General features: G+C 35.5%; 1 protein-coding gene and 1 long non-coding RNA gene across 2 annotated transcripts; both read left to right on the forward strand.

Annotated features, from left to right (window-relative positions):
* The first annotated feature begins 32,379 nt into the window (after positions 1 to 32,379).
* Positions 32,380 to 37,936, forward strand: LOC132031656 (uncharacterized). The gene is made up of 6 exons (XM_059421605.1): positions 32,380 to 32,780; positions 33,919 to 34,039; positions 34,884 to 35,020; positions 35,125 to 36,815; positions 37,038 to 37,359; positions 37,479 to 37,936. The coding sequence occupies exons 2-6, from the start codon at positions 33,936 to 33,938 to the stop codon at positions 37,934 to 37,936; spliced, it is 2,712 nt and encodes a 903-aa protein (XP_059277588.1). The 5' UTR covers positions 32,380 to 32,780; positions 33,919 to 33,935.
* Positions 37,937 to 43,753: 5,817 nt separating this feature from the next.
* On the forward strand, positions 43,754 to 45,716 carry LOC132069287 (uncharacterized). Its single transcript, XR_009417728.1, has 3 exons — positions 43,754 to 43,886; positions 43,970 to 44,076; positions 45,649 to 45,716. It is a non-coding gene; the product is annotated as an uncharacterized LOC132069287 (long non-coding RNA).
* Positions 45,717 to 62,563: the final 16,847 nt, after the last annotated feature.

Here is a 62,563-nt window from a genome sequence, read left to right on the forward strand (position 1 = left end):
AATTTTTGCAAAAAAGGAAGACATGCCTGGGATTTTAGGGGTGCTTGATTGGGTTTTGATCTTGTTCGTAAAATGGGTCACTGGGCTTGGGGGGGGAAAGAGTGTAATGATTTGTTTGTATTTGGGATTTGAATGGGGATAATGGTTTAAGCTAACTTGTGGGTAGTTTAATTCTTATGTAGGGGGTCGATTTGGGGGGTTTCTCTGCTTCAAGCCATGAAAATAGCGACGGGGCAATGTTAGTGAAGAAGATGACGGGGTTTTGCGACCGCGGGCGAGTGTAAAGGGTCGTATCTCCGTCGCCAACTATGAGTAGGGGTGTATTGGTCTTTTGGCAAAGTTGTAGTGTGCGTTGGGTTTGCGTGCTCGCATACTGAGTGTGCGATGCGCAAACTTAAGCACCAAAGTGGGCAGTGAGTTTCTCTATTTTTGGTAGTTGGCGATGAGTTTGCGGGTCTGCAAACTTCTTGTGCGAAGCGCATACTTTGTTGTGCGGTCCGCAAACTCTATGTGCGGGCCACAAACTTGTCGGATCGAGGCCAACTTGTGTAAAATCACGCCTGCTTTGCTTTGGCACCATTTTTCTTGTGCATTACATTTCATTTTGTTTTTGTTTAACGATAACCATGGCTTGCTGGGTGTTGTGATATACAGGATGACTCGAGGGAAAGCTCTTGCCCAAAGGAACCCATGCGCTTGTAAGCATTTGCAAAAAAGCATTTACCGGAAAACGCAACTTCCGGAGAAGGTAAACCTGCTTAACTGCGAGTAGATAACCCGTAGGATAGGACAATTCGGGAGCGTACGACGGCTCGGATTAAATATGATGAAGATCTACGGTTAAAGTGATTCGAGAACACTTTCCCCAGGATATGAGCAACCCCAGAAAGTGAAACTAGATGATTTCCTGGGAACACCCCGGCGCTTTTACATTCCATGCGAAATTTGCCGGGGAGGTACACACTAGCCTCGGCGTGTCTGTGGGAAAGAAGAAAAACTTGATGACGGGGTGCACAATTCTGTCACGACCCAACCCGATGAGCCATGACTAGTGCCCGAGCTAGACACTCGTATACGAACACCTTTAGAAATAGTCGAGAAACTAAGGACAATATGAAAATTTGTAAAAAGCAAGCTATAGACTCGTAACGTCATATATCATAATGAACACGTCTCTGAGGAATCACGGCTAATCAAAACATAACATAATATGCAAGCGGAACAAAGTACATACACTATATACGGGAATATCCTAAACGAACCATATCGATATAGCTGACCAAAACCTATATACAACCCACACATGTCTACAGACCTCTAAGAGTATAATAGTGAAATGACGGGACGAGCCCCGCCGTACCCTACGGATATGCATAAGTCTATATCAAAGGATACGTACCAAAATGACTTAGGCTCTGGGAACAATGGAGCTCTCCAAATGTGACGAGAAGTCCTAGGCCGGAGGATCACCAAGCGGTGTCCGTCACTGCACAGGGCATGAAAGCATACCCCGAAGAAAGGGGGGTCGGTACGAAAAATGTCTTGAGTATATAAAGCATGAAATACAATAAGGAAGATCATGAATGAATAAAAGATGACAGGAGACAAGTATGATAATCAAAGATACCAATGCACCTGTGCCTTATGAGATGAGAGTCATGCATATCTATATAATATATCGTACCGCCCGTTGCTTATGGGACTCGGTGAATGAAGTCATATACATATATACCGTGCACACGGGACCTACTAGTGAGGGTCTCGGTGAAATAATCATATATATATATATACCGTATGACCCCAGTGAGGGACTCGGTGAACAATGCAAGGAAACTGTACACGAATACATACCCGGCCCGGGACTCGGTGAATGATATATTAACGAAGATGCGAGTAGAATATCATGAGGAGCAATCGTATACAAAATAAATCATCATCTGAGACTCAATAGAATAATTAGAATAAACCAACACTGGAGAATCAAAGACAACTATTATGTCAAGTACCACTGAGAACTAGAATTCATTAGAATTATGTAATAAAATAATTAGAATGAACCAACACTGGAGAATCAAAGAAAACTATCATGTCAAGTACCACTGAGAACTAGAATTCATTGGAATTATATACGTTCATCATCCGCTCGTTTTATGCAATTCATGCCAAAAAGAAAGAAGGGATAGCTTTACATACCTGACAATCTACCTAATCACCCAACGTCTACTCCTCGAGTTCGTATGTCTACAATCATGACGATAATTTCACGATTAGACCATTTACACCACTTACTATCTACTTTGTATACGAACGAAACTTAATGAAATTTGGGCAGCATTTCCTCTATAAACTGGACAATCCCGAAAATCCAATTCAATTAAATCATCAACAACATCAACAACAATACCAACCATTAATATACATCATAACTCAGCTAATCCCATCCATTTAATTCAACCAAAACGACCCGATCCATAAATCTCAACAAAACAACAAACAAGTTTATAACGCTATTTTCTCTGTTCTAATCCGTTAAAACTATAAATAAATTTATTAACAATGAAAAAGGGACCTTAATCTTACCTTAAGTATGCAGCAACCACGTCAACACTCTTCTTTTTGGCTGATTTTTAGCTCAAACTGAAGGCAACGCAACGTACAACGCTTTTCTTTTCATGAGCTTCGGGATTCGGGGCTCGGATTTTGATCAAAATGGCTCTCTTAGCCTAGAAGCTCTCTCTCTCTCTCTCTCTCTCTCTCTAATATTCTTGGAAGCTCCTAGATGCAAATGACCAGCCTTCAAATGAATTTTCCATATATATTAACGTTAATGGGCCTCATGGGCCGAAATGTAAATGCTTGGGTTGGGTCTCAACTTGCTGCCCCGCCAGCCCAACTTGCATCGTCCATATATCCTTATCCCGATATCATTTTGACAAGTGGTTTGTTGTGTTGAAAAGTAGACTCGATGAACTTCATTTTAGGATTTTGAAACACCTTAAAACTCCTCATATACTAGGGGATATGCCTCCAACAATATGGGCTAAAAATCTGGTTTGAGATTTTACTGAAGTTGTTCCAATTCACTTCGTTTAGATTCGTTTAACTTCTAATCCTCTTTCAACCCTCATGTAACCTCTTACACATATATATACATACTCATGTACATCTATAACAATCCATACACGTGTCTCGAAGGGTCCGGAGAATCACAATAACGTTAAACATAACTAGAGAACTCACAAAGCTTCGACGAAACTCCAGTCGCAAAAGTATATTCATATCTTTTGTCCATATTCTATATCATTACTAATAATCTCAAATAATTTAAAACGGTACTCACATTACCTCATATACGTACTCATAACACGATTTCAAATCCTTTAGGTTGCCATGTCACCTGGGGATACTTAAGGCAATCATATATATATAACGATATTCTTACTAACTCGATTAACTTTCCTTGAACTTTCTTAACTCATTCATTTTGTCTTAAGTCAAGTAGCACGGACTCTTATGGGGTGTAACAAATTCAGGGAGTGACAGTGCCAATATTCCATAAAGGGCTAAATCTTGAATATTTTGGAAATCAGGGCACCCCTCACACAGAATATGAGGAGAAAATTCAAAAAGAAGTGGTGGAAAGCATGAGGCGTTGGTTGGCTGAGGTGATTGCGACCCCAGGCACTACTCCTCCATGGGTGGCACCAAGAGTGGATATTCACCAGTCAAGCCTCAATATTGAGGCTAAATTTTGGCTCAGTTTCGTTAGTAGCAGATTTTGGCCATCCTAGAACGAAACGAAAACGGGTATACAGAAGGCGATACTCTTGGCATGTATCATGACAGGGGTACATATCAATGTGGATCAGATTATTTATTATTACATTATGGACCGAGCTTGGCAGTCCACAAGAAATATCCCATTCCTTACTTGATCACCGCTTTGTATCGTCGCCATAAAGTCCCAGTTTGGTCCAGGATTGATAGAAATTGTAAGCCCATTGGGAAAATTGATATCCTGCTATCGAAATATGAAGATAACCTGGAGAGGCAAAATAAGAGAGCGAAAATCGGTACCATTGATTTGACGTCAGGATTAGAAGACCTTGCGAGGCCTGCCGCTTCTAGTTTTCTGCCTGGGACAGGTTATGGGGCAGCCTTTTCTAGCACTGCTGTGGCATCCACAGCTAGTGGGGGACTATCTTTTGCTACTGCTCCACCTCCTACTGCTGATGCCTCGGGTTTGAAAACCCCGACTGTGGCTGATTTCTGGGCAATCGCCCGCACTACGAGCGTGGTTGATAAGGAGGTAGAAAATTTCATTCAGAAGATGCCAGATCTGATTAAAGTAGCAGTCACAGACTCCTTCCGACAGCTTGAGGTGAGGGTTACTAGTTTAGAGAAACTGATGGAGAAAGTTAAGGTGGGTGAGACCGAGCACATGCGAGGTATGAGGATTGATCTCACCCAGCTTAGAGCTAATATAACTACATCTCGGACTCCATTATTTGCCGCTACGGGCACCTCTGATGCGCCAGAGGCTGAGGCGGGAGATGCTGAGGGCACCGAGGCTGTTGTTACTGATGCAGAAAGGTCATCTAATCATTCGCCTAAGGGAAAAGATCCGCTTGATGTGGGTGATGATGAGTACGTGGAGTTGGAGGACTTTGAGTCGCTCCTGAGTGCCACCGATGACATTGTCAGGGCTTATACGGCCTCAGGATATCATATGGCTCGCACTGATGAGGAGTTTGAGCAGGATTCTATGAGGGCGGCTGAGCACTCACTGATGGATACTATCTTCCCGAAGGGGACGAGCGTCGCTACTGCGCCTCTTTCAGCTGATGGGGCCACATCATCACAGCCTTAGACATCCATATCTACCCCTATTGACACTGATGCTGCCACGGGTACTACACCTATCGGGCCTGTTTTAGCTCCTTCTGATGATGTGGCTTGACACGAGGCTTTATATGTCGCAAGAAGTTCTCACCTCTTTTTTATTATATGTGCTGCATTGGGGACAATACAATGTTTCTAGTTGAGGGTGGGTAGCCTTGCTTGTGGATACATACTTTGTGTTTTTGGACATGTGTACACATTTTATTTTGGCATGTTGTTTTTTACAGTTTGTGTTTTTGTTAGCTATAGCTTCTTTTTTTTTTGACATGTGTACAACTTTTTTTTTGGGTTAGTTTTAATGATATGATGTCATTGTGTCATGTTTCCTTGTGTACCGTGATTGCCCATGTATTTAGTTTGTGGTATTAGCTATATCCTTGGCTTTTCTTAGCCGTGGTTCTTTTCCTAAGGATGCTAATGGTCTTTTATTCCTAGATTCCTCATCCTTGTCCGTTCGGGGACGAACGGTGTTTTAATTGGTATCTGGTGTAACGACCCTCCCGGTCGTTATGGAAAATATAGGATCACCCCACCAAATAGAACCTTCCCAAGGGTAGAACGAGCTAATAGAAACTCGATTGTATAAGTCTAAGGACTGAAAACTTGACTTGTTTATGATTATTGTTTGATGTTGTTGAGTCCATTGGGGGGTGACGTAGGAAATTAGAACTCCGTTGGGAATTCCGAGGCCACGGGTGAGTCGGTATGGCATTTTTATATCTATGTGCATGTTTTCTTTGTGTTTGTGAGGCCTCGGATGAAATGTTGGGTGGTAGAGTTGAAAAACTGGGAAAAAATTGCGAGCTTATTGCTTTAGTGGTACCACTGCAGCGGGGGATGTACCACTATGGAGGGACCGCTATAGCGGTAATCCTCTCGCCCCTACGGACAGGTGAGAATTGGGGTGTCCGCTATGGCGAACACTGGACTGCCATAGCGGAGGAAAGGTCTGGTGTGGTCCGCTATAGCGGGCACTTGGCCGCTATAGCGAGATCACTGCATCGGCTATTTGACCGCCGCAGCCGTCGACGGGAAGAAAATGTCGACTTTTAAACACTTAGTTCCGAAGTCTTTATTCATATAACTCCAAAACAGTTCCCCACAAGCACCTAGGGCGAAATTACAAGCTAGGGCAAGAATATCCTTGAGAGGTAAGTCTCAACCATTCCTTCCATCATTACGTTATCATCTTCATGATTATCATCCCTTTTATGGGTCTACAATGGTGAATTAGAAATAGTAACCCTAGAACCTAATAGACCTTCTATAGTTGATGGGTTATGATTGTTATCACGTGTTTATCATCTAACGGCTTGGGTTATCACCTTTTTAATCAAGAATTGAACCATTAGAGTCATGAACTAAGTGAATTGAGACTTAGGGTTTCATAAAAATGGTATCTTGACCATTGAAACTTCTTGTAATAGATGTTTTGATTAAATAGCCTTATAAATTGATAATTGGTGGTTTCTAAGGCAAATGTTAGGTTGAATTACACCTAAAAATCATTCACTATTGGAATGGGGCCAAGGGGAAGGGTGTTCTTGAATTGATTTTGTGACTAGAGTAATTATAACTTATTGAGCATTTTAATTGCTAGACTTTGAGCATTCTAAGGCTTTACGGAAGGGAAAGGCTATAGCGGAGTAATCTACATTGTTCCAGCTTTACATTCGAGGTAGGCTACGGTCTACTTGAGTTAGACTTTGATTAGTTGATTGTATGTGTTGTGAAATTGATAGGAGAAAGCATGTCTAGTCTTCAAACATGATTGTGTGTGGTTGAACTTCCTATATGCTATTGATTGAGTAATTATGTAGGCTTCGTGCCACTATTCATTGTGTTGAAACCTACAGGTTGAGGATGTTGTGGTGAGAAGTTAATATGATCTTCTTGGTGGAAGTGAGATACAAAATGATAATTCGATTATTGAAAATAATGTGACACCAGATACTATATATATATATATATATATATATATATATATATATATATAAGGCTCATTTGACCGGGGGTGAGGATGATGCCTAGATATGAACAGGCACATTTGACCGGGGGTGAGGATGTGGCTTAGTTGTGAGCTTGGGTCCAAAGAGTGAGTTCGGAACGAGTGGTACATGGACACCATGGGTCCCCTGCAGGTCATGACTACTGAGCAATGACATCAATTAGCATGTGTGTACAGCGTGTATATGGTTATTGTTGGTAGACTTATTTCCGTTGCTTGCTTCCGTTGATTTGACTCTTGATATCATTGAGTGACTTGATTGTTGATATCCTTGGTTGTCTTGTTGATTGGGTTAATTGATTATGTGTTGTTGACTAGCTTGTCTATTTTATTGATTTTATGATGTATGCATGATACTAATCTTAGTCGGCCTATGATATCTACCGGTACATAATGTTTGTACTGATACTACCTTGCTGCATTCCTTTGAGTGCAGATTGTGATCCAGAGACTGCTACCCGCATCACTTCTAGCGTTGAGGCCATTGGTGACAGATTTAGGGTGAGCTTCTATCCGTGCCAGGCCGCCCGAAGATCTTCTTTTCTGATGTCTATTTCTATTCCAGACATTGTTTTTTTATTTATTTAGACAACTTACATTCCTTAGACATGTTTTGGATAAGAGTCCTTGTACGGTGACTTTCGGATTTTGGGATTGTAATAGTTAGGACTTCCGCATTTACTTCATTCTTTTATGGCATGACTTAATTTGATTTATCTTGTGCTTGAATGGTTAATGCTGATTGAAATGGTTAATATAAAAATGGACTTGAATGAGTAGATGGCTTACAAATTGGTTCGCCCACTAGGAGTTAGTGTGGGTGCCAGTCATGGCGGGTTGGGTCGTGACAATCTGTTATGACTTTGGAATAATTTTTGTCTTTACGTCTGTATGTTCTTTGTTAATAATATGATTAAGGGATGAGTTCGCCCAACAAGGGGATAGTGTGGGTGCCCGCATAACTCATGAAATGGATCGTGACATTTGTATGGGGAAAACGAGATGTTAATGCCCTTAAAATATATAATTCACACATTAGATTTGATATCAACTGATGGGAAAAACTCTTCTAGTAATAATCTCGGATTATAAGTACGAACTTCATTTGGGGGGTCGAGGTGTATGTTTGAACTTAAATAACACGTTATTCCATGACAAACCTAATGTTAATTAGGTTAGATTATCCGATAGCAATTTTATTTGTAATCCCGTGGTTACAATCTTGGTTAGTGAAAATAAAGAACTTTATTATTGGATGTTATTCAGTATCTAGGTGGGGAACTAAATTGACACACATGTAACATATAATGTTTTGGCAGATTGTTAATCCCATAATATAGACAATATAAAGGGAAAATTTCACTTATAAACAATTTATGGGTCAAAATTACATATTCATAGCCCATAATTTAAATTACAAACCTACAGCCCAACATTTCGTGGCCCAACTTGAATATTCACCTTTATACAACTTTATACACCTACTGTAGATAATATATACACCTTGTATAAAAGTGTATAATAATGTATAAGACTAGTATACAATATTATACAACAATATATAACTTTATACATCTACTGTAGACAATGTATAAACCTTGTATAAAAGTGTATAATAATGTATAAGACTAGTAAAAAACTGAAGAGAAAAAAAATGGCTATGGCGGGTAATTAAAAAAAGATGGGCTAAAATGGGTAAATATTTTGCCATAATTGGCATACAGTGTAAAATTCCTCAATATAAACCTATTCCATCCAAAAAGAAAAAAAAAAAAAAAAAAAACACTATCCAAACGAAAAGGATTTGAAATGACATATTAACCCTTCGTATATAAATCGGAAAACAACAAACATGTGTATTCGTATATGTTCCCTTGTGAGATTCCTGGTTTAATAATGGAATTCAGAGACTAGCAAGAATGCTATACTTATATACACTTGAACGTGTGATCTAAAAGATTTTTTAAAGTCGGTATTATAGTTCTTCTAAAAATATTTGGCCTATAGATAGGTCACCCTTTAAATTTGTCAGTAAGTTTCATTTAGACATTCGAACTACGTATCGCTCCAATTGAGCACCTGAATACAAGATAAAGTGTTCCAATTAGACACGTTCTGTTCAAATTTTATTAAAAAAAATAAAATTTTGCGCGTTCTCAATAGTCTATTAGGTAGTTACGTTAACCAAATAACATATGTCATCTACTTTAACTATACACATAATCCTCAATTCGAAAACGTATGAGGTTTTACGACTTATTACGGTGTATGCGTATAATAAAGGAGATGACATATTTTATATGATTAACTTAACTACCTAATAGATGCTTGAGATTTGAACTTTTTTTTTTTATCCTTTGTAATTTCCTTTGCTTGGAATATACTACTCCCTTTGTTTCAATTTATGTGAACCTATTTCCTTATTAGTTCGTGCAAAAAAGAATGACCTTTTTCTATATTTGGAAACAATTTACCTTTATGCAATGATTTATAACCACACAAAATATATGTGACTCATCTAACACCACAAGTTTAAAAGTCTTCTCTATTTTCTTAAATTTCGTGCCTAGTTAAATGGGTTCACATAAATTGAAACGGAGGGAGTATATAATATGACCTTTTTTAGGACATGATTGCGTAAGATTGTTGACAAGAGTCAAATCACAAAAAATAATCATATAACAACCCTTTTTTAACACACTAAAACGCTTGAATTTGAATTTTCATTGAAATTTTAGAGCTGGCCAGATTACCAAAATTAACTTTAGCAAGTTTATTTTGACCAAAGTTTGTTCCCTGAGATTTCAATAATTAAATGAAGATTATAACACATATAAAAGTATAATTTATTAGAGAGGTCGGAACCTATTTAAATATTTATAGACCAAAAATTCGAAAGGTTAAGATATTTTAAGAATTCTTTTATAAAAAATGTGGTATTGGTTGCTTAATTTTCTTGTCACGGGTATGGGGAAACCGAGATGTTAATGCCTTTTAAAATAATTCATATATTTAGATTTGATATCAATTGATGGGAAAAAACTCTTCTAGCAATAATCTCGCATTATAAGGACGAACTTCATTTGAGGGTTGAGTTGTGCATGTTATTTTCCATGACAAATCAAATGTTAATTAGGTAGATTATCCCATAGCTATTATGTTTATAATCCCATGGTTACAATCTTGATTGTGAAAATAAAGAACTTTATTATTAGATATTGTTCTGTATCCAGCTGGGGAGCTAAATTGACACATGTAACATATTATGTTTTGGCAGATTGCTAATCCCACAATATCAACGATATAGACCAATCCCATAAATTAAAAAAAAAAAAAAAAAAAAAAAAAAAAAAAAAACACACTATCCAAACGAAAAAAGGATTTGAACTGACATATTAACCCTTCGTATATAAATCGGAAAAACGACAAATAGTTGTGTCCGTCCGTATATGTTCCCTTGTGAAATTCCTCGTTTAATAATGGAATTCAAATACTAGTAAGAATGCTATTAGGGGATACAAAGTAAACCGACAAACCGCACCAACCTGATAAATCGAGTCAAATTGAGAAAAAGATCCGACTTGTGGTTTGGTTTGACTTGGTTTGGTGTTGGAAAAAAAAAACCCCGATCATAATTGGTTTGGTTTGGTTTTAGCTAAAAACAGTCAAACCGAACCAAACCAACCCGACATTACATTTATTCAATTTTAAAATATATTACACATAAAAATATTTATTTGTAATGTAATTTATAAATATTTCTTAAATTTTTTCGTAGTTTTTTGTCTATTATCATATTATTTTAAGCTTGAACTTAGAATTTTGAATGTTAATAAGTTTTATATCCGATGGATGTTAGTAACTCAAAGAAAGTCCAAATCAAAACCAACTCAACACTAATGCTAACAAAAGAAATTCAATTCTACGACTAGGATTGACAATAATGTTAGATATTTATTCTTTAGGTTTGCATAATTGGTCTAGAGAGTGAAAATACATAACTTATTTTTTCCTTTAGCATGTAATTAATACTTATTATCCGTACTTGTTTTAGCATAATTTAGTATTTTTTGATTATATATGGTCATTTTCTTTATGGCTTATTAATTAGAAATATTTATTTTAACTGATTTTATTATCTTTTTTGTCGAATATTTTAATACAATGTCATCACTCATCTCACATTTTGTGTTATTTTCTTAAAAAACACCTCATTATAGTTGTATCTTACTGGGACTAAAGAAATATTTGAAGTAAAAGTTATATGTTTTGTATGAAGACTTTCCCGGGAAAAAACCCAGAAAATCCAAAAAAACCGAATAACCAGAGAAAACCCGAGGTTGAAAAATTCGAATTTTATTGGTTTGGTTTGATGTATAAATTTAAAAACTCAACGCAATTGATTTGATTTGATATTTAAAAAATCTGAACCAACCCGGTCCATGTACACCCCTAAATGCTATAATGGAATTCAAATATTAGTAAGAATGCTATACTTATATATTTGAACGTGTGATCTAAAGTATTTTCTGAGTCGATATTTTGATTACGCTAAAAACATTTGGCTTAATGCATAGGCAATTTTTAAACTTATCAGTAAATTTCATTTAGACACTCGAACTACGAATTATTCTAGTTGAGCACCTGAACACAAGATAAAGTTCCAATTAGACACGTTTTGTTCAAGTTTTATTAAAAAAAAATCTGCACGTCTTCTCAAGAGTCTATTAGATAGTTAAGTTAACCAAATAACATATGTCATCTACTTTAATTATACGCATAATCCTCAATTAGAAAATCTCTGGGGTTTTACGAATTATTAAGGTTAATGCGTATAATTAAAAGAGAAGACATATTTTATATGCCTAACTTAACCACCTAATAGACGTCAGAGAACATGAACAAAATTTTTTCTAAAATTCGAACTGAAAGAGTATAATTGAAACACTTTATCATGTGTTGAAGTGCTCAATTGGAATAAACTATAGTTCGAGTGTCCAGATAAAATTTACTGGCAAGTTTAAGGGGCTGTTGAGGTATTAAGCCAAAAATTCCTATATTGAAGAAATTTAACAATATATATCTTATATAAAAATATATTCTTTATTATTTATGCAGTATAATATTTCAATTAAAAAAATTCAATTGAATCCTTCGAACCTTAAGGTACCCTTCCGCGTAGATCTTGACCCCCACCCCTTTCTGTCCTGTTCCATTGGACGTTTACACTTCCACAGTTGTCCTAATAAATTATTTCCCTTGCAATAATCCATCCTTTGCTAAGGCTTCATTTGTTTGCACTTATTGGAGGTCTGAATATGAATGGTTCAGATCTTAAGCTATTAAGTGCATTTGTTTGCATTAAGATATAAGCACTTATTGGGTCTGAATAGATCTTAATCATTAAGATCTTGAACCAAGTCTTAATATCATTAAGAGGTATTTTTGTATGGAACTTTTTTATCACCAGCTTCAACCCCAACCCTCCACCTCAACCCCACCCCCACCACTCTCCACTCCAACCCCACCACTCTCCACTCTAACCCCACCCATCCACCTCACCACCTACGTACCCACCCTCCACTTCCCACCACCACCACCCCACCACCAACTCCAATCCCACCCCATACCACCCACCCCCACTCCCCACCACCAATCCCTACCCCAACCACCCCCACTCTCCACCACCAACCCTTACCCCCACCCCCCACCACCAACCCCACCCCTACTCCCCACCATCAACCCCTGCCTCATACCACCCACCCCTACTCCCCACCGCCCTCACCTCCCACCACCAACCCTTCCCCCACTCCCCACCAACCCCACCCCCACCACCTCCCACCCCTCACCCCAACCACCCACTCACCACCTACCACGACCACAAAAAATCTCCACCATTACTAGTGAACACAAATGTTTCTTTTCTTTTTTTATCAAATAATATTTTTTATTATTAAATTTGTATTTATTTTCTACTATTTAATTACTATTTAATTTGAATTGTATATTTATTATGTTTAAATAAATACATTATGCACATTCAGATATTGAAAAATAAACAGTCTTAATCATTCAGTGTTCATACCTAGAGACAACATCTTAATCATTCAGATGTGCATTCAGATTTAGACGTCTTAATCTTAATGAAAACAAGAGTCCTTTCCCTTCCTTCTTTTTTTTTTTTCCAAATTACGCCATTAGGTGGCGTCATCCTCCCATTCAACTAAAGCAAAAACAAAACGGTTACAAGCAAAATCCAGATACAATCCAAGAAGCACACTACAAGAAAGTATAAAAATCGCAACAAAGTTTTTTACATTTGGCAACAACTTAGTTTTATTGTTGGCAAATGATTTTTTTGTTGCCAAAGAATTTAATTTTGTTGCCATAGTATTGATTATTGTTGCAAAAAGTACTTTTGACAACCAAAAAAAAAAATGTTGTTGCATCTTTGTTGCAATAACATTTTGTTGGGAAAAAGTTCATGCAACAAAATATTTTTTTGTTGCCAAAAGTACTTTTTGCAACAATAATCAATCTATGGCAAAAAAAAAAAAAAAAATTTGTTGCCAAATATAATTTTTCTTGTAGTGGCAGTTTGAATATCGGTCACGCCCAATTGAAAATTAAAGGAACTGCACAAATGCTCAAGCTTGTGATGTCAAGATATATATAAAAATTACACAAAATCTCCTCTTTTTTTTTGTTTATGCCTAAGGGTAGGCACTTGCATTAGATCTAATTTGTAGGGTCCTTTGGCTTCTCGAGGAATATCCTTGGCATCAAGAAATACATGATCAACATTGTGAATGCTCCATTTTGCCAAAACATCCGCAACCTGATTGGCTTCTCTGAAGTAATGTTGAATTCTAAAGTTGGCCATGTTGATGTAATTTTGAGTCTTCAAGATGACTTCCATCAGATGCCAAGGTGGTTTACTGATGCTTTTGAGCATCTTAATGATCAAAAGAGAATCACCTTCCATGATTATATTGGTGAAACCATGCCCTGGCTTCAGCCATGTTGCTGCTACAATTGCCAATTGAGGAGCTGAGTCAATTGCTTGGATTCTCCTCTTTTTTTTTTTTTTTTTTTCCCCTTAAACTTTGTCTGGCTAAAACTGAACTTTGTTGTATTCATAATGCATACAACACTATGGTTGTGTTTGGTAGAAGGAAAATGTTTTTCATGAAAAATATCTTTTTGAAAATAAGTGATTTTCTTATTTATTATTTGGTGTTTGGTGAAGTAATAGATATTATCCCCAAAATATTTATATAAAATTGAAAACTTTTACATTTTACCTTCTCCAGACCCCGTTGTGAAATTTTACTGGATTGTTGTTGTTAAAAACTCTATGAGTAGGGTGGGATGGGGATATGGGGTTGGGGTGGAGTGAGGTGGTCAAGGAGAGGGTGACATAAAATATATCTTAAGAAACTTATTTTTCCTACTCTCAATGTGGAAGTATTTTTTCTTATTTTTAAGGAACTTGCTTTTCTAAAAAAGATATCCAAACATTTTGACCAACAAAATATAAAAAATTTGAAAAACATATTCTGGCAAAAGTTTAGCTCCGTAACACGATACGGAAAAAATATTTTTCACTTTATTTTCAGCAAAACATTTTTCTAAAATATTTCCTGAACTTTTTTTTTCCTAACAACACTACGAAATAGTTCTCAGTTCTCCTATCCCACCCCAAACCTTAACCTACCCTATCTGATTGTTAGGAGAAAAATATTTTTCTAACCACGGTGCATAAATAGTTTCCTGTAGTTGTAGTTTCCACTAATTTTTCTTTGGTAGAATGATTACAATTGTTAAAATATATTGTTATTTTTAGATTAAAATCAGGATCTTAATTCCTTATTTCTGTTTTGTTTTAGGAATATAATGAAGATATGAATAAGCAGTATTTATGAATACTGGTTCAAAAAATCTATTCAAAAAATCTAACTGTTGTAATTAATGATTACGAAGGGAAAATAGAATTAAAAATATTGATGATGACATGCATCAAAGATAGATGATAAAAAATGTTAAACAACTATGTTTTGGTTATATTATTATATCACATAACAAATTTAACTAATATTTGTTATTTGCTATGTGTTTTCCTATTGTAGTTTAACTTTAATTTAGGCTAAGTTAATTAGGAAAAGTTGTTTCAAAACATTAATTATTCTAAAGGATGGTATTTTGGTAAAAGTATATTTACTGAAACTAAAAATCTACAATCACTACCAACTTTGCATTAATACTAAATTATATATGAGAGGATTTTAATTAAGAGTGAGGTTTATTAAGTCATGCTAAATTAGAGAAAATCAAAGGTCTAAGTCATTCATTTTACAGATTAAATGTTCGTGTTTGGTATATTCTAATATAGCAAACAAGTCAACCTTATATGAGCACAAATTACCCCATCAACTAGGGGTGTACAAAGTAAACCGACAAACCGCACCAAATCGATAAACCGAGTCAAACCGAGAAAAAAATCCGACTATTGGTTTGGTTTGACTTAGTTTGGTATTGAAAAAAAACCGATCATAATTGGTTTGGTTTTAACTAAAAAAAGTCAAACCGAACCAAACCAACCCGACATTACATGTATTCAGTTTTTAAAATATTTTATACATATAAATATTTCTTAAATTTTTTCGTAGTTTCTTATCTATTATCATATTATCTTGAACTTAGAATTTTGAATGTCAATAAGTTTTATATCCTATGGATGTTAGTAACTCAAATAAAGTCCAAACCAAAACCAACTCAACACTAAGCTAAAAAAAAGAAATTCAATTTATCACTAGGTATGACAGTAATGTTGGATATCTATTCTTTAGTTTTGCATAATTGATTTAGAGAGTGAAAATACATAACTTAAGTTTTTTTTTTCTTTGTCATGTAATTAATACTTATTTTAGCATGACTTCGTATTTTTAGATTATGGTCATTTTCTTTATGGCTTGTTAATTAGCAATATTTATTTTAACTGATTTTATTAACTTTTGTTGAATATTTTAATACAATGTCATCACTTTTCTCACATTGTATTATTTTCTTAAGAAATATCTTAATTATATAGTTGTTTCTTACTAGGACAAAAGAAATAGTTGAAGTAAAAGTTATATGTTTTGTATCAAGACTATGCCCAAAAAACCTAAAAAAAACCGTGAAAACCCGAATTTTATTAGTTTGGTTTGGTGTACAAATTTAAAAACCCGACGCAATTGGTTTGGTTTGTTGTTTAAAAAATCCGAACCAACCCGATCCATGTACACCCCTACCATCAGCTATGAGTTTTTTTTTAATTGTTTTTTACTAATAATTTGGTGTTCAAAATTTATTGGTATGACTAATTCGGACTCACATCGAGTAGATCTATTAACCGGGGAAAATACTCGAATTATGACTCACATTCTCAAAAGATCGAATTCAAGATTTCGGATTAAAATTGAAGAAATTTCAAGTATTGCACCTCACTCCTTGATAGAAAAAAGAAAGAAATTATCGCATATTAACATAAATTGTCAAAATGAAAATGTAGGCCTATACTATATTGCTAGTAGGGGTGGGCGTTCGGACTATCAGATTTGATATAAAATTTTCGGTTTGGATATTCAGTTTTCAGATTGAAGAAATTACAATCCAAATCCAATCCAAATAAGTTCGGGTTGGATTGGATATTTTAAGTTCGGTTCCGGATTATTTGGTTTCAAAATTTCGGATTTTCGGATTTGACTCTTGAGACTTAAGGCAAACTTATTAGGAACGAAATTCATGTGTTAGTTCCACAGAGATAAATCTAAATCTCAATTGCTCAGTAAAAAAAAGTCTTCCGGTTCAAATTAGGATTAACAAATTCAAGTCATGTTCATCATAGTAAATCCATACCAAATAAAAGCATTCTGGAAAGTGGAAATGAACAAAATAAAATATAAGTAGTCATCTGGAAAAATAACAAAGAACTCTGCTGTGGGTGACACTAACATGAGACTTTGGAGACTTGAGAAGTAAAAAAACCCTATATTATATTTGATTTAGTAGAGAATTATATATTGGACTTAATATTCTAATGGGTAGGGCCTTAGGTACAAATATATTGGATCTTTAGAAACTACACTGATTAGTAATGGGCACATATGATATAGGTAGGGCTAGATATAAGGTATAAAAATTTCGGATTTTCGGATATCTAAAAATTCATAGTACTAAATCCATATCCAATCCGAAATCCATAAATTTTAAAAATAAAATCCGAAGTCCAATCCATAATCCAAATATCCAAACCAAATATTTAAAAAGTTCGGATTTCGGTTTGAATTTCGGGTTGGCCCAAACTGTGCCCACCCCTAATTGCTAGGCAGTTCAAACCTTTAGATAGAAATCAAATCGGTGCATCTTAGACGGTGATCAAAAAGTTGAAATTATAATGATGCAATTTTGCCCTTACTAATTTATTAGTCTATTAAATGTTTTAGGAGGAGGTAAAATCAACATCGACTTATTGAAGAATAAATAACGATAATTTGGTTAAATAAAATGTAGTCATATATTTGGATTTATTGAATTACTGGTAACTCAAAAACTTGTTTGGTCCAAGGATTGACTTTGACGATCCATGTTTAAATTATGACAGTGAACCATGTATAATGTTGTTAAACATTCTTTTACATAGATGAAAGTCATTTGGAGGAGACTGAACACAATAAGGTCGTTCTGGATCAATGAGTTTATCTCGAACCAAGATAAGTTGATTCTAACCTTTTAGGAGGTTTCTCGGCCTCAGTATAAGCGTGACATATATCTATTATATATGACAGTTATTGTACATATGAAGTGACAAATGTATACAAGAAAATTGAGTCACTGTCATAAGCTAATGATATCATGTTGTGTTGACTATTTATGTGCATGTAATATATGGCTATAGATTATATGTATGTCATGATATATCCATAGTTTGGATGTTCAGCCTGTAACATATGTCGATTCAGTTATATTGAGAATGTGGTGATACATGGCTCACACGTGATAAATTACGAGCATGGTTCGATTCACATATCAGAATTTTGTTATCGAACATGTGGTGTTATATGGTCTCGGGTTTTAGCTAGTGACATGTGTGGCGTCATTCACATCTTCGTGTGGGTAGTTGCGAACGGGCCCCAACATTAAATAAATTAATAACTGAGATACGTCATATTATGATGAGAAAATAAATATTAACCTAACTCAAGCTCAAATGTTATAGCTCAATATATAAGGACTGCCCAAATTATATAAAGAGAGTAACAATCTACATTTTTATCGATGTGGGACATCCAACACTAACCGGCAACTTTAATTTTGTGATGGCGAGAAATTTCTTATGTTTCTATTTTTATTTTAGCTGGTTGTACCTCCTTTTAAACTCTTAAATGATCTCGACTCTATGCATGATATTAAATCAGTTTAGTTGGATATGGATATATTACAATTTGGTTATTAGTCCGTGTTTGTCGAGTCCGCAACTTAAGTGACACACACACACAAAAAAAAAAAAAAAAAAAAAAAAAAAAAAAAAAGGAACGAAAATAACACACAAAAAAAAAAAAAGTTACAAAAGTAGGTTTCACGCACAGAAAGAGGCTAATTTTTTTTTTAAGCTATCAAAATCACATTTTTTCCATACTTTGAGCAAAGATTAGTCATGTTTCAAAATCCCGAAATATCAATATTTTATATAGAACTTAATATCTTTGTTTGCTTAATATCTTTTTTTGCATACAATAATGTCGGCTCATTACATCAAGTATAACTAAACGTTTGGATCGTCGTTTTAGGGGTTGTAAAGTGCCCCGAAGTAAGTTTTGTTTGTTTGGAAACTTGTCATCTTTAAGTTTAAGTGTCATATTTTATAGGGTTTTGATCTAAGTGTTTTATTATTTAGTCAAATCGAATATATAAATAAAAATATTTTGATCTACCTTAATTTTTTTTTTATTATGTTGTTATTTTCCTTTCTTTTTTTTTTTGCTATGTCTTTTGTGTAATCCGCATTTTTTTTAATGTAATGTGTATTTTGTATTGTTTGGAAACTTGTTATATTTATGTTTAAATATTATATTTGAATGCACAAATATAAATATTTTATTTAACAATAATTCATCAAATACGAGAGGTTTATACTAATTCAAAAATAATTCATTCCATTAAATTACAATACTAATTCAAAGCAATACAATACTAAATTACAATAACAATACAATCTTCAAGTTCTAGAGGCTCTATAACTTCGAGACGTGCTTGTACCACCACGGCCTTGTTGCCCACACGAACGCTTGTCATGGCCATATTGCTTACATGTAGAGCACTTGCGAGAGTAAGTTCTTTCACTAACATCCATTTGATTGGGTCTACGACTCCGTGAGTTAATTCTTAATTTCTTGATGTAATCCTTGTTAGCAACCATCGAAAACGGCTCGTTTGGCCAATAAGCTTCATTACCAAGTGGGTGGAATTGGCCGGAATATGCTTTAAGGTAACTGTGGACCTTGTATTCCCCCGCCACATAACTTGTTACCATTTTTGCCATTCTTTTGAAGCACTTTTCAGCATGAGAACACGGCATGTGGTACATTTGCCACTTACCACAAGTGCATGTTCTTGTTGCCTCATAAACGGTATGCACGTTTCCACCCTTACCGTTGTAATAACCTGTCCTAACTTCATACACACGTTGAATAGGGTCATACTCGGTCATTTGGTGAAGCTCACATTTTTTTCTATAATGCTCCGTCTTTTTGAAGGGCTTTGGCATCCATGTCCCGCCTTCGGCTAATATCGCTCTGGTCTGCCTTGTCCTAACCATAAATCGCTCCACAACCTGCTTGAAAGTCATTCTCACCATCGCGGTGACAGGTTAGTCCCCGAGCAGATTTCAGCAAGACATTGAAAGACCCCATCTTTTGCCTCCATCAGCATGAAGCGTCCATTTTTCAATTTCGAGCTTCATCAACCAAACGTATGCGGGTTCACTAACTGCCCTGATCAGATCCATTTTTGCAACCCATTTTCTTTGTTGATGCTCCATTGCAGCCCCCACATCAATTTGTTTAGAGTGCCATTGTGAAACTTTGATTGCAAATTTTCCTTCAAGTGCCTTAAGCAATAGCGATGGTAAACAAGGAGAGGTTGCCACCCCGACAAATTATCCATATTGTGCATTATGCCTTTATGACGATCAGACAACACATATATGCCCGTACGATCCTTAATAACACGAGTCTTCAAATGGGTCAAAAAGATCCCCCATGTGTCGTTGCTCTCGTTAGCGGCAATTGCGAAAGCAAGAGGGAATATTGACCCATTGGCATCCATTCCTACTGCAATTAGGAGCTTGATGTCGTATGCACCATATACATGCGTGCCATCTATGGATATCACTGGCCGGCAGTGAGCAAACCCATCAATACATGGTTTGAATGTCCAAAATACGAAGTTGAAAATTTTACCCTCTATAAGCCGCCACTCTACAACAGTACCAGCATTAAAATGTTATAGAGCTGACGTATACCTTGGCAGCGATTGAAAAAAGGTATTCCAATTTCCAAAGATCATCTGAAAAGCGCGTCTACACCCGAGAAATCCCTTTTTGTTGCTTATAGTTTTACCATATACGGTTTGAACTCTTCTAATGCAATCTTTGATGGGGATCCTGCATAAGTTTAAACAAACAACATTTAGTAATGATCTTTTAATTGATATAAGACATATAACGTACTAGGTAGGAGAAGTTACCTTGGCGTTTCGGCAACATCTTTAAGTAACACTTGAGCAATTATGTTTGTATCTAAATTATAATGATCTGCTCGATTGTCGTCCATATCACAAATGTGGTTTTGGCGGAATTTTGTGATAGCCCACATACCACCAGGCTTAACAATTCCCTGAAGCAACTACTGACAACCTTGATACCGTCGTCTATAAACTAGCCTCCATATCTTTGTGTTTAACTGATCAACCTTAAATTGCCTTATTTCCTTAAAACAACAAATTTTGACAGCCCGTTGCAATGCCTTTTTGGATGCAAACATCATTCCTACTGCAAGGTAGCATTGATCTTTGTTGAGATCCTTTGATTCAATCCAGGTTTTTAGGCGACTATGATTATCTTCTCTTGTGAAGACAAATGCATCATCACGACCTTGCAGGCTGTCAAGATAAGGAATATTGTTAGAATGCCACTGAATTGAGCTTTCAGAAGTTGAGTTTTCCGCTATCGGTGGTGGTACGTGGTGGTGCATTGGTTCTTGTTGGTTTTGGCTTTGAGGAATATTGTTGGTCATACCAACTTGAACATCATCATCATCTTCATCTTCGGTTACCTCTGTATTATTAGCTATTTCATTGTCATCACTTGATGATGATTCATAATAATTTGGAAAATCTTCATTATCAAGTGCATTCCTCCTCCTACACGACAAGTAACATATTTTAAATACCAACATCATATATATATATATATATATACGGATTATTTAATATCAAGGTGATGAACTTACTGATGTTGATAAACATTGTCATGGTGTGGAGAATGATAAACTCCACCGAACTGAGAGGATTGACCGACATGGATTATTTAATATCAAGGTGATGAACTTACTGATGTTGATAAACATTGTCATGGTGTGGAGAATGATAAACTCCACCGAACTGAGAGGATTGACCGACATCCATATTTGGTACCACTGGCGAGTTTTGAGAATAGCTCCTATAAAGAGTTGAAAAATGGTTATTTACCAATTCATACAACAAACACGTGCTACTACACACAATAATAATATAAAAATGCATATTTACCAATTTTCATTGTAAGCTTGATTAAATTGCTGGCTTAGATTTTCCAGCTGCACTAGACCACACAAAATGTCTTCATAAGAACTAAAGTCCGCATAAGTGTTACCATGAATAGGCTGGACTTGAGGGACTTCTTCTCGAGGTATCTTTTCAACATACACCTCATGAACATTAACGGATACTAAATCACTATATTCTTCCGGCGATCCCAAATAATCACTCAAAGATTCATCATCGTTGATATTGTGTATGCCATAACGCACTACACCGTTTGATATTGATTGTGGATATCTGCTTGTTATTGAGATTCCAAACTCAGTGAGTGTAGTTTTCATTCTTTTGTGCATGTAACTGAATAATGTTTCATAATTTAAAGTTGTTGAAAATTTAACATGGGCTTTTGGTCTCATACTATAACGAATGGAGTAATTGTCCTCAACGATATCTCCATCCCAAATTAGTGAAACCTAACAGTTGAAGCATTTTGAGACATTTTTTCTATGAACTTTGCTTCTTTTTTTTTTCAATGACTTGTAAGACTTAGACTTATGAAATTGATGAGTTTTTCACTCGTCCAACATTCATGTTAAATAGATTCCTGAAATTGTCATGCGTGGTGTGTTGTCAAATCATCACTTATATTGCGCATTAAAATGGTGCGCAATACAAGTGAGAGTCATATTAAAAAGGTCAAATAATGCAACATTGTATTGTCAAATCAAGCCTTTATGTGTCATAGATTCCTGAAATTGTCATGCGTGGTGTGTTGTCAAATCATTACTTCCATTGCGCATTAAAATGGTGTGCAATACAAGTGAGAGGCATATTAAAACGGTCAAATAATGCAGCATTGTATTATCAAATCAAGCCTTTATATGTCATAGATTCCTGAAATTGTCATGCGTAGTGTGTTGTCAAATCAACACTTACATTGCGCATTAAAATGGTGCGCAATACAAGTGAGATTCATATTAAAATGGTCAAATAATGCAGCATTGTATTGTCAAATCAAGCCTTTATGTGTCATAGATTCTTGAAATTGCCATGCGTGGTGTGTTTTCAAATCAACACTTACATTGCGCATTAAAATGGTGCGCAATACAAGTGAGAGTCACATTAAAACTGTCAAATAATGCAGCATTGTATTGTCAAATCAAGCCTTTATGTATCATAGATTCCTGAAATTGTCATGCGTGGTGTGTTGTCAAATCAACACTTATATTGCGCATTAAAATGGTGCGCAATACAAGTTAGAGTCATATTAAAACGGTCAAATAATGAAGTACTATATATAACATGATTGACAATTTCAGGAAGCATTCATATTAAAACGAGTTATGATGTCATTCTACACCCAATTTGGTAATCTTGATTCTGTTACATGTTTTACCCCAGGAAACATATTCGAAGCAATGGGTAGGACATGGGAACTAGATGATAATTTTCAATACTCAAATAATCCTAACAACAGATTCAATCGAGAATACAATAATAAAATGAGAGAGGAGTGGGATTGGCGTGTTAGGGAGGCTGCAACACTGGAGCAAAAGTTAGCGTCAGTAGGGCTTAAACGCCCAAAAAAAGTGCTATGTCAATGCCTCGTGGAACTCCATAAGAGTTTAATTTTGCTCTTAACCGTTTTCGCGAAGAGAACAATCGGATGCAAATATGTTACCTTCGGGCAGAATATGGTGTACATGGTAGCACAAGATTTAGATCCAAGTGGGATTCGGACTGTGAGATATCCGATGAAGATTAATATTTTTTATATAAAGTAAGTAGGTAGGGTCATAAAGACCACCCCCCTCCCAACTAGGGGTACATGGGGGTTTATAACTATATAAGTAGCCATTTCTTTTATTATTAGACTACAACGTATTCAATGTCGAGTAGTGGAAATGCAGCTTGGTCTTTGCTCCTTCCAAAAGAATCAAATAGCAGTGATGATGAGAGTTCAAATCATTGCAGTTTTTCGAGTGATAACAGTGATTTCAAACTAGACGAGCTAAATCCCCACCTCCTTATAGAGCATAATGATCATTTCTGCAGTGTGTAATATTCAGATTGACGAGAATATTATTGCTGTTTACGCCGAGAATGGTAACATCGGCTTGCCGAATCAGAACGTCTTGCTCGTGACTTGGAAAATCTCAACGCTCCAAGACCAATAAGGTACTCAATAACCATGCCTAAAGTAGGTCCAGAAACTTGCGAGCTTGCCGCATAAAGGATTAGAAAAGAAAACAACAGAATGCTGGCAAGCCGTTGTAGATTTTACATGCTAAAGTTGTTCGAAGAACAAGCATCATCAATCGGTAGAGAACTAACATCTACTGAAAAAAGATGTGTCTTAAGAAACCGCCAATATTTTTCTGAGGACGATATTGAGGACTTCTATTCTGATGAAGATTAGGGGTTATTTAAGTTCTTTTAAATTTCTGACTCATGCGGTTAATTTGTATTGTTAGTTTATGATGAAGTCATCAATAAGAAAAAAATTAGTAAGTTTTAAATTTGCTTTGATTGTTTAAGTCTATTATTAATTTATAGAGTTAGTAATACATAAAAAAGTTCAACAATTGATAATTTAAAGAAAAAACTAAAATAAATTAGTACATAAAGGGTGCAGATTACATTATAGATGAAAGGATGCAACTAGTAAAAACAAAATACATAGGAATATTAAACTTAATAAACAAAATACATAGAAATAATAAACAACAACTAGATAGCACAAATAATCTTCAGGCACTTTACAACACCAAAAATGACGACCCGGATTATCTGGGGTCCTTGATAATTTTAGCTTACAATAATAACCGCATTCACAAACATCAGGTTCTATAGCAAAGTTTGAGGTTTGGAAGCTTTGAGACATGTTTTTGGAGGTGTAAAAGTGTGTTGAAGGGGTGAAAATGGAGGAAATGAAGGAGAAGAGTTTGCTGAAAATTGGCTAAGTGTTTTAAGGTTTTTATGGAGGCCTATTACGCACAAATTTTGTGCGCGGAAGGACGTAAGTGTAAAGTTACACTTTGGTCCTATCGCGCACAGAATCTGTGCGCGAAACCTATTTATGTAATTTATTTATTTTTTGTGTTAGTTTGTTTGTTTTTTTTTTTTTTTTTTTTTTTTTAGACTAAAAAAGTCGCGGATTCGTGTTTGTCGGATTAATTGTTATAATTGGCTTTTCTATTTTGGAATTTAATGTTGGGTCTTTTAAACTTTAAAGTACGGTTCAACCGGTAAACGGATTGTCGGGTACGGTTATGAATTCTAGATATTTTGGATCGTGATAAACTGATTAGTCAGAACTTCACACTAAGAAAAGTAAAAATAGTTATTTCATTCGAACAAAATAAAAAAGTGGCATTATAAAAATAATAATAATAATAATAAAAAATGAATCCTTTTAGACATACCTGGTTTTAAATGTTAACAAATGTGATTTACTAGATCTCTTAATTACCATCTTCTTTTCTTTTATTTGGCAAGTACAGTGATGAGTTTGAATGACAAGATTATTTTGCGTCAAAATATATTGCAGGTCGTCATAAAATTTGTAGATCTTATTTAGTTATTTATTTAAATTTCGTTTTTGGAAACGGCATTTTACCAAAATGGAAAATGGTTCCTTACGATAAATCTAACTACAAGACCAACAATAACACAAAGAAAATGGTAAAATTATCAATATTGTCCTTCAATTTCTCACTTTCTTATTTTTTTTTTTAAATGCAATTAGGCCATATGGTGGCGTGTCCCTAATATATATCCAAAAATTATTTATACAGGAGCAGGAGTAGAATCCGTGACTCCCTAAAAAGTTTCTGTATACAAGGAAACTATACAATTGTATCTTCCTATAAGGCAAAAATACCGCAATAGAACAGGGGAAGATATATGGCCAAGGGTTACATGTACTAGTTCTTCTGTGTATGTGTCAAAAAGTCGCCATGTGAACCAAGTCCAACTTATAAGATCCTTTTGCCAGTAGTCCATTGATAGAAGAAATGATTCTGTTAGGTCTTCCTATACTTCATTTAGCCAATGCATCTGCAACCTGATTAGCTTTTCTGTTGCAATTTTGAACTTTGCAATTGCCTTGTTCGATTAGTTTCTTAGTCTCCTGTATGGTGTCATTCATTTGCCATGGAGGAATGCTCTTTCTCAGCAACATATTCACAACCAAAAGAAAGTCTCACTTTCTTAAATTAAGACATTAGTTGATTACTGATTCTTTTATGTCAAGAAATGGTATGTTCTGCACATATAAAAAATAAAAGATGTTTGGACTATTAATTTAGTTTAAGGGAGAAGAATATTTGATCCGATTTAAACGTTTAATTTTCAGTATACTAAGAATTGCAAATATATATAATATCTGCATATATAAGTGATGCAACTTTAATTTCCGATATTCAGCTTGAAATAATATATGCAGACTTTAATATTGGAAACAAAAAATTGTGTTACTAATACTAGCTAGGTAATATAATTTATATGAAAATTTATATGTTATTTTACACGAGATAGAATATGGAATAAGAATACCTTCTATTAGCAATACATAAATAATAATAGTATTAAAGTAGACAAACACACTTCTAAAGTAGGTTATTTCTGCCTAACAATCCCTGTATTATTATCCAATCTATAATAATCCACCAACTATAATTCATCACCAATTTCTTACTATTATTTACTACATCAAAAATCTTTACATTATAATCTATGCATGCATAAATAATTATAAACCAAATGGCCTCTAAAGGTAAGTTATTGTGAAAGACAAAACGACAAAAGTGGTAGAAAATTAAAAAACAAACAAACAAACAAAAAACTGATACGCGAGCTAGCTGAAACGCAGCTATGACCCTAAACCTAGTTCAAACACAAAAATTTACGTAAAGTGCCTTTTGCTTTAACTAATGATTCCAACAACACCAACTAAACAATGAAAAGAGATACTTTGACAGTCTTTCACTATACTCTGGAAAAACAATATTCAGTAGATTTTTTACACGATGTGCAGGTTTAAAAAAGTTTCTTTTTAGCTCAAAAAAGTATTACAATTCTCGTTCTTCTTCAATTTCACGCTCTTTGTATTTTGTTGGAAAATATATACCAAGAGCACAAAGATAAATGTTTGATAATATGAACAACAAACACAGAGTTGAAGGCTTGAAAGACGTGCGAAACACTTCCCTAAAACCAATTTTTGCTCTCTTTCCCCTGCGAGATTGCTATGGGGTTGTAAGTAAATAGTTTTAGCGGATATGATAAGCCTTTGAAAATTTACACTGAGCAAAAGTGGAAAAATCCATCAAAGGAAAGCAAAAACTTTTTTGATTTTCAAGTGCAAAATCCGTTTGTAGAAGAAAAGAGTTTTTGGAGGAAGAAGACAAGTGTTGCTGTAAGACTTCAAAATTGTTTTTTGTTGTAAAATACCCATCGATTTTTTTTCCAAAAACAAAGACCAATTTGGTTTAAATAGACAACACCAGACACCAGTTAAGAAATTTTGAAAGGACATATCCTCTCATTAAAAGAAACCTTTCTTTTCAAAACACTTCGTTTATAATTTATATTTAAACAAAAAATTCCAACATTTAATACTTAGCTCAGTTGGTAGAGCGAAGGACTATAGTGTGTGCCGAAATCCTTAGGTCGCTGGTTCGAATCCGGAGGCAGGATATTATTTTATAGACCCCGTGTATAGTGAGAGTTTGGTGCACCAGACTGCCCTTGTATTTAATACTTAATTCAGAGATTTTAAATCTTAATTCAGTCTTAGTGTAAACAAAAAGTCACTATCGATCTTATTAATCGTATACATAGTTATCTTACCATTAACATTTGTTGAGCCAAAACTCAACTTTTATTTAAATGGAAAAAGAAAATCTCAACCTTTATGTCAAACCCTTATTGCCATGCATGATAATGGAACGAGAGAGACTGGTATATGTAGTATAAATCGTCACTTCTTATAAAAGATAAATTTTGAGATGACATTATAAGAAAAGAAACAAGATGTTAGACCAAAAAGGAAAAATTATAGTAGTAAATTATACAAAAGGATGATTCTCGTGGCCGCAAGAAATTATTGACTTTAATTTCTTTATTTGCAAGAGCACTCTCCTCTTTTCACTCTATTTTTTGCCTCTTAGCTTTTATGAAGTTATAGATTATTATCTGCCCACTTTTTAAACGTAGACTAGCTGGATAGGATTTATTTCCACTTTTTTACTTTTTCTTTCCCTTTTATTACCACCCCCAATTTTAGAGTTTGTTCCTCCGTTTCTTCTCTGAGCACGTGCAACATGTGACCCATCATAGCACGTGCAAATCAGTGACTAGGAGGTCACGGGTTCAAGCCGATAAATAGCCTCTTTTAGAAATGCAGGGTAAGACTGTGTACAATAAATTCTTGTGGTCTGACCCTTCCTCGAAACGTGCATAGCGAGAGCTTAGTACACAGGCTTACCTTTTTTTTATTTTAGCCGTCCGTCGGTTATAAATATTTATTTTATAGTTTGCAAAAACAATACCTCAATAAGAATATTCAAAGGTAATTTTATGGTTTTTCTAATAGAAAATAATGGGAATTATCCATAACTAAAATGCCATTTATAAGAATAATTAATGATATAGGTAAAAAAAGTTCCTTTTCAGGAAAAAAAAAAGAAGCAAAATATCATAGTTCTCCTTATACATTCTTCGATTTCATGTTGTTGTAAAGGTTTACAATTTTTTTGGTTTAAATTCATGCAATAGTGGCGCTCCCTTTTATTGTTAATCTTCAAATATACAAAGCATAAACAGGGTCGCTAGGTCAAAAACAACATCTGTCAAAAGAGCTGTGCAATTGGGGGTGGGGGGGGGGGGGGGGGGGCGGGAGCAGGGGAACTTTGGCGGACATCCCCGTGCAGCATCATGTTTTGCAGTTACTATTGCAAAAAAAAGAAAAAGAAAAAAACAACCTCCGTTAAAAGAGCAAAGATATAGGGGAGAAAATGGTGAAATTTTTGCGAGCATCCATGTGCTAAATTTACAATTACTGTTGCAAAATAAATAAATAAGTAAGTAATCAAAGAAACAACTAAGGTGAATAAAGTCGTTATAACAGTCCATCATTACATTTTTTTTTAATATATATAATTTACGTTTTGATGTGGCGTGGACCCTTTTATTTCTTTAGAATGGAATGTACAGAAAACAGGATACGAATAGCCTCTATAGCAGAGCATTTAAAAGACGTCCATCGGTACTTCTATTCCATCCGTAGACACTTTAATCTGATTTGATTTTATTTTAAATAATTAAAATTTTGAAATTCTTATATATAGAACAAAAAAAATGCGGTTTGACCAACAAAATTTAATTTATTCTTATCTACTGAATACTGATTTTTTTTTAACGCAATTATGCCGAATGGTGGTGTGTCTCTCTTATTGATAAAGTCATAAAGACGTACAAACATCAAAATCTCCTCCCAGGTTTTTGTACGTAAGGCAACTCAAAATACTTTTTCTCCTATAAGGGCAAAAAATTGTAAGAAACAGAGGAGAAAAACATAAAAGAGAGCTTATCATAAAAATTGATTCCTTCGATGTGCATGCCTAGCGGCAGCGATCTGCGCCAAGTCCGATCCAACCTATACGAGCTGTTCGCCATACCAGGTAACTCATTCGGCGAGGATAAAATTCGATTTGCTGTTCCGGTACTCCATTTCGCCAAAGCATCCGCAACTTGATTAGATTCTCTGTAGCAATGTTGAATCAGACAATTTCTCTGATTGATCAGTTCTTTAGCTTTCTGAATTGTATCGTGCATCTGCCATGGAGGTGTGCTATTACCTTGTAGCATATCAACAACCAAGAGGGAGTCACATTCAAGAATAATATGATTCACACTATTATGCTCGCACCATCTTTAACCGAAAAGGGCTGCCTTTGCCTCCGCAAGGTTGCTATTACCTCTTCCTGTCGAAGCATGAAATGCCATTAACATAGCTCCAAATTTATCTCTGCAAATACCCCGTATACCCGCGATTCCTTCTTGATTTTTGCTCCCATCCGTATTTAATTTAAACCAATTTTCCGATGGCCTAGTCCATTTACCAATTAAGCATTCAATCAGAGGATTTAGATCCATGACTTGAGCGCATATGATCTTCCAGTTGGTGTTATTAATCTGTATTGCAAAATTACTTTGATTTACTCACCAAAATAGCGGTACAAAGAAATTCTGATGATAGCGAACAACTCGAAGGCAGTATATCACACAAAATTTTAAGAAGTGCAGAAAAGAAGAAGAAGAATATCAGAAAATTTTCGTAAGGAAAAATTCTGAGGATCAACGAAAATATATAGCCATTGAAGCACTGATTGGGAAAAGGTTTGCAACCTTTGGTAAAAGGCTTGCAACCTTTCAGAAAGGTCACAGTTTTTAAACAAACAAAAACGGAGGGAAATTTTAAAATAATCCGGGAAAGAAACGGGTCGCGGGTCAGACACGCGGATCTGGGTGACTAACGGGTCATGATCTGGATATTTTAATTAATTAAATAAATAAATAATAATTAATTAAATAATTAAAATTAAAGAAAATTTGGTCCAAAAAGATTATCAATTAATCGCTGAAGTTGAGCCGAGCGACGACGACGACGTGAGGGGAGACCCTCTTCTTAACCCTTTAGCAACAAGAAGGAGTGCTTCTACTTTTAAGTAGGAGAACTTTTCTTTCCACTACTAATGAGGGACAAATGCTTATTTCATAAAGCAAGAGGGAACAGCTCATTTTCCCTCCACTTCTTTTCCCTCCATTTCTTTTCCCTCCATTTCCTATTCAACCTATCAATTAAACCCAACAGTTGGTACTCCAGTTGTTGTTGCTTCTGGTTTTCGATATCACCCATCTGAGGTGCATAAGGATCTGGTGTCTAATTCTCCCAGCATAAGTGATAGTATCTCCATACCTATTAGCACATCTGGCCTTCCATATTTCCCAACATAATAATATGGGAGTGATCTATAGAATGCATTGGTGTATACTATTGATAGGTTTGGTGCTTCACCACCTGAGCATCATAACTCTGATAGGTATATTGTCCCACCTAATGCCAAGAGGATTCCCAAAAGAATTCCAAGTGGATTTCGCAAAATCACCTTCCATGAAGCTATGATGAATAGCCTCTTTTGAGAAGACCTACAACAAAAACATTTAGAAACATAAAGTATAACCAAATTTCACCAATTTATCATCCATGAGCAATTTATCTTTCAAAATCCCCCATGTAAGAAAAGGCATTTTAAAAGGAAGATACTTATGTCAGATTCTGTTTATAAAATCGATCGAACGGAAAAATGTAATAATTATGACAATATGACGCAAAAAAGCACAAAATTTGCAAAGAGGACTTTTGGAAGAAGTTGTTTATGTTATTCTAAATTTAAACTTTTTGAACTTAAGCAAATAAATAAAAGATAAGAAAATAATTAAAAAAAGTTTAATAATAAATGAAGGTAGCCAACAATAATTAATGGATTAGTTAAAAGCAGGTCAAAGGGAATTAGGGAAAAGAAGGAAAAACTACTTACTATATTAACATGTGTTATTTATGTGATCCACACTGCAAAAACTAGGAAAAAAAAATTGCTGGACAGGTTCGAACCAGCACAACCAGGGAGAAACCATTCGCACGGTGCCATTGGCACTATAGCTGCCATTGTTAAAATGGGTGGCAAGTATTTATACAATGTCTTATATATATATACACACACACATACATACAATACTTTCGACCAAAGCTTGGGGGTGACGTGACATCCCATCTGCCCCTGGGTATGCCGCATGATCTGTCAATAGTTATCTTGTTTTTTATTTTGCTCCTATATCAATATTTTTTAAATCTTAATTCACTCTTAACATAAACCATAATTCACATCCTCTTATTGTTAAAAGACTTAGCCAACCACAACATTGGTTGAGCCAAATTAAAACTCTACTTTTATGTAAAGGGGAAAGTAATTCTCTACCTAATTTATATGTGAGACCCTATTTTTCTCGTATTGATCAAATCAAAGTGGAATAAGTGATTAATTAATATATAGTATTAACTCTTTTTCTTGATAAAGAAATACTATAAATCTTGAAAAGACACTATAAGAAAAGAAGTAAAAAAAGAAAAGAACAAGTTGTCATGATACAATAAAGGAGAAACCATAACTCTTACACAAAAAGTTCGATTCTAATAACCCTAAGCAGTTTATTATTTTTCTTTATTTGAAGAGGACCCCACTTCTTTTTGACTTTTCTCTTTATTATTGATGTTTTACATTTTTTTTTCTTTTTCTTGTTATTGACTCTTTAGATTACCTGCCCATTGTAATAAGACCTTTACTTTCCCTTTTCCGTTTTATTATTACCACAACCCAAATATTTAGGGTTTTCATTCCTCGATTTCTCCTCCCAAACAACGTGCCACGTGGCACACACCTAAGCAACGTGCCACCACAGCATGTTGCTTTCGGACAAAGACAGTTACTGTTTGACTAGGGTTTTTGGAAAGTGAGTGGGTCGTCATAAGCATCCCCACCTGTGGCGCTGACGTGTCCTTTCCTGATTGGATGGTGATTTTCTTGTGGTCCATTTATGCAAGTAATATGTGTACAGATTACAAAGATAAACTAGAATTTAAAACCTCTGCACTTCACTGCTCCTATATAAACCTTTCCTTTGTGCCTTAAATTTTATATTATCATTGCATTTCTTTAGTGTCTAATTGAGAGTCTTTTCTTTTCTCTCTCATTTGTCTGAGTGTTTTACACACTCCTTCTCTCTCTCTCTAGAATTTCATTTCAAACCTAGATTTTCTCTTTGTTTTGCCTTTAAATACCGTTCAAACGGTGTCTTTAGTTCTTAGTTTTGTGTCGTGGTGGTGGTTTTTTGTCAGACGTGGAGAAATTTTTGTGGGTCCAAAAGTGAGTGTTATTCTGATCTGAGGTCTCGATTCAGGTGAAAGGTATGTTTTTCTCTTCATTTCTAATTGTTTTTTCCAGTTGGGTTTTTTATTTACTTTTTGTTTTTGTTGGATTCTTTACTAGCTAATTTTTTATGACTTTTCTGGAAATGAAATAATTACTGTACGTTTTTTTGTGTCGTGTATTTTTGGTTTCTACTTTGTTCTGGTTGGTTGATTTATTTTTTCTGTACTTCCTATCTGGGTTTTGTTTTACTTATCGTTTCGTTTTACTGTGGTTCTGGTTATAGCTTTGATTTTTTGTCTGTTGGGTTTTCCTTCGGGTATATCGAAATCATCGGCGACTCGCAAAACCCTAATTTGGCTTTTGGATTTTTATGGATGACTTTTGCTTAGATCTGATATGAATTTAGCTGGTCTTGATTGTGTTACAACGATTTTATGTGAATCTTGGAACTTTTGACGAAGCTTTGTCTTTTTTACCTTTTCAATTTAAGTGAATTTGGTTAGAAAACCCTAAATTAGCTTGAAATTCATTTGTATGCGTCATATGGTTTCATTTTAAGGTTCATTGATCTTGTTCAGGCATTTGTTAGATTGTAACTGATTGAATGATGGGTTGATGAAAAGAACGATTTTTCCGTCTATTGAGAATTAGGGTTTCTAGCATTTGTTCCATTAAAGGCTTTCACATTTATTCACTAAAAAAAAAAAATGGAGTGTATTAGTGTGTTTTATATTAATCATGTCATTACTATTGCAATTAATGTATTTGATTATATCATGGAACTAGATGACATGACTTTGAATTTACAGGTGCACATATACAAACACATGTAGATCTGTATATATCTTGGATATGTTCGAGTTTTGATTCGATGCAAATTATATTTATTTGTGTATACAAATTATTTTTATCTTCGATATGTTCGAGTTTTGATTCGATGCAAATAATAGTTATTCGTGTATACCGATTATTTTTATCTTCGATATGTTCGGGTTTTGATTCGATACAAATAGTATTTACCAATTATGTTTATCTTCGATATGTTCGAGTTTTGATTCGATGCAAATAATATTTATTCATGTATACCATTTATTTTTATCTTCAAATTACTTATCGTTTCTCCAACTTTCTGATTGGAATTTCATTTTGTGGTGGTGAACTCGTCATTTCCAGTTCTTCTCCTTTTTTACATGGAGAATAGCGCCACATCGGTACGAACTGAAGCGATATCGATAGGTCTTAATCTTCCAATGCCGGTGAAAGAGAAAGGAGACTGTCAGCATTTTTCGATGCGGTTAGTCCCCAATCTACTTTTGTTATCTTATGTACTACTCCTCCCAAATTATGTGATACAATTCGGATTTCGAGAGTCAAATAAGAAAATCTTTGACTGCAATTTATTCGTATGCCCTTGAAATATTTTAAATTGTTAATTATTGTGACTTATAGTACCTTTTATTCAGTTTCTAAATATGTAGATTATTTTTTAAAATACTTAAATATTGTATGTCCGAATTCTCAAAATAAAGAAGTTTGACTCTCAAAATCGGAACGGTATCACACAAAAGGGGAAAGATGGAGTAATACTTACTGAAGTTTTTGTTTTTTCTTTTTCCTTTTCGCTTCTTCGGACCTTCGGTTGACTTAATTAAGTGATTTAATATCAATCTTTTGTACTAACATGAAATTATGTCACCTATAGATTTTTGCCTCTTACCGTCTCACTGCTTACAGTATTAATTCGAAGATGTGTATGTATTAACTCTCTTTGGTTGATCTTTAAATTGGTCAAATTACTCTGAATTACCTGATGTAAAATTAGTCTGGGATAATGTTATATTGGAGTTGGAAGTTTACTTAGCCGTCTCTTGAAAGTTGGAGCCTGTAGTACTCTCTTCATGATACTAGTGAAGAAGTTCTCATTTTTTTTCCATGCATTGCTATTTATGTCGAGATAAAAGATGAGGGGATTTCTATGAAAGGATACAATGCTTTCTGAATCTGCTCTCCTCCATTACATCAGACACTGAAATTATCCAATTTGTGTATATATATTGTCGACTAGCTAACAAAATCTTATTTTCTCCATGGCCTTAAGATTCTCTAATATATTGTTGGTCATTTTCTTTGCGACACAGTCAATATGTTGCTGATCAGATGAGAAAGAAGGACATGCAAATTTGTTCACCTTTTGGATCAAGCAGTATTGTTAGGGCATTTGTCAATCCAGCTACCAAGGAATGTTCAGCTCGAGAAATAGAACTAATGGACCCAGGTAATTTAAGAGTATTGTTAGGGCATTTGTCAATACAATCTTTAGATTTTGCACTTGTTCATTGCTGCTAGAATTGACAATAATGCTTTTGGCTTTGAAAACAGTTGCTAACCTGTTGAAGAGCAGTACAAAGATTGCAGTTACCGAGCCAATTCCCTCAAATGATGGAAATGACAAAGTAGTTCCTCATGACGATATAGATAGTGAAATTGATCCAGAGAAAGAAAAAAACTCTCAAAATGGACAGAGAACTGCTTCAAACACTTCAGATCAAATAGAAGTTCTTAGTGGTAGCAAAGAAAAGGTTCTTAATATGAGAAGTGTCATGTTACGTGGATCACCTTCTTTTGGATCGAGAAAGGGAACTGACAAATCTAAGGGGAATGATGCAAATTTGGCTGAAAATAATCTGTGCGATTTGCATGAGGATATTGCAAGTGATCTACCGCCCAAAAAAACTAAAAAAACGCGGTTGCTAACTGACTTGTTGCGTGGAAACGTCAATTTGGAGATGAGTCATGCCAATGCAGAACTATTTTCAGCGAATACCATGCCTATGTTGCGTTCTGAGACAGATACAGTTGCTACACCTACGGATAAGGTGTCTATTCTTGAAAATGTAGGCAAAGGTATAAAGATTTCTCGGAAGAAGAGGAATATGTCTCAAGAAGACGGCTCCAAGTCAGGGATGAACCTAGATGGTAAGATGGCTAAAAGATTGAAGGCGTTAAATCAAAATCAAAAAGCTAAGAGGAGTCCCATGGAAATTAAAGTTACTGATTCACGTCCAGGAGAGAATGGATCTGATAGAGAATGTCTGCAGAGTGGTAGCAAAAGTGTGAAGAATAAGCATATAAGTGATGAGGACTCTGGAGTAAGTAGAAAGAAACATAAGCAAGCTCAAGTTGTCGGTGGATATTCTCTTCAAATGCCCTTGGAAAAGAAAAATAGTACTGGTATTGGAACTAGTGGATACGGTGCAAATATTCTTTTTCAATCGTCACATGCTTCCCCAAGTACTGGGAAAGTTGAACTTCGTTTGAGGAATAACAACGAATCATTGCGGGGAAAAGAAAGGGATTTTGGTTTGAGCTTGAACAGTAACAAGTTGCTCGAAGTTAGACATGCCTCTTCTCGTATGAATGTGGTACCAGATAAGAATTTGAGAAGAGACAGTGTATCAAAAGGGAAAGATGTTGTACAAATGCCGATTGGTATGGGAATGGTGACTCCTCAGCCAGAAAAGGAGTTATCTATTAAAGAGAAGTTAGACTGGTCTTTAAGCAGCTTCAAGGGTGCTCAGAAACATGTTGGCATAGGAACGGTGACTCCTCAGCCAGCAAAGGAGTTATCTATTAAAGAAAAGTTAGACGGGTCTTTAAGCAGCATCAGGGGTGCTCAGAAACATGTTGAAAATTACACAACCCAAAGCAAAAACACAATAAATTGGCCATTGGTTCTACAGAAGGGCAATAAGAGTTGTGATCTTCTCAGGTCAAATATGTCTGAATCGGGTCAGTCATCAGGGAAAAAAGTGAACTCTCTTGTACCAAATGTGTTTGAACCAGGTCATTCTTTGAGAAAATCTCTTTTCAGACGGCCACATGTGTCTGAAACAGGTGGATCTTTGAGGAAAGGAGTGAACCCTCTTGTAACACAGACAAATGTGCCTGAAGCACGTCAAACTTTGAGGAAAGGAATGATTTTCGACCTCAACCAGGGAATTGCTCAAACACCACCGAATTGCTCTTCAGATCTGCTTCAACGAGGAAATTTTCAAATTCAAAATCCAATGGTACTGGCCTTTTCTTATGTTGGTAAATTGTTACAATTGTTGTTACCTAACACTAATTGCCTAACATCCATGGTTTCTATAATGTGTAAAAGGTAAACTTTCCCTCAAATTTGTTCTTGTAATGCTAAAACAGTGATGGTGTGGGTATGCAATTTTTTTTCTGAGTACATTCTCCACTTATCTAATGTTAAAGCGACTAGTACTGAGATGGAGCATGTTCAGGAGATGCAGTTCAAACTATTCGGCGCTTCAACACAAATTCAGCAGAGACTATCAAACGGATTGCAAGTTTCTGCTCTTGTCCCCACCAGATGGGGGTTGCAGCATGGCGAAGGACCAAAACCTGTATGGTTTCCTGCTGGACAGAACATATCCTTTGGACAACCTTCTGGCTCAGTTCAGAAGGGTCGGACCATTAGTGATATAAAGACTTTAGAATCAAAAAGTTCAAACAAGACAGGAAACCCAGGTGTGGGGGCTTCAAACTTCAAACAGAGACCTTTCTCTCCCTACATCAACCACCCACCTATTCCTTACTTCAATGGTAAGTTGAATTCCCAACAAATCCATATGATTGATCCTTTTTTTCTTAAAATCATATGATTGATCCATTTACTGTTTCACACAAATGAATGATATTCTAAAAGGCTGTTAATTTTACAGATCAAGTATCTCTTCAAACCCAACTACAAGAGGAAAAAAGGAAACCTCATGCAACTGCACGACTTGGTGGAACAAAATTGCAACAGTCAAGTGGCCTCCTGCTCACCACTAGAGTTCCTGAGTCAAGAGGAATTTTCGGTGCATCAAGTTCTAAATTTGTTCCGTTGCAGGATGATAATACTTACAAATCATTGAACGCAGATGGCTGTAGTACCCGTGTAGCTGTACTACCTGTTAGAAGAATTTTTGAAAAGGACCCTTCTTGCCTTTTCAATCAAAATCCTGCTGACATTGCCCATGCTGATGATGACACGTATATGAGAACTGTTGCGGATCAAAGAGTTCATGACAAGAGTGCGTTGAAAGAGAAAACTAGTCCTTTACATTTAAATGGGCGGAAGAGGCAAAGGAGAAAAGAAAGACCAGGAAGAATGCCGCTAGGATGCTGTGCATCCTAAATGCTATCTTTGTCTTGAGCATTTAGGGGATAGAGTTACTGCTTGGTTTCCAAGATACCTTTTATTTGTTTTATCTTTTTTTTTTTTTTTTTTTTTTTTTTTTTTAAGTTTTAAATAGCATAATAAGAAACAGTTTAAGAAATTTAAGGACATTTTGAGAGATAAAGTCTCATGCTGATAAAGTCTTGATACCCATTCAAGAAAGTGTAGCTCTTGAAGGAGCTACTGTCATGGTGAGTACACGTGTGTTGTATCATTGTTGTGAAAATCAAGATTGTAATATTTTCTTGATATGTTTTGAACATTTTGAGCAGAAAGTTTATGAGACAAATCAGCTTTGACCTTCACTTTTATTTTCTGGTATACATATATAACACTACTAAAAATCAGCTATTTACCTATGTGGGTTATCGAGGGACAAATTTCATGTAGCTATTCCGAGGGACTTTGCCATGGCGTACCTCAGAAAAGTCAAATATTTTAATTTTTAATTATTTTTTAAAGATACAGAGGGACGTCCCTCGGTAAATTATGCAACTTTTTTACATTCAACATTTATTTGACTATACCGAGGGACTCTCTCGGTACATAATTAAAAACAATTTAAAATTTCTGAGAGAGACCCTCGGTAATATAAATATAAACATTCTGAATTTCCTTTTTCTTGTACCGAGGGACACCATCAGTATATTAATAAAAAGTAAATGAAAATTAAATAAAATGTACCGAGGGAGTCTCTCGATAAAGTAGATATAATCATTTTGAGTTTTCTTTTTTAAAGTACCGACGGACATCTCTCGATACATTTAAATATGTAAAATTGAGTATTCAATAAATAATTATTTTATATTTTTTAAACAAATAATAGCGATGGTGTCAATTGATAAGTCCGTCGGTAATTGTTTAAAGGATTTTTTCCCTTTTTTTAGTAACATTACCTTTTTAGACTTATCGTAAGAAAATTAGTAGTACCACTTATTTATTGTACTAAGTAGGCGTTTGTCCATGAAAACCAAATATTCATTTTATTTGGAATTTTGAAGTTGGAGCTGAAACTGGAGTTGAAGATGGAGTTGTGTTTGGTTATGATTTTTGCAAAGAATATTTGATTGTTTAAATGTATTGAAAGTGAAAAAAGTGAAAACAAGTTTTTACGTGTTTTTCAAATTCCAAATACAACTGTTGTATTTGAAATTTTCATGGCCAAACGTTGATTTCCAAATAAAGTGAAAACGTTTTCCGGAAAAAAAGAGAAAGATTCTCAAGTAAAAGTGTATTTGTGATAGCACTATAAAGAATGTTATAGATGATAAGTTTAAAAAGTGATATAACAACAACATACCTAGTACATTTTCACAAGTGGGGTCTGCGGAGGATAGAGTGTACGTGAGCATCTTATCTTTACCTTGGGAGGTAGAGAAGTTGTTTCCGATAGACCCTCGGCTCAAGAAATGTTTAAAAAGTGATAGTATAAATAGAAGTGTTTTTAGTGGCATCCTTAATAAAAGTTGATTAATTAGCTTATAAATTGACAATGGTTAAAGTGTGTTGTATTAGAGGTATTGTTAAGCAATGTTAGTGATTGATAAGTCTATACATAATAAATACAGTAACTAGAGGTATATTAGTGGTATTCTTAAGTAATATTCCTGATTGATTAGCTTGTAAATTGATAATTACATTAAGTAGCAGTGCATTAGTGGTATCTTGAAGAAATATTATTGATTGATTAGCTTATACGTCAATAATTACAGTAAGTGGAATTGTATTTGTGATATCCTATTATGTTACAACCACTTAATGAGTCTGAATGATTATTAAAGATCTATAACAAAGTCTTAGTATCGTTAACATGTCAATTAAAAAATTTCTATAAAGATGGCAGCTCACCCCTTCCTCCATTTTGTCATCGCTACCGCTAAGGCATCCCCCGTCATTATTAATTATTGTCACCGCCCATCATTTATTAACTATCACTACTCAACCACTGCCATTGTCAATTACTACAATCAACATGCATTGCTACTAGTCACTATTTACAATCATAGCCACCAACCACCATTTCTACTACAACCATCGTTCATGACTACCTGCAATCACCACCATCAGTCACCACTATATATCGTCAGTCACCGTCATCATTCACAACTATATATCGTTAATTATCGTCATCATTTAACAACACTATTAGCCATCATTTAACAACACTATTAGCCATCACTATCAATCGCCACCACAAATCACTACTACCATTATTCATTACCACTAGCTACTACCCACAATACCACCATTAGCTGACACCATCTTCAATTGACACCACCACCACCACCTATGGTCATGCCACCACCAAACCTTCATATAATATATTTTTTTGATAACATATTAGATTAATTTAGTATTATATTAAATTTCATACTATTTTTTTTAAAATAAACAATATTTAACACATTCAGATGTCTGAAAGCAAACAGTCTTAACTCTTAATAATGTAGTATTCAAACCTGAATACAACATCTTAATATTCATATGTGTATTTAGATTCAGACATATAATTCTTAATGCAAATCTTAATATTAGATGTGCATTCAGATTCTGACGTTTTAATCTTAACAAAAACAAATGAGACCTTAGTTTTTTTGAGAAAACAATATTTATGAAAAAAATTGTATAAGTTTAGTGATTCTTTTTTTGTTTGGAGATAATTTGATTTGACATTTCCAAACAAAATTTTATTTTTCACTCTTTTAGGATAAATTCATCTTTTTTAAAACAATCTCAATTTTGCCTTAACAAATATAAAATATCTTTTGTTAAGTTAAAATTTTATTCAATTAATGGTTCGATCTAAAATAGTACTAATTTAAATTATAAATATTTAAAGTGAGTTTTTCGCAACTTTTCTACAAAATTTTATGGTTATTATCTCAATTTAATTTTTTTATTTACTTATTATCTCCAAGATTATGAGAGGTTTAATATATACATTAGAACAAAAAAAGGCTGAGAGAAAACTTAAAAGGAAAAAAGAACAAAAGCGGGAAGCTTAAGCGCCAAAAATTCAGCAAAAAGAAAGATATTGCTGACCTAGCTTATTTTCAGCAAAAAGAAAGACTTTGCGCCAAAACTTACATCTCTTCAACTTAGGTTTTGTTCAAAGTTGTAACCCATCACCATTTGTAAAAAATGGCTTGTCAACAGCGAAATTGACACCAGTTATATTCCCCTCGTTTTCATCCTTTTCAACTCCCTCCGCTTGAATTTTTTAAAACCCATCACCATTTGTAAACTGACCTAGCAAATTTCTCAGCTTTTCTGGTAAATCTTTCTCTCTTTTATTCTTTCTTGTAATTTGGGGATTCTTTTTCCGACCTAGCAAAATGATCCAAGTTTGAATTTTTTGTTTGTTGAATTGAAATTCATGCCAAACTGAATTAATCCTTTATCTATTAATCTGAAATTTGTGCCAAACTTTTAGCTTTCTCTTTTAACTAGTAGATTGATTGATGGGTATTATTTTAAGAACACCTCTATGCATAGAAGACAAACTTGATTTATCTTTCACCGCACATTATTTGTATTGAAGTTGCGAGCATATTCAATTGGTATTGAGAAGCTTTTCTCGAGATCTTCCCCCAAACCCCTTGTTTTTAATTCGTCAAATTATTTCATAAAATCTTACAATTAAATTGGTTACTTTTGCGGTCACGACTACGTTACCGTGGTCACGACTATGTTCTTGTGGTTTATCCACTTTCCCTCTCATTTGGATTGTGGAAAATTGGTTGCAAATTATGGAGATCCTTCTAAGAATTGGAATTTTAGGAATTCACTCTACAACTAAACATAGTCGGCATAATAGTTAAGATATCTAACCGTGTTATTAATTAGTCCATGAAGTATAAATTTTGTTGCAAATTGTAGTTACTTAATTTGCAAATTGTGGTTAACTTAATTTTCGCATCCGTTAGAGTTCTTGCCTTCACTACTGCTGTTGTTGCTGAAAATAAAAGACCAGAATAGTTTTGTCGTCGCCCCGCCTTGATTGTGGTTCCCTTCTTTCTCTCTCTTTTTCCCCATTATTCTATTTATTTTTCTTTTGAAATCTATGATTGAATTGTTTTGGTTTTTTCATAATGAACTGGTTTTGTTCTTTGAGATTCCATTCATCCTCGTTTCTGCTTAGGCATTTGTTTTCTAATTCCTAAAATCTTTGTGTTTTTTATTTTGTTGTTGATTGAACGATTCCTTTAATCCCTTTTCCGGTTGTTCCCTGCCTTTTATGTGATTAAGCATTTTATTTGTAGACTATGGGGAACTGTATATCAAATTTGGTTTATTTACTTGATCACTAAAGCTGTGTATTAGATGTAGAATTATTCTATGCATCTTAAAGTATTGATGTGGATTTGTTATCTGTACATGTAGATGGATGTATGATAGGGTGTTACCTAATCGGCGGGGGTTGAGGGATGAATTTAAGCAAAGCGTTGAGGGGTTTCTTAATCAGGCAAATTTATTTTGTCAAAAGGACGGGACAATTAGGTGTCCTTGTGCGGATTGCAATCGTATAAAGTGGTTAAAACCGGAAGATGTTAGGGCTGATCTTTGTAGTAAGGGTTTTATGGATGACTATTATGTTTGGTCCAGATCTTCCATCACCTGGAAAGTTAGATCATCTACGGAGGGTGCGCATCATCGCTGATGGAGAAGGGTATGTTTATTGTTTTATTGCATTCTAATTCCTCTATTATTTTCTAATTCTTGAATTAACAATTTTAAATGTTTTAAAATTGTTGTCTTGTAGGTTTTATCCTTCTAGGCAGTACCAAATGCAATCTCAACAGCAATCCAGAAACTTTATAGCGGTGCCTTCGCGACGTGGGGCGAAGTTCCATATCATACGCAACAGGCAATCCTTAACGAGTTTATGGTATGTATACTTTGGATCACAAAATGGATTAAACGAGTCTTCTCCTCTAATTCTAAAATATCTTAAAGTACTATGGTGGGAACTCTCTGTTATCTCTTTCTCCATGTCTCAATACCTTTCTTCTTTTACTAATTACTATTTCCATCTTTTTGTTCTAGCTATCTTCTTTTTACTATTTTCTGGTTTACTTCTTGTTCTAGGCCTAGTTATCTTCTTTTCTTGAAGTTTATTAATCCTCCTTTCTATTTGTTTTCACTTTTATGTCTATTGTCTAATGTCTGTCTTCTTAAATGAAAAAATATGCCTACAGATCTTATATGTTGGTGCCTACAGTTTTTATATGTTTGTTGTTTTTGTGCTGCTAACTAGCTATGTAGACCATTACTACATGTTAATTTATTTTCCTATCAGATAAATCATAAATCTTGGCCTTTTGATATAGAGGCTTTAAATTATCAGTGTGCTTTTCTTTTTGGAACTTGTACTCCAGTGACAAGAGTGTATACTTTGATTTCGAGGATTTGGGCAACACCACTGGCGAGTGGGACTTGTATCGATCAGATGACAAAGAAGGGCATAATAAGAATAGTTGTTAGCTTCTTCAAGATACCTTAAATATAGAATGACAAGAAGTTATTCTGATATTGATTTTGGCACTTCAAATTCCATGGAAGATGTCTTCTTAGTGAAGGCACTTCGGGATGTCTATTCATTCCTCTGATGTCTTTTACATTTTTTTTTCCGGAAAAAGTGTACATGGAACCCTATCGAGGATAATGTTATTAGAAGCAATTTTACAAAGAAGGCGAGTTCTTAGTTGTCAAATATTTTTTCTGAAGCTCGAAATAAGGGTCAAAAGCTTTGGGGCTTGGGACGGTTCGGGAGGAGCATAATAAATACTGGGCTACGCCGGAGTTTCAAAAGAAGAGCACCCAGACAAAGGCAGCTTGAAAGTCTAAGAAGGGTGGCTCATTGCACACTTGTGGTTCAGTGTCCACGGGGACTGCTCGGAGGAAATTGGTAATTGTTTACGCATTTAGATGGCAGCAAATACAAATAATGACATAAACAACATTAACTTGGTTTATTTCATTTGCAGAAAGTTTCTCGTGGTAGGCCACCCGCTCGACATGAGCTATGGAAGAAGACCCATACGAAAATCGAAGATGGAAAAGAAGTTTAGGTTGAGCCACGGGCAGAGGATACCTATGTAAGCTCTAAACTTACTTGGAATATATTTGACCGGTAATATTGTTTTTATGGTTCTTGGTAAGACTCAACTTCTATTTAGTTTTCTCTTCATGTTAATCCTTCTTAAGTTCATATAAATAATCTCTTGGTGATATTATCTCGGATAAATTTTTGTGGCTTTTGAATCTTTAGATTTTCGTTTAACTTCTTTCTTCTTCTTATTTAACTTTGTTCTCAACTGTGTTTATTTGCTATATATCTTAGTGATCTGATCAACAATTATACTTTCAAAATAATCCCAAGTCTTAGATACTAGTAATGATAAGGGATGGAATGAACATTCATTTTTTTTTTCATGATAGGTTTGTGTTACATTCATTTTTTTTTTTCATGATAGGTTTGTGTTTCTATTGGAAATGTTAATGTATAAACGCACCGACTAAGTTGACAAACAGCCCTCCCCAATTTAGCAACATGTTTATCTTCATCTTCACTGTTTAGATATCTACATCTTTTCTCAATGGAGGTTGAAGGCAGATCATGTTCTTTTTAGCCTTTGTCTATGGGACATAAAGTGCTTCGATTTGTGACAAAAAAGGACCTACTTATTCTCGAACAATAGTTCCATGAACCCGGCCAGCAACTTCTTCGGCTTAGGTGCATCGTCACTTACCATCTTTTTGTCACGTACTAGATGGGATTCGAGTTGAGTTTTCCACTTCTATCCAACTCCGACCAGCTTCTTTTCTCCTTCCTTTTCTCCCTCATGCCACCAACATCAATCCACTTCCTATGCAATGCATACATATTAGACAGAAGTACATAAAAAAACTTGTTATCACCTTCCAATTCTATCACCTTTGCAGCAGCTACTTCTGCTATCTTTAGATTCCCACAAGTGACAGAAGCACCTAGTAATGCCTTCCAAACTAATCCAAAGTTTTTAAATCTCAAAGTTGATTTGTCTCCGATGCTATGAATATCATGACCCGAATGATTTGATTGTTTTTCGGGTTGTTGAACCGGGTCGAATATTTATCTAGCCAAAAGCAAAACTAAATTAAAGTCTGACTTGAAAAAAAATTATAATTTCATTACTCCATAAGCTTCAAGAATTTATGTAATCTACAGATTAGGAATTGATCTTTTTCCCTGTTATATTGCCCCATCAGATCCTCTATATTTTAAGAAAATCGTGTTCCTATAATTTGTTGGATTGTGTGTTATATATAGCTTTTCTTTCTGTATTTCTTCATAAAGATAACATTTTTCTTGATTTTAATGGCTGAGGCAATATTGACTTATTTCTAGTTATTGCAATGAAGATAAGTAAGCAGATCCAAAAAGAAATTTGCCTTCTGAACAGAATCAAATTTCACCTTCACTCGGGCGCTAGTTTTAACTATTTTTTTGCTGGTTTAAGATTCAAATATTTTGATCTTGGAGATTCGGCCCATCCGAACATCGGCTGGGCAGCTTGTTAAAAAGCTACTCAAGTAAAATGAAGTTATCTTGTCTTGTTTTTTTTTTTCACTTTTCAGAATTTATTTTATACCGTTTGTTTATATACTAAATTTTAATTTTAATGTAGAATCGGTATAATCAAGCGATGGAGGATCTCATTAGGGAGTCGGTAGGGATGATCAAGGCAATCCAATCACGCCATCGGAGGAACAAACTATCTCTGTTGGTTAGACGTGGTCGGTGGTGTAAATAAGGGAAGAGCGTATGGCCTTTGCTCCGAGAGAACTTTCACCGCATCCGGTGTGGATTGCAAGGTATAGGGAGTTACGCCTCGTGTCAAATGAGCAGCTCGAGGAGATGCAAGACGAGCTTCGGGAACTTGCTAGGAAATATGAGGAGGAACAGAATAAAAGGTTGAAGGAGGAGTGACGTAGGATAGTGCTTGAGTCAGACGTCAAAGAACTCAAGGCCCAAGTGTGTAACCTCATCAAGTTGCCCCGTTCTCCACCCCCGAGCCCCGATCATGATGATGGAGAGGATGCAGAGGATGAAGAGGATCAGGAGCATGGAGATGATGAGGATCAGGAGAATAGAGAGTATGGAGAGACTGAAATGGAGTATTAGGGGTCAGTTGTTATTTTTGTTTGTGCATTTGGTGAACAAATGCTATGTGTGCCAAAAAGAGTCAGAGTCAGTTAACATATTTTTTTGCATTGCCCTGTTGCAACAGATCTCTGGCACATGTTTACAACAATTTTTGGAATCAGTTGGACAATCCCATATAGCTTAAAAGGAGCAGTTGAAAGTTGGAGCTTATGGAAAGTGAGCAAAACCATCAACAAGATCTGGTAAATGATACCTGCATGTATTTTTTGGTGTTTATAGACAGAGAGGAACAACAGATGCTTTGATGGGACTTCAACTCCTAACTGTTCTCTAAAATCGAAGTGTTTAGTTAACCTTTTTAGTTGGAGCAATCTATCCCCTGCGAATGATGTTATCCCCCTTTTAGATTTCATGGCTCCCTCTCAGTGGCTTAGTAGCCTTAGAGTCTTTTGCTCATGGTTTTAAACTCCCAGCTCTTACTAGTTTTCTTTTACAGTGTCTGGAGTTTTTAGCCTTTTCTTTGTAAAGTTTGCATCTGCTTGATGCTTTTGAATATGAATATAACAACTTAGTTCATCAAAAAAAAAATTGTTATTTTTGTTCTAACTTATGTTACTTTGGCTTGTTTGAAGTCTAGTGGGATGCTTGTGATATATTTTTGCATAACGTCGAAGTTGGTTAGATTCGTACGATGTTTGTTGGCTTAATATATAAGAATATAGCAGGTGCTGTAGAAAAAAATAGGCATTGCTTGCCAAAATAATACTAGAAATAATGAGGGACTTACCGATAGAGTCCCTTGGTAACAAGTGTAATTGCAAATCTCAGATTTTCAGGTTACCGAGGGACGTCCCTCATTATTTTCAAATATCAAAGTACTTTTCATTTAGCTTACCGATGGACATTCCTCAGTAAAATGAAAAATATAATTGTTAAATATTTTATTTATCGAGGGTTGTCCCTCGGTGTATTTAAAATTTTAATTTAATTAACATTAATATACCGATGTATGTCCCTCAGTAAATAATATATCAATATTATATATATTTCTTAAGTACCGAGGGTCGTCCCTCAGTATATTTAATTTTGCATGAATGTGAGGGAAGGGAAGTACCGAGGGATGTGTGAGGGTCTCCATCGGTATTTGCCGAGAGTGTCCCTCGGTATTATTTACCAAGGGTCAAATTACCCACAAGCCTAGTACCGATGGCGTCCCTCGGTAAATCCTGGTTATCGATGGATGTCCCTCGGTAAATTCCGTAGATAAATCAGGATTTTTTAGTAGTGATACTGATTCTTTTATTTTAGTCTTCCCTGGGCTGTTTATTTTCTCAAGAGGAATGAGATGACCAGAAATCAGGATTTTTGGTTATATCTCATGTTTGCTAATTTGTTATATTCTCAACAGTATTGAGGTGATCCTTTAAACTTCTCCAGTTAGTGAGAAGCACTTCCTAAATTTTACAGGCTACTGTTTTGGTTGCAAAAGTCTCTGTTTCTGAAATATGATTTCAATTTGGGATTTCAGAAATTCAAATGTCATTTTTTTTTTTTTTTTACTTTTAAATTTTTGGCACAATCTAGAATAGTTCCTTTCATGTGGTATAACTATTATTTTCTCTATTACAGAATCTAGCGTAAGGAGAGATTAAACTATTGGAGTTTTGGATCTCCTAATCAACTTTCTTTTTCCAATTTGAAATAATTTTAGATATTAGTTTATGTGGTAGAATTTTTCCTGTTAAAGGTTCGACCCCTCCAAGATCTCACTAGATACCTTTGTTTGGTGGCTGGTTAAGAAGGTTTTTTATTTTATTTTATTTTATTTTTAAAAGGTATTAAAATTAGCATAATTAATTGTTTTGTAGCTTTTTAGTTGCTTTATATAAAATTTAGCACATCAATATAGTACATGTTATCATGTACAATTCCATATAAATATAATAGGTATAAGTTATAGGTCAAATTATATTTTATGTAGGATAGAAGATGAAATACTCCCTCCATCTCAAATAAGTGTCGTTTTAGCTTAAAAAATTTGTTTCAAAATAAGTCTCACTTTAGGAATTTTGTCACACCTCTACCAGGAGTATGACGGGCTCCGACCCGGAGGCCGGGAACCACCTGACTCATCCGTGACTTTGAACATTATAAACCATAATTCAAAGAATATCTGCACGCAGAAAAGGCCCAACATAGGAATATCCGCTCATTTAGCACATATGTACATATGCAGACCAACAAGGTCGCCACAACATAATGTATTTCATAAAGCCAGCAAGGCTAACAGTAAAGTATCAAGAGCTCAAAACAAGGCCGACAAGGCCACCAATATATTATACAACAATATGAACCGGTGGAGCTATAAAACATCTAACTATACACACACGTCTACGAGTCTCTACATAGAATACAAATGATCATAAGGACAATACCAAATAGACTCCAGCTCCGAAGTAAGTGGAGTGCTTTTGAGAATCCGCTGATAGAACACCTACGGGTCTGATCCGTCTTCCTACCTACCTACGGGCATGAGCGCAGCGTCCACAAGAAGGGACGTCAGTACGAATAATGTACTGAGTATGTAAGGCATGAATAACAACATAATATAGACATGAAAGGTAACATGGAATAAAAGAGATAACCTGTACATCTGGATGCCTCATAAGGCGGATGCCATGCATGCTTAGCCTTTAAAAAAAAAAATTTTTTTATACGTATACATAGTACCATGCCCGGCCATTAAGGCTCGGTGTCATATATATAGTATCATGCCCGGCCATTAAGGCTCGGTGTCATATATATAGTATCATGCCCGGCCATTAAGGCTCGGTGTCATATATATAGTATCATGCCCGGCCATTAAGGCTCGGTGTTATCATCATTAGCCAGCGTCCGGGGCAATATCATAATATGCCCACTGCAATGGTGTGCACATCTACGTGCCATGCCCGGCCGACTATAGCACGGCGCGGTGAGAGAAAATACATAGATATATATATATAAACCATGCATGAGAGCCAAATAAGAGCTATAAATACATCGGAGCGACGTAAGGTCGGTAACCTCCGATTATATTATGGAATAATCATCATCGTTCTATCTCACCTTGAAGGAACAATTATTATAAGGCGAGATCAACGACAATGAATAAAAATCAAGAAAATCACGAAAATAACTCAACATTCTCATATTTACATTAAAATCATAAGCTTGGGACTTTTAAATATGAAATCATCATCATCGTCGTAATCATCATAGAAACATTCTCATCTTTAGCATCGTCATTACCATTGTAAAAACATGTCCGTTGTTGTTGTCATAAAAGCTTATAGAATCATAAATCTTTGACTCGGAAAATAGGGACATTTCGGAAAATATTTATGGATTATCAAGAAAGAAGTCATGCCTTTGAATCATGAACTCTATGAATCATGAATTTCTAGCTTTTGAGAATAAGAATATTCTTGGAAAACATTTATGGATTCACATAAAGGGATCATGGGACATTTGGAAAACACCTATTGAATTCATAAGGAAGGAATCATGTCTTTAGAAGAAAGGGACTAGCCTTAACATACCTGGAAGATAATTTCTCGACTTCCAACTTACTTCCTGTCTTGCAATTCCCTTAAAATCATTCGTAGCCTCGTAATCTAAATATACGACCATCCATACTATTGTTAGGCTCATCGTCATACGCTCGTCTTAAACCCTTAATTAAAATCCATTTAGAATCTGCCGAAATTCGGACAGCATCTCTCCTGTTTATATGCCTAGCCCAAAATCACAATCCAATAACCAACAACAACAACAATAATACCAACATCACAACAACATTATCAACACCAATAGGCTCCATAAAACATTCCATTCGATGTTTTCCAAGTTTCTCAACTATTCAACTTATTATACGACTATTTAATAACTTTATCTCCGTAAATAAACTAAAATTAATATTAATAAGGAGAGATTCATACCTTATTCTTGCTAGAGCAGCAATATGTTCGATGTTTACTTTGAATCCTAGCCAATTCCAACACAAGACAAAACTATAATCGCGACTACACGTTATCCGGGCTTTGATTAATACGCTGTAACTTGAAATTTACTCAAAATCCTCATCTTTTATGTGATCTAAGAGCTCTTTTGCTTGCTGAATTTTCTGGAAATTTTTAGAAGATTATGATGGAGAAAAATGGGGTTTTTAACCCTTTTATAGTGGCTAAAGTCGGCGGCTTATGGAGTCTTTGTTTCCCTTTTAATCTGTCCCCTAAATTGTGACGTCCATAATTCTCTATTCCGACGTCGTATCGATGAGAGGTTTATTGCGTTGAAAACTAGACTAGACGAAATTCATTTTAGGCTTTTGAAACACCTTAAAACTCCTCACATGCCTGGAGATATGCCCCTCCAAAGTTGACCCAAAATTCTGTCTTTAATTCTGCCAATTTTTTTTTCTTCAAATTTTCGACAAACTTTTTTTCTTTGATTTGTTTGGTCCCAAAATCTTCCAAAACTCCCCTTACATGATTATTATCATTTATTATACTTGGTAATGGTCATATTCTCGTGTTTCAAGGTTGTCCTTCCCGGTTACGACTTACTAGATCGTAATTCATCCTTTATTTTATTGTCATGTACTTCCCATGACTTGTACCTTCCAAACTTCATGGACGTCTCCAATGCTCCATTACAATGGTGAAGTACGTGATATGCTCATGCTCTGAAAGTGCGAGGTGTAACAAATTTCAAGACCAAAGTTAGCAAGTGTTTTCAACTATGCTCTTAAAATTAAAGAAATAGTCCTCTTTAATATTACTCAATTCTTTAAAAAAAAAAAAAATAATAAATAAGAAACTTAGTAAACTATACTTTATATTGATTGTTTTCCTTAATGGGCTAAACAGAGCTAAGATGACACATATTTTCGGATGGAGGGTATATAAATAAACCCGTATCGTTGCATAATTAATCTTTAGATTTTAAAACCACCAAATGAACGATCCCTATAGTAATCTAAGGTGCAAAAAGTATAACTCTCCTCATAAATTTTGAAGAAAAGAGAAAACATAGTCCCTCCGTCTCAAAATAAGTATCATTTTTGTAAAAACACATTGCCCCAGATATTTGACACTTTAGGAATTCTAGACAATAATTGTCCCACAGGCACCTTTCAAATTTCGAGATTCAAATAAGTCTTCTTTGACCGTAATTTTTCATATATCTTTTAAATATTTTGAATTGTCAATTATTGTGACTTATTATTGTGTAGTTTCTAAATATGTAATTTTATTTCAAAAAGTTAGATGTTCCATGCCCGAATTCACGGTCAAATTTAAATTGTTTGACTCTCGAAATTCGAATTGTGCCACATAAATTGGGACAGAGGAAATAATTGTTTCTAACTATACCGTATATTAAAGAATGATCTTTCTTAGTAGTGTTCAATTTTCAAGAAATATCTAATAAATAGGGACAACTTAGTAAATGATACCATGCATTTATTGTTTGGGCGTGAAAAGAGCTAAAACACCGCTTATTTTGAAACGGAGAGAGTAGTTATTTTTCGTGTGATCAATTTTTAAATTAGTTTTAAAATCAAGGTAAATATGCACAAAAATGTTTCGTTTTGGGGGTGGTGGGGTTAAGAATCGCAAAATTAAGGAAATCTAAGAAGTTAAAAGATGACAACTCAACCATTTTTAGAACAACAAACATTATATATATCCATGATGTATGTTGTCTGTGCCTCTCATACACGTCCGTCTTCCCACAGTACTCTCACGCGCTTTAATCTCCTAACTATGCTAACCTTCCTTTTCTTTTTTCGCTATTCATCATTTCTCCTTCTTTTCTTCTTTTCCTTTCAAATTTTGTTGGCTAAGGCCTAGGGCAGACGTATGAAGCTGGGTAAGTGCGTTACGCAAGCAATAACTCATGTACATGCTAATTGAATTTAGCGCTGCTTCACAAATTCAAGATTCTTTCCCAAGAATTGTTTTAGAATTTAATTTTATACACGCTGACATGGTTATGTTTTACACTATGAGTTTTAAAATAAGCACTTTTTGAGAATAAAAACAGTTCTGGTCACTCAAAAGTTTTGGCCAAAGAAGCTATAAGTCTAACTAATGGTTGTGTCGCGCGATACGATTATGGTTAGCTGGTAAATACAAGAAAACCATAAATTAGAAACTACATTTGTCAAATATATATAATGGAAACCAATGCTCTAGTTTTGGCATGACATCGAACCCGCATAAAATATTTAGTTGATTTGTGCACTCTACAGAAAACGAATTTTATTATGTTGTTATCTTCTCCATTGCTATAGTTTTGCAGAAATACACTGCTACAGGAACGAGAATTTCTGACGAAATCCGTAGAAAATTTAGAATTTCCGACAATAAAGTCGCGCAAGCAATTACGACGAGTACTATTTCAATGAATTTTTAATGGTAAATTCGTCCAGAATTGATCTTTTCTAGCAGTGTTTGCTAACTTTTGTAGCAATTTGTTATAATTTGTTCTTTGCCGCTTTGAGCCTTGGAACTTAATTACTTTTTAACCCCAATAGAAGTAGTGAAAATTAATTACTCTGAAGAAATAGTTGGAATAATTACGTTATATATAGAATGAATTATTTCAGGGAAAAGAAAGGGACTTTGGTTTGAGCTCGAACAGTAACAAGTTGCTCGAAGTTAGACATGCCTCTTCTCATATGAATGTGGTTCCAGATAACAATTTGAGAAGAGACAGTTTATCAAAAGGGAAATATGTTGTACAAATGCCGGTTGCTATGGGGATGGTGACTCCTCAGCCAAAAAAGGACTTATCTATTAAAGATAAGTTAGACCGGTCTTTACGCAGCTTCAGGGGTGCTCAGAAACATGTTGGTATAGGAATGGTGACTCCTCAGCCACAAAAGGAGTTATCTATTAATGAGAAGTTAGACCGGTCTTTAAGCAGCTTCAGGGGTGCGCAGAAACATGTTGGTATAGGAATGGTGACTTGTAACGACCTGTTGTGTCGTTACCGTGATTCTTCTGGTTTTGCCCTCGCGGACTCGTTCCCAATTCTCGTTAGAACTATTTTGACCCGAGAAGATAGTAGTCATGGTTTCCTAGGCATCGTTTGGAGTTTTGGAGCATCTTTTAGAAAATGTGGCTTTAAGCGATAACCGTTTGACTGGTGGTTGACTTTTGGATATACAGACCTTTTCAGAAATCTGTCGATTCTGAGAGGTCCGGATGATCATTTGTGATTGATTGGTCGGCTCGGTTCGGTTCCCAATGCACCCGGTTGTGTTTTGAGACTTGGGTTGGAAAGTTGGTAATTAGGCCATCGGGGTTGACTTTGTCAACGAAGCCTCCGATGGAAATTCCGAGGCCACGAGTGAGTTCGTAGTGCATTTTTATGTATATCTGCATATTTGGTTTGTCTGTATCGGGCCTCAGATGATTGTCGGATTTTGGAAGGAAATCATGAAATTTAGTTTTTGGGATTCTAGTGTCTGGTGTCCGCTGGAGCGGCACCCGCACCGCTGCAGTGGCACCGCTGTAGCGGTGGGATAGCCGCTGCAGCGGTAGTGTGTATTTTGGCTAGGACCGCCGTAGCGGTCTGCACAGCCGCTGGGGCGGCCATTTGACCGTTGTAGCAGTGTTGACTGAGACTGACCCTACTTTATAAGTTTGCGACCCAAAAACCCTAGTCATTATTCTATTTTCATTGGGGAGCTTTGTGGAGGTGAATTTTAGAGTTTCCAAGAGGATTTTTCCTAAAGGTAACTCCTCTTGATTCTTTAACCTCTCTTAATCCTTAGAATCACCTAGAATCTAATGGGTCTTTAAATGGATTTCTTGAGTTGAGTTCAAAAATCAATTTGGCTTCCTAGAGTCTTCATAAATAGTAAGATTAACGTTGAATATGCTTGAAAACGTTGTGAATGGATTAGTTAGATTCATAATTTTCCATAAAAGCTTAAGATTAAAAGAAGGGTTTTATGGGTTTTCTTCCTAATGGGTTCTTGGCTTTGAAATATTGTATTATTGGTTGGGTTAGCTTCATTAAGCATGAATTTGATGATTATAAACTATATAAACATGATTCCTTCATTATTAGTGATAAAATTGTGGGATTAAAGTTAGGGTTCTTAGACCCAAATTTGGAGGGTTTTCACATTAATGATGATTTTGAGAATTAATTGAGTATTCCTATGATTAAAGTAATGGGTTTTGACCTTTTAGTATTGAATTTGGTATTTTGGTCATAAAATTTCTGTTTTGCCCTTGAGACAATTTTTCCTAAATTAAGGGTTGGAATTTGACTCGAATAGAAGGTAGCCAATATGGATATCATTATTCATGGTTTCTTACATAGAATTCATATGTGATAGAGTTTGATTATTTGGAGACGCTTTGAAAGACAAGGCAACATGTGGGTTCGTGGCACCTGTCCGGCTGCCGGGTAGGTTATGGCTTTCCTTTTCGGTAGACTCCGGTTAGTTTCCTATATTCGTGTATTAAAAGGAACGGAGAATGCATGTATAGGAATTGGAGATTTGGGATGGAAACTTAGGATGGCATTGTTGTGTGATTTGTGTGTCCGGGCTTGTGGCCTATAGACTTCTTAGGTTGTTTGGTGTGGTTTCTTAAATATTGGTGGATTTTATGTGACTTGGGAGTAGTGGATGGTACATAATTTATCTGTGTCTCACGATGGAAAACTCCGTAATATGTGATTAATTGTGTTATACCATTAATAGTGAATCTAGTTAATAAATGGAAGATAAAATGCACCAACGATTGTGACTGAGTCCTAGATTGGGTTGTGACGAATGATTGTGAGTGTAGGGTGAGATTATTTGTTCTAAGCTAATAGGCTGACTTAGGGAAGTGGTAATAATGTATATCAATTCGATTAAACTGTTATGTGTTGGGGACTAGCCACCCTATTGTGTTGTGATTTGATTTTTCTATTGTGTCGGCTTGATGCCATGAGTTATTAATAAATAGTGGATTCTGTTATCGTCTTGATTACGATATTTTTGGCATACCTACTGTTGGTATTTGTGATTCGGATAGACTGTTGGCATACCCACTATTGGTATTTGTGATTTGGATATATTGTTGGCATACCCACCGTTGGTATTTGTGATTCAGATGTATTGTTGGCATACCCATTGTTGGTATTTTTTATTCGAATATATTGTTGGCATACTCACTGTTGGTATTTGTGATTCAGATATATTATTGGCGTACCCGATAGTTGGTACTTGTGATATTGAGCATGATTATTGATGTGATTCATGCATTGCACGCACTCTTATTTTCATGATACACCATTGAGATATTGATGACATTTGATGAAATGCTTGATAAGCTGGGCTCATGTCCGATGTTCATCCCGGAATCGTTGATTGAATGAAATTGATATTTGAGAAAACTCTTCTACTTGAGTAACGTGAGAGTCCGATGTCCGATGTTCATCCTGGAATCATTGATTGAGTGAAATTGATATTTGAGAAAACTCTTTTACTTGAGTGATGTGAGAGTCTGATGTTTATCCTGGAATTATTGATTGCATAGCCGATATCCGATGTTAGTTTCGGAATCGTTGATAGTGCATGGACTCCGCGGGTCCCCCAGAGTGGTGCCGGTGAGAACCCCCCGTGGGCAAAGATCCAGGGTCCCGTCTGTCTGTTGGGCAAAGATCCGGGACGGGTGGCACTTAGACTTCGCGAGTCACACTGGGTTGTGCTACCGAGATATCGATATTTCCGTCCGGAGTACATGTGTACACAACATTTGCATAGCATTGCATTGCATTCATACACTATTGCATTGCACTGCAGTATGATTTGACTTTTGAGATGTTGGTGTTGTACTTGTGGTGTTGAATGCGGACTTGATATATTCAGATTTGGAACATTTGGGATTAGATGTTTTACCTAGGCAATGACATGTACTTGGATCTGGATTTATTGATTGAATTTGTTTAAGTATCCCATAGACCGTCCGTAAGATTAGTTATATGTTGGTCTCTATGTGATGTAGGATAACGGGTGTCTTAATGATGAGTTGACTACTAGACTAAAACAAACAATTTAATGAAATGAGAGTTGCGAGATTGTTGTGAGATTGGCTGGTGATTATTGGGGTGAAGTTAAAGATTAAAAGGTATTGATGTACAGTGTGTGGTAGATAGACGTCTGACTTGATTGGATTGTTATCATGTTTATCTGTGAATTCTTTAACCATTGTCGGCCTATGATACTTACTCAGTAAGCGTGGATTGTACTGATATTGCATTTGCTATACCCTTTTTGAGTGTAGATTGTTTCAAGTGGTTGATTGTGATGTGAAGCGAAAATGTGCGGTGCCTATCTGGAAGGCCTCCTCCCACTTCATTCCGGGACGGAGGTTGAGTCTTAGAATGTAGTGGTAATCTGAAATCATTAGTCGCTTTTGTACTAGTCTAGACCAGGTCATGGGAAGTTGGATCGAGTCTGTAATCATGTAACTGTTGTAATCATATAATTATTGAGGTTATTGAATATATTATAACGTTCCGCTATTATTTCTAAATATCAATTGGTTTAAATGATTCATCTTTATTTAATTGATGCGTATTCAATGAGAAGGTTCGCCTATCGAGGTGGAAAAGTTAGGTGCCCACGCAGTCCTAAAATGGGTCGTGACAAGTTGGTATCAGAGCACTACGTTACCGGTCTACTAGGTACAAGAGCAATGTGTAGTAGAGTCTTATGGAATGGTACGGAGACGTCTGTACCCATCTGCTAGAGGCTATGAGGCATATTAGGAAAACTCCCTTCATTCTTTCTATTCGTGCTACTTCGGTCAAATTGTATCTCGGCGGGTCCAATTGGTATCTAGGCGATTCCAATTGGTATCTGTGTATCCTTGTTTCATCCTCCCTCAAATGGCGAACACACGTTCTCATGTGTTTGATCTTGTACATTATGTGGTGGTATGGTATGAGAGGTGTCATCTCGGTTCAGATGCGTGGCCTAGTTCAGTTCTAGCTTGGGAAGAAGGTTTCAACTTCGATAAGGTTTGTGATAGTATGCGTGGCACAGGTGAACTTAGGGCAGACAATGATTTCACAATGGTTAAGTTTTTAGTATTGGTATGCGAAGATGAGAGTGAGTTCGCTAGGGATTACTAGATTCGACGAGTATAGTGATTGCGTGTGGTAGATAAGAGAAGTTGAGAGTAAGTACTAACATGACGATATTGTGAGAGAGCATAGAGAATCCGAATTCTTAAGGGTATTGGTACTTGTTGTGTACATGGAATTGAGCCGTGATAAAGAGGATTTGGATAGAAAATTTTTGAGCACTAAGAAGGAAATAATTAGTATCTGGCATGCTTATGAGAAGGTGTTTGTGACTGTTACGAGAGTGAGATTCTAGTAACCCAGCAACTGTTAGGTGTTATGTCCAGTATCATATTGAGGCTGAGAGCCTTCGTACTTGTTGTGTGGCTTCGGTGAGTTTTGTTGTTTATTAGTGTTGTTATCCGATTGAGTTGATGGTATAGTCTCTTGAATGGTTAGGTGTGTTAGGTTCGACATTAGAGACGTTCTAATTTGGTGAATCAGAGATGAGGCTTAAACCTATTCGAGCTATATGGATCATTTTGGAATTCAAAATAAGGAACGGAATAAGAGAATCTTGGTAGAGGAAAGTGGGTCATTGTAGACCAAGTATGTTTGTTGGATTTAGCGTTTAGTCGGTTTAGACTCCGATGCATTGAAAGGTAACTCTAATGTGTAAAGTGTGTGATTTGATTCTATCTCCAAGGTTGGTTCGGTAGTGTTCAAGACTTATGATTTGTGATAATTGATTTAGCGGCTTCAAGAATTGGTTAGTGTTAGTCGAGGGTGGCAAGAATTAGGTACGCCCTTGGGAGTACTTGAATCTATTTGAATTGTGGTATTGTTGTTTAGTATGGAATAGACGAGCTTGTGCTTGTTGTGTGATTTGAGAAAGTAAGCTTACGGAATGGGTAAGTAATAAGCAGTTGTGACCAGTGGCTGAGTGAGAAGTGAGATTTCAGATAACCGACATATTGAATTTATCGGAAGTGGCTTGTGTGGTACCCCTTTGGATAGTTTCGCAGTACTTTGCAGTGAATGAGGTAATGTATGCATTAGGGAAAGGATTTGTAGAAATTCTTAGTATGTTATGGCTATCAATGTTTCCGAGATGGGATCGTGTTGTGCTAAGTGTTTCATGTTATGAACAACATTGACGGAATGATTTCGGATATTATGGGTCCAAAGTGATTATACTTGTTAGCGCAAGGGATTATGAGATTTTGACGCTTTCGGAAGTATTATGGGTTAGTCAGGTATTACAATGGAAAGTTTGATAATTAAAAGATTGATTTATGAGTACATATGTCCTTAGTGTCGAAAAATTCGGGTTGTACCAGGTATGCATATTGGGTAATGTTAAGGAATTTGAGGTTGCATTCGCAAGATTTAGTTATCCGGTACCTTGAGGACAATTTGGATAAGTTTCAGCTTTAGATCCGAAAGCGGTAATTTATGGTTTGCTATGCGCGGTAAGAATGTGATGGGTTTCGAATCTTAGAATCAGTTTGTGTAGTTGCTGATATATTCTGAAATAGTGCATTCATTTTGGGTCGTTATGGTTTGAATGGAAATGGTTTAATCGAGGTTGTAACTCCAAGAGAACTTATGGGTTCCAAGTAAATCAGTTTAATGGATGTGATAAGGAACGCCTGATTTTTGAGGTTTGTTATTAGTAGTCCTTGTGTTGTCTCACCAGAGTCAGCCTTTCGATTAGTACAATGGGTTTTAATGATAATGGTTGTGCTTCGGATAGATTCTAGGATTGTGATAAGGCTCTGTTCTGATCCTTGGATGTTGGAAGATCTTGCTTCATGCGGTACCGATGGTAAGTTCCTAGATAAGTGATTTGAAGAGTTAAGAAGACTCAAGACTGACCAAGTTGACTACGAGAAAGATAAGTTTTGATGAAATAGCTTAGAGTTTTCTGGAAGATTTAGGATTCTCTTTTGGGAAGAGTAAGTCATGGTTTCGGTTAGTATTGTGTACCTCTAAGAAATTGCGATTCAAGGAACGACTTGGAAAAAGGGTGAAACAAAAGGATTAGCTAGCTCAGAATATCTTACCAGTTCGGAACGTTTTATGATTTAGTATGCCTAAAGGTTCATGCTATTTGAATTATGTATGTGAGATCCGTTGTTTGTTTTAGAGGTATGGTAATTGGGTCTTTTGGCTGAGTGCGAGCGAGTTGATGTTTGGGTTTGCATCTTGTTGAAAGAGCTTCGTATTGGTTGTGATATGATTTCCTTGGTTACCGTAAGCTTGTCTTACTCTCGTTCTTCGCCCGAGGATGAGCGACTGTTTAATTAGTATCTGATGTAACGACCTGTTTTGTCGTTACCGTGATTCTTCTGTTTTTGCCCTCGTGGACTTGTTCCCGAGTCTCACTAGAACTATTTTGACCCAAGAAAATAGTAGTCATGGTTTCCTAGGCATCGTTTGGAGTTTTGGAGCGTCTTTTAGAAAATATGGCTTTAAGCGATAACCGTTTGACTAGTGGTTGACTTTTGGGTATACGAACCTCTTCAAAAATCTGTTGATTCTGAGAGGTCCGGATGATCATTTGTGATTGATTGGCAGGCTTGGTTCGGCTCCCAATGCACCCGGTTGTGTTTTGGGACTTCGGTTGGAAAGTTGGTAATTAGGCCATCGGGGTTGACTTAGTCAACAAAGCCTCCGATGGAAATTTTGAGGCCACGAGTGCGTTCGTAGTGCATTTTTATGTATATCTGCATATTTGGTTTATCTGTATCGGGCCTTGGATGATTGTCAGATTTCGGAAGGAAATCATGAAACTTGGTTTTTGGGATTCTAATGTTTGGTGTCCGCTGTTATGTTTTACACTATGAATTTCTAAAACAAGCACTTTTTGAGAAAATAAGCACTTCTGACGTCACAGAAGCTTTGGCCAACCAAGCTACAAGTCTAACTAATTGTTGTATCGCGCGATACGATTACGTTAGTTGGTAAATACAAGAAAGCTGTAAATTAAAAACTACATTTGTCAAATATATAAGAGACCAATGCTCTAGTTTTAGCATGACATTGAGCCCGTATAAAATATTTAATTGATTTGTGCGCTCTACAGAAACGAATTTTATTATTATGTTATCTTCTCTATTGCTATATTTTTACTTAAAATCTCCCTTTTAGGATCGGATGTCCTTGAATCCATGATAACCTTCAAATCTCAGAAGCCAACACAAGATATTATAGGAATATTCTCTCAGCTCCCGGTCACCTAAAAGTGAACCACCATTCCCTTTACAGGGTTAATTTTTCTTGTTTTCCTTTTTAGTAAGTAAAAAACCTAGAATATGCGAACAAGCTCACATAAATCATTACTCCCTCTGTCTCAATTTATTTATGAGATATAGTTTAACTAGACTTTAGAAAGAAAAGGTAAATTTTTAAAACTTGTGATCTAAAACAATTCATAAATATTTGTATGTTTAAGGGTAAAAGGGAAAGTTTAAGTTAAATTATACTCCCTCCGTTCCATAATGAGTGGTTCTCTTAACTTATGCACACCCCTTAAGAAATTGCTTACTCCTAGAAATTATGAGTGTTTTTACTAACTTACCCCTAACTAAATTGTGCTTACATAATTAAATGCCTAGAAAAAGAAAATGTAGTTGATGAATCTTGATTATTCAAATAAGGGCAATTTTGGAAGAATTTATCCAAAATATTTTTGAAATCCTAAAGCACCAGTTAGTTTGAAAAAAATTAAAAAGCCTAAAAAAAAAACTTATTATGAATCGACAGAGGAAGTATTTAAATATAGAAATGTATCATTCTTTTTTAGACAGACTAAAAGGTAAATTGTATCATAAATTGGTATAGAAGGAGTAAATAAATAAAACAAATGCAAATATATCTCCTTTCTTAGGATAAGTGTAACTATGTGTGTCTTTTCCGGTCTGTTGATTGTGTACAATAATAGCCAGTATTACTAACAAGGCACCTAACAGTTTTTGTTCCTTTTTCATTATTCCAGTTCCATTCTTTTTTTGTTTTATGCATCCGGTATTCAAAACCCACTAACTTAAGACTAATCCAGATTCATGTCGGGTAGGCCCACCAAGGGAGTTGTCACGATCCAATTTCATAAGTCGTGAAGGCACTAACTCCCATCAAGTTAGTAAGCCATCCACAACCTGCTAGAACAATTTAATAAAGAAATTAAAGCGGAAAAGAAATCATTCAATTATTAGTAATCCTTATCTCCATAAAATAGAAAAATAGAGGTACAACCATCCCTGAATCTGGTGTCACTAGTACAAGAACGACGTATAGGCATACATTCGGAAAGTACATAAGTTGTCTGAAACAAAAGACATCAATAAAGATTACTGAAGTAGATCCGGTGCCATGGATCAACTAATGGCTCATCTCAAATCGTCCAGATGACCATCACAACAGTTGGCAGTGTCTCGAACTCCACTCATATTGGGAATAGAATCTGCACACAAAAAGAGTGCAACAAGTGTAGCGTGAGCACGGGGAACAACGTGTACTCAGCAGCATCGTCGACCCACCCTAACGAAAACGGAGACGAGGGCTGGTGTTACACCTCAAAAATTTCTGATTTGTTGCCTTGTGGATAGGCCAATATGAGCTTAAGGTGATTATGAAATCCTCACGAGATTAAGGGGAGTATTACATAACTTAAGGTGCATGCGATAAGATTTTAAGTTTTATGAATATGTGAAATGTAATTTGTCGAAGGAAGTGAAGCGTAAGTTGTATTCGAAAGGGTTCCGCTATAATATTATCTTAAGGGGCTGCTATAGGGCCTATTGTATGGTTAATGAAGTGTTACATAAGTGCCAAGAAGGTTCCACGAGGATTGGAAGCCAAACGAGTCGACGAGAATGGAATTCGAAAAATTCATCAGTAGTACGGACTGTATAAATTATACGGCCCGTATAATGGTCCGTAGATTTGTTCCAGAGTAGGGTGCAACCTGGGAAGATTATACGGACCGTATAAATTATACGGCCCGTATAATTGGCCGTATAATCGAGTCAGGTCAGATTTTCTTTTTATATAAAAGGTCGACCCTTGCTCATTTTTCATTTTGCCACATTTCTTCCAAGCTCTCCAAAACTCCAAAACCCTTTTCTCAACATATTTCACTCAAACCCAAGGGATTACAAAGATCAAATAGCAAGAATCAAGTGTTCATGTGTTTGAAGGCTTCATAGGGTTTGTAGATTTCAAGAAATATTCGGGTATCAGAAGCTAGGGTTTTCGCACAAGTTGATAGCTGCTCCAAAAGCTTGTTCCTATGGGATAAAAAGGTTATTTCC

Source organism: Lycium ferocissimum, chromosome 9, assembly GCF_029784015.1.
Source record: "Lycium ferocissimum isolate CSIRO_LF1 chromosome 9, AGI_CSIRO_Lferr_CH_V1, whole genome shotgun sequence".
Classification (NCBI taxonomy): domain Eukaryota; kingdom Viridiplantae; phylum Streptophyta; class Magnoliopsida; order Solanales; family Solanaceae; genus Lycium; species Lycium ferocissimum.

Coding starts and splice junctions, on each gene's coding strand:
- LOC132031656 (XM_059421605.1), top strand. CDS start 33,936: ATGGAGAATAGCGCCACATCGGTACGAACTGAAGCGATATCGATAGGT. Junction 34,040..34,883: donor TGTCAGCATTTTTCGATGCG/GTTAGTCCCCAA, acceptor TTTGCGACACAG/TCAATATGTTGCTGATCAGA. Junction 37,360..37,478: donor ACCTATTCCTTACTTCAATG/GTAAGTTGAATT, acceptor TTAATTTTACAG/ATCAAGTATCTCTTCAAACC.